At 39.9% G+C, this 72,089-nt stretch overlaps 1 protein-coding gene and 2 long non-coding RNA genes across 3 annotated transcripts in view; 1 reads left to right on the top strand and 2 right to left on the bottom strand.

The window, feature by feature from the left end:
• Nucleotides 1-9,164, bottom strand: part of LOC111752130 (uncharacterized) — a 14,466-nt gene extending 5,302 nt beyond the window's left edge. Inside the window, exons 1-4 of the long non-coding RNA XR_002787132.2 lie at nucleotides 5,305-9,164; nucleotides 3,474-3,605; nucleotides 2,787-2,956; nucleotides 793-873 (exon numbers count right to left, since the gene is read on the bottom strand). This is a non-coding gene — a long non-coding RNA (uncharacterized LOC111752130). The remainder of the gene's footprint in view (nucleotides 1-792; nucleotides 874-2,786; nucleotides 2,957-3,473; nucleotides 3,606-5,304) is intronic.
• Nucleotides 9,165-25,648: 16,484 nt separating this feature from the next.
• Nucleotides 25,649-52,965, top strand: ARHGAP20 (Rho GTPase activating protein 20). The gene is made up of 8 exons (XM_064289550.1): nucleotides 25,649-25,715; nucleotides 27,625-27,813; nucleotides 37,883-38,061; nucleotides 39,466-39,627; nucleotides 43,381-43,508; nucleotides 47,304-47,493; nucleotides 48,677-48,791; nucleotides 49,927-52,965. Exons 1-8 carry the CDS (start codon nucleotides 25,649-25,651, stop codon nucleotides 51,783-51,785), a joined length of 2,889 nt encoding a protein of 962 aa, XP_064145620.1. The 3' UTR covers nucleotides 51,786-52,965.
• Nucleotides 52,966-53,988: 1,023 nt separating this feature from the next.
• LOC135231759 (uncharacterized) lies at nucleotides 53,989-61,153 on the bottom strand. Its single transcript, XR_010322520.1, has 2 exons — nucleotides 55,816-61,153; nucleotides 53,989-55,292 (listed from the first exon to the last, which is right to left on the bottom strand). It is a non-coding gene; the product is annotated as an uncharacterized LOC135231759 (long non-coding RNA).
• Between the last annotated feature and the right edge of the window lie 10,936 nt (nucleotides 61,154-72,089).

Below are 72,089 nucleotides of genomic sequence, written 5' to 3'. Positions count from 1 at the left end.
ATGAATCAGAGGCATTTTAGGGACATTTCCACATGAGGTATCTTTGATTTCATTTTAGCTTTTAGTGTTTCCACACATGGTGCTGAATGATAGGAAGCACCCCAAGATCCCCTAGGCATTCTCTTTATCCTCTCCAGTGTCTTAGAACTAAGTCCCAAGTCTAGCATGAGCATTAAATCGGGTCAAGAGATTTGGTGGTTTCCAGATCAGAAGCCTGAGGGGGATTAGGTAGAAATTGTTAAAAAGTGATTTCACTGCTGACATAAAGTAGATCACCTTTTGAGTCCCCAGAGGTCAATGTTAAGTGTGTGAGCCCAACTTAAAATATAATATTTTCTGGCCTCATTTTTTTTTTTTTTTTTTCAACTTTGAATCCTGTTTTTAGGCTATGGGTTTTCCATTTCAGCCAGAATATAAGCCAAAATGGTATGAACAAAATTTCTAGAGAGGAAGTTTAAAATAACCTCTGCTTCTAAAGGCTAGAAAATCTTGTAATCACTCAGTGGAAAATGTATTATAAATTCCACTAAATAATTCCAGGTTATGTTACCTAGTCCATCTCTCTTAAAATAGAAACCTTACAGATATTTTAATAAATTATGTATTTTTGATATTTTGTTCAGCTACTCAAATGTTTTTGGAAGTAAGCAACTTATAAAATAAATTTTTTATAACAGCAATAAACTCAAAGTTGCATTTTTAATCTAAATTCGCTGCTCAACATACAGAAAGATAAAGTAGCCCATTTATGGCTGTTTGCTGCCATAAATGCAAACGTGAGGACTAACTCACCAGATGTTCCCAGGGCTTCCTTGGTCCAAGGTTAACTCGGCAAACAAAAGCCGACCATGTTGCAATTTACTGTGCTGGGCACTAAAGATAAAAACAGTGAATAAGACATTCTTATTCCCTGATTAATGAAACCGTTCCTTCTATCACAAGCACAGAAGTTCCCATAACACTTAAACAAGATAACAAGAGGTCTTGCTTGTTTTTTATCTTTCTAGATATAACAACAGCTTTAAGATTAAAAACAAAATAAAGTTAAGTGACATGTGGACAGCAAGCTGTGTGGAGGAAGTGGGAGAAGGCAACACCAATGCCATGAAATCCTTTGTCTTGGGCTGGCCCACCGTGAACTTTGTGGCCACTTTCAGGTAAGAACCAAAGCTGTTCCTGTATTTACATCAAAGCCTGTTGCTGTGGAGTCGATTCAGACTCATAGCAACCCTATAGGACAGAGTGGAACTGCCCCGTAGGGTTTCTAAGGAGCGGCTGGTGAATTCGAACTGCCGACCTTTTGGTTAGCAGCCGAGCTCTTAACCACTGTGCCACCAGTGTTCCATTTTCATGAGTTAGCTACTGTGAAATATATGATCAACTGTATAATTTCTAGGATAGACAGAAAAATTTAATCAAATTTTATTCTCCTAGTTTTTTAAAGGAAAACATTTTATATAGATTGTGTACTACGTCATCTTTTGACAGACATCTCCAGTAAGACACTTGTATGCCTTAACGTTTCCCCCAAAGAGCTTTTTATTAAAATATGTGCAAATGATGGAGTCATTTACCTTGATTTGATCAGCTGATTTTTAAAGGGGTAATACTAGGACACGTGGGGGAAAGGGGCCTCAGGAGATATGGAAGGGGAATGAAGTGGTAGAGGTCTAAAATTCCCTCTTCCAACATCTCTTCCTTAATGCCCAGATATTTGATTTACATATTGAGCTTTCCAGTCTCACCAGTCTTTTGAAACTACTGGAATAGACCTTCACAGAAGCAAATTGTGTAAAATAGTCCAAGCACATTGGAATAATCAATTAGTACTCCAAAATTTTCTAAACAAATAGCTTTTAATTATAGTATAGAAATAAAACTAATATCATGAAATACTGGGTAGCCTAAATTGTATATCAGTTTCCAATTTGGTATTGTGGGATGAAGAGCTTGATTTGGCCTTTTGTCTCTGGTTCCTAAAAATAACCTTTGAAATTTGCCAACAATCAAGGTGCCTTTTGTTTTCTTAAATAGCCAGATAACACTTAAACACGTGCAAGCTTTAGGAAGCAGGTGGGGTGGGAAATGATAGAATCAGTCATGCATCTTCAGTGATTCAGTCAGTCATTGACTGCACTGGGGGCCCAGTCACTGACACTTCAGTGAGCCAATAAAAACCCCGAATGTGGATGTTTGGGAGCTTCCTGGATTGGCAAGAATATCCATGCACAGGAGAGGGCGGCATGGGGACAGTGGAAGCTTTGTGCCAGGACCTCACTCCCAACCTTGCCTGATGTGTCTCTTCACTTATATCCTTTCTGGTTATAATAAATGGGTAACCGTAAGTATAAGCAGTCTCCATGAGTTTTGTGAGTCACTCTAGCAAATCAAACCCACCAGGGCAGTGAGAGTCAGCAGAGAGGCTGGTTTTTGGCTGTTTGCCGCGGCTGGAAGGACACAGTCTTAACTGGTGAAGACCCAGCTCTGGACAATAGAGTCAGAGGAAAAATGACACAGAAGTGACTGGTATCATGATTAATGGAGAAGTGGGAAAGTGGAGATATGATTTATTTTCGCATTTTGGGAATCTGCCTTATGTTGATAATTATTAGTACAAATATCTGTAGAGATGTGGCAAGCAAAAGAAAATTTATGATTTCAAAGAGTGAAAATTAGTTTTCCAAGACTCATGCTGGAATGAGATTGGAGGATGTGCGAATACAGAATAGTTGTCCTTTTACGCTGAAAATGCTTAGTTAGTACTTTTCAGTTCAGAGCAATCATACCAAGACTCGAATCTGTGATGGTGAACATCTGCACCCCAGTCCAGTTACTTGTTTTGCACTTGAAGAGTGTGTTCATCACATGCACACGATGCTTTTCTCTCTGCTCCTCTTCCTCCACTCCCACCAAACTCCTCAGGCATCGTCCTAAAGCCGGATCATACACTGCTGGCCTACCAAAATATGTCCAAGTTTATGTGGAAGAAACGTGTCTGTATCATCTGAATATCTGTTTTTCCATGGCAGATTTCTCTGCAGATTGCCATTTCCTATGCTTAATCTCCTTGGAGTTACAGGTGAAAGGAAGCACTTTCAAGTGAGGGGTGAGATTACATGACATTTTTTAAGGTTTTAGTCGAGGCACTTCCATGAAGCCTTTTTTCTTTTTCTTTTTAATAGAGAGGGGGAAATGTGGAAACAAGTCCTACAAGACAAGCCCCAGAAAGACAGGAGACAGGGGAAATGAGGCAGAAAAAATTGTTTAAAGAAATAATGGTTTGAAAACTTCCTAAGTTCATTGAACCCTGAACAGGATAAATATGAAGAAAACTACATGTAGTAGTGTCATACACCAACTGCTGAAAACCAAAGATAAAGAGAAAAACAACACATTACCTATAGGAAAACAACACTTTGTAACACTATAGACTCGAATAGGGGGCATTAGTGGTTCAGTGGTAGATCTCTCACCTTCCGTGCAGGAGACCTGAGCTCGTTTCCAGCGCACCTCATGTGTAGCCAACACCCATCTTGCAGTGGAGGCTTGTGTGTTGCTCTGATGCTGACTGGACAGGTTCAGTGGAGTTTCCAGACTAAGACAGACTAGAAAGAAAGTCCTGGTGATCTACTTTGGAAAACAGCCAGTGAAAACCTTATATGTCCCAACAGTCTGGTCCACAACCAATCACATGGATGTCACGGTTCCAGCGTCATTCCATTCTGTTGTTCAAGGAGGGGCCATTAGTTGGGGGCCAACTTGACAGCAGCTAATAATAACAACAGGCTTTCCTCAGAAATTATGGAGGCTACTAGACAGTGGAACAACATCTAAAATATTGAATGAAAAAACCTTACAAGCCAAAATACTATATCCAGCAAAAATTCCCTTTAAAAATGTAGGTGAGGAGGTGGGACCAAGATGGCTGACTAGGCAGAAGCTTCCGCTGAACCCTCTTGCAACAAAGACTCAAAAAAACAAGTGAATCGATTGCGTACATGACAATCTACGAACCCTGACCATCAAACACAGAACTAAGGAGTTGACCTGAGTAACAGGGGAGTGAGAAACCGCGCGCTGAGGTAGCGACAGTTTTGGAGACCAGCAGGCTGCGCCCCAGCCCTGAGCCATCAGGGGAGAGAGAATCCGCGTACTGAAGCAGCGGGCAGTCCCGGAGACTGGTGTACCGCGCCCCCAGCCCCAAGCCCTCAGGGGAGCGAGAAGCCGCATGCTGAAGCAGCGGCCGGTCCCAGAGGCCAGTGTGCCACACCCCAACCCTGAGCCCCCGGGGGAGTGAGAATCCGCGCGCTGAGGCACCAACCGGTTCTGGAGCCCAGCAAGCATCTCCCCAGACCTGAACCCTTGTGGAGCCTTGGGTCCAGAGCCATGGGGATGATCGTCGCTTCTGGAGACAGGGCAAGCAGGGATGTAGCCCTAACCCCCTAAGGCAATCTCAGCAGGGACACAGCCAGCACACACAGGCTGCACACCTCTCTGGAATCTCAGATAAAACAGTCCACACCAAACAAGATAAGTGATTTTGTCTATTTTACCGAGCTACTCTCTCCTATCTATCTGATCCATCCCCCTCCCTGCCCCAGCTGGCTTCATTAATATTGGAATTCCCTGGGCCAGAGAGCAAAGTACTCTGGGGGGGGGGGTTCCTAACCCATTCTCCTGGCCTGGAAAAGCAGCAGGTAACAATCAGGGGGAAGATCCTTTCCTGATTCTCTAAACCAGAATAACAGCACAGAACCAGCTCCATCCAGGCACAAGAGATCCACAGTCTTTGACTTTCACCCTTACATGGAACCAGGTGGGTATTTTAATGCAAAGGCAATTCTTTTAGAGATCTGACTGTAATTGTTGTAGCTGAGCAGTAGAAAGGCAAGTTTTGGAGGCCTGATACTGCCCTACCTATTAAACAGAGCCCTCACTGATGCACAGCAGGGAACTGAGGGCTGAGGCTCCATCCACACCACCTAGCCACCTGCTAAAGGGGTCTGAGGATAGTGACGCCTACCAGTCTTTAGAGGTACAAGCATTGGATGCCTAAGTTACAGCCGCAGAGCCCACCCACCAGAGCGCGCTACAGAACATAGATGCTCCTTCCTCACTAGCACTTGGGGGAAGGCTGTCAGCACCCTGCCCTCCTTGGACTGTGACCCTCTGCTGCTACTAGAAACTGGTTTATACAACCATCACCACTACTCCTCTAAGATAGTGAGAGCCTAAACCACACACTAGGTGACACCTGAGCTGATTCTATTCAAGAATAGTGAATGGACTCATAGGCTCATATACCTGGTGACAGCTCAAACCAGCTGGTAACAGGACACAAGTGATTCAAAGGCTTCATCAATCAAGTTAGCACAATCTAGTAGCCCATCTGGGTGTACTGAAACAAAACAAAACAAGAAGATAAGACTCAGTGAGCAGATATAAAATCATTACAATATCTTATAGATGGCTCGGAGACAGCAGTCGATATCAAATCACATAAAGAAGGAGACCATGATTGCTTCTACAAACCCCCAAAGCAAAGAATCAAAATCTTTCCCAGATGAAGATACATTCCTGGAATTGCCAGATGTAGAATATAAAAAACTAATATACAGAATACTTCAGGACATCAGGGATGACCTCAGAAATGAAAAAAGGCAATCTACAGAAAAAGCCAAGGAACACATTGATAAAGCAGTTGAAGAAATCAAAAAGATTATTCAAGAACATAGGGAAAAATTTAATAAGCTTCAAGAATCCATAGAGGGACAGCATTCAGAAATTCAAAAGATTAACAATAAAATCACAGAATTAGACAACTCATTAGGAAGTCAGGAGCAGAATCGAGGAATTGGAATGTGGAGTTGGAGAGACGGAGGATAAGGCAATTGACACAAATATATTTGAAGAAAAATCAGATAAAAGAATTCAAAAAAATGAAGAAACCCTAAAAACCATGTGGCACTCTATCAAGAAGAATAACTTGCGTGTGATTGGAGCTCCTTAACAGGGAGGGATAACAGAAAATACAGAGAGAATAGTTGAAGATCTGTTGGCAGCAAACTTCCCTGACATCATGAAAGATGAAAGGATATCTATCCAAGATGCTCATCGAACCCCATACAAGATAGATCCCAAAAGAAAATCACCAAAACATATCATCATCAAACTTGCCGAAACCAAAGATAAAGAGAAAATTTTAAAAGCAGCCAGAGAAAAACGAAAAGTCACCTACAAAGGAGAATCAATAACAATAAGTTTGGACTACTGAGCAGAAATCATGCAGGCAAGAAGGCAATGGGATGACATATATACAGCACTGAAGGAGAAAAACTCCCAGCCAAGAATCATGTATCCAGCAAAACTCTCTCTCAAATAATGAAGGTGAAATTAAGACATTTACAGATAAACACAAGCTTAGAGAATTTGCAAAAACCAAACCAAAGCTACAAGAATTACTAAAGGAAATTCTTTGGTCAGAAAAGCAATAATATCAAATACCAACACAACACAGGGTCACAAAACAGAACATCCTGATACCAACTCAGATAGGGAAATCACAAAAACAAAATAAGAATAATTTTTAAAAATGCTCAAAACAGGGAATCATTGATGTCATTATGTAAAAGATTACAAGAATCAAAAAAGAGGGACTAAATAAACATAGATCATCCATATGGAGAGGAAACTAAGGCGATATAGGACGATACAAGATAGGTTTTTACTTAGAAAAATAGGGGTAAATATTAAGGTAACCACAAAGAGGTCTAACAATTCCATACTTCAAAATAAAAACCAAGGTAAACATAACAACTCAGCAAAAATAAATTCAACTACTATGAAAATGAGGAACATACAATTTACAAAGAAAAACTTCTCAGCACAAAAAAGTAAGTGGAAAAATGAATTTGTCAACAACACACAAAATAAGGCATCAAAATGACATCACTAAACACATAAAAAAAAAATCTATAATTACACTGAATGTAAATGGACTAAATGAACCAATAAAGAAACAGGGAGTTGCAGATTGGATAAAAAAACACGATCCATCTATATGCTGCCTACAAAAGACACACCTTAGACTTAGAGACACAAACAAACTAAAACTCAAAGGATGGAAAAAAATATATCAAGCAAACAACAATCAAAAAAGAGCAGGAGTAGCAATATTAATTTCTGCCAAAATAGACTTTAAAGTTAAATCCACCACAAAGGATAAAGGACACTACGTAATGATTAAAGGGACGATTTACCAGGAGGATATAACCATATTAAATATTTATGCACCCAATAATAGGGCTGAAAGGTAAATAAAACAAACTCTATCAGCATTGAAAAGTGAGTTAGACACCTCCACAATTATAGTAGGAGACTTCAACACACCACTTTCAATGAAGGACAGGACATCCATTAAGAAGCTCAGTAAACACACGAAAGACCTAATTGCTACAATCAACCAACTAGAACTCATAGACTTATACAGAACACTCCACCCAACAGCAACCAAATATACTTTCTTTTCTAGTGCACATGGAACATTCTCTAGAATAGACCGCAGATTAGATTATAAAGCAAGCCTTTGCAAAATCCAAAATATCGAAATATTACAAAGCATCTTCTCAGACCATAAGGCCATAAGAGTGGAAATCAATAACAGAAAAAACAGCAAAAAGAAATCAAATACTTGGAAACTGAAAAATACCCTGCTCAAAAAAGAGTGGTTATAGAAGACATTAAGGAGGGAATAAAGAAATTCATAGAATGCAATGAGACTGAAAACACTTCTCATCAGAACCTTTGGGACACAGCAAAAGCAGTGTTCAGAGGTCAATTTATATCGATAAATGCACACAAACAAAAAGAAGAAAGAGCCACAATCAAGGAACTGTCCCTACAACTTGAACAAATAGAAAGAGAACAACAAAAGAAACCGTCAGACACCAGAAGAAAACAAATAAAAATTAGAGCAGAATTAAATGAGTTAGAGAACAGAAAAACAATTGAAAGAGGTAACGAGGCCAAAAGCTGGTTTTTTGAAAAAATTAACAAAATTGATAACCCATTGGCCAGACTGACTAAAGAAATACAGGAAAGGAAACAACTCAAATAAGAAATGAGAGGGGCCATATCGCAACAGACTCAACTGAAATTAAAAGAATCATATCAGATTACTACAAAAAATTGTACTCTTAACAAATTTGAAAACCGAGAAGAAATGGATGAATTCCTAGAAACACACTACCTATCTAAACTAACACTAACAGAGGTAGAACAACTAAACAGACCCATAACAAAAAAAGAGATTGAAAAGGTAATCAAAAACTCCCAACAAAAAAAACCCTGGTCCTGACGGCTTCACTGCAGAGTTCTACCAAACTTTCAGAGAAGAGTTAACACCACTACTACTAAAGGTATTTCAAAGCACAGAAAAGGATAGAATACTCCCTAACTCATTCTGTGAAGCCAGCATATCCCTGAGACCAAAACCAGCTAAAGACAGCACAAAAAAAGAAAATTACAGACCTATTTCCCTCATGAACATAGATGCAAAAATCCTCAACAAAATTCTAGCCAGTAGAATTCAACAACATATCAAAAAAATCATCCACCATGACCAAGTGGGATTCATACCAGGTATGCAAGGATGGTTCAGTATTAGAAAAACAATGTAATCCGCCATATAAATAAAACCAAAGACAAGAACCACATGATTTTATCAATTGATGCAGAAAAGGCATTTGACAAAGTCCAACAACCCATTCATGATAAAAACTCTCAACAAAATAGGAATAGAAGGAAAATTTCTCAACATAATAAAGGGTGTTTATACAAATCCAACAGCCAACATCATCCTTAATGGAGAGATTCTGAAAGCATTTCCCTTGAGAACGAGAATCAGACAAGGGTGCCCCCTATCACTACTCTTATTCAACATTGTGCTGGAGGTCCTAGCCAGAGCAGTTAGTCTAGATAAAGAAATAAAGAGCGTCCAGATTGGTAAGGAAGTTAAAGTATCTCTGTTTGCAGATGACATGATCTTACACACAGAAAGCCCTAAAGACTCCTCAAAAACACTACTGAAACTAATAGAAGAGTTCAGCAGAGTATCAGGTTACAAGATAAACACAAAAATCAGTTGGATTCCTCTACACCAACAAAAAGAGCATTGAAGAGGAAATCGCCAAATCAATACCATTCACAGTTGCCCCCAAGAAGATAAAATACTTAGGAACAAATCTAATCAGACACGTAAAAGACCTATATAAACAAAACTACAATTTTTTTTTTTTTACAAGGTACTCTGCAAGAAACCAAAAGGGACCTACATAAGTGGAAAAACATAACTTGCTCATGGATAGGAAGATTTAACATTGTAAAAATGTCTATGTTACCGCCATCTATATTTACAATGCAATTCCAGTCCAAATTCCAATGACATTTTTTAATGAGATGGAGAAACAAATCACCAACTTCATATAGAAGGGAAAGAAGCCCCGGATAAGTAAAGCATTACTGAAAAAGAAGAACAAAGTAGGATACCTCACTCTACCTGATTTTGGATCCTATTATACTGCCACAGTAGTCAAAACAGCCTGGTACTGGTACAACAACAGATACATGGCCCAATGGAACATAATTGAGAATCTAGACATACATCCATGCACATATGAGCAGCTGATATTTGACAAAGGCCCAATGTCAGTTCACTGGGGAAAAGATAATCTTTTTAACAAGCGGTGCTGGCATAACTGGATATTCATCTGCAAAAAAAATGAAACAAGACCCATACCTCACACCATGCACAAAAACGAACTCAAAATGGATCAAAGACCTAAACATAAAGTCTAAACTGATAAAGATTATGGAAGAAAAAATAGGGGCAACGTTAGGAGCCCTAATACAAGGCATAAACTGAATACAAAACGTTACTAAAAATGCCGAAGAGAAACCAGATAACTGGGAGCTCCTAAAAATCAAACACCTGTGCTCATCCAAAGAATTCACCAAAAGAGTAAAAAGACTACCTACAGACTGGGAAAAAGTTTTCAGCTATGACATCTCCGACCGGCACCTGATCTCTAAAATCTACATGATTCTGCTAAAACTCAACCACAAAAAGACAAAAGACCCAATTAAAAAAATGGGCAAAGGATATGAACAGGCACTTCACTGAAGAAGACATCCAGGTAGCTAACAGATAAATGAGGAAATGCTCTCGATCATTAGCCATTAGAGAAATGCAAATCAAAACTACAATGAGATTCCATCTCACTCCAACAAGGCTGGCATTAATCCAAAAAACACGTAATAATAAATGTTGGAAGGGTTGTGGAGAGGTTGGAACCCTTACACACTGCTGGTGGGAATGTAAAATGGTACAACCGCTTTGGAAATCGATTTGGCACTTCCTTAAAAAACTAGAAATAGAATTACCATACGATCCAGCAATACCACTCCTTGGAATATATCCTAGAGAAATAAGAGTCTTTACACGAACAGATATATTCACACCCATGTTCACTGCAGCACTGTTTACAATAGCAAAAAGATGGAAGCAACCAAAGTGCCCATCAACGGATGAATGGGTAAACTGGTTATTCACACAATGGAATACTACACGTCGATAAAGAACAATGTTGAATCCATGAAACATTTCATAACATGGAGAAATCTGGAAGACATTATGCTGAGTGAAATCAGTCAATTGCAAAAGGACAAATATTGTATAAGACCACTATTAAAAGAACTGGAGAAACACTTTAAGCAGAGAAGAAAATACTCTTTGAAGGTTTCAAGAGGGGGGAGGGCGGGAGGGAGGGAGAGGGGTATTCACTAATCAGACAGTAGATAAGTTTCATTTTAGGTGAAGGGAAAGATGATACACAATAAAGGAGAGGTCGACACAAATGGACTAAACCAAAAACAAAGAAGTTATCTTAAAAAACTGAACACTTCAAAGGCCAGCATAGCGGGGGGCGAAGGGGAGGTTTGAGGACCATGGTTTCAGGGGATATCTAAGTCAATTGGCATAAGAAAAGCTATTAAGAAAACATTCTACATCCTACTTGGGAGAGTGGTGTCTGCAGTCTTAAACGCTAACAAGCAGCCATCTAAGATGCATCAGTGGGTCTCAACCCATCTGGAATAGGGAATAATGAAGGACACCAAAGGCACAAAATAATTGTGAGCCTAAGAGATGAAAAGGACCACGTAAACCAGAGACTACATCAGCCTGAGACCAGAAGAGCTAGGTGGTGCCTGGCCACAACCGATGACAGCCCTGACAGGGAACTCAACTCCTGAGGGAGCAGGAGAGCAGTGGGATGCAGACCCCAAATTCTCATAAAAAGACCAGACTTAATGGTCAGACTAGGACTGGAGGGACCCTGGAGGCCATGGACCCCAGACCTTCTATTACCCCAGGGCAGGAACCATCCCCAAAGCCAACTCTTCAGGCAGGGATTGGACTGGAATAGGGGATGGAAAATGAGACTGGTGAAGAACAAGCTTCTTGGATCAAGTCAACACATGAGACTATGTTGGCATCTCCTGTCGGGAGGGGAGATGAGAGGGCAGAGGGGGCCAGAAGCTACCCAAATGGATACAAGGAGAGACAGTGGAGGGAAGTACTGTGCTATCTCATCAGAGGGAGAGCAATTAGGAGTGTATAGCAAGGTGTATGTAAATTTTTATATGAGAGACTGACCTGATTTGTAAACTTTCACTTAAAGCACAATAAAAAAAAAAAAAGGTGAAATAATTTTTTTTTTTAAACTGTAAGATTTCATTGCCAGCAGACCTGAACTGCAAATAATGCTAAAGGAAGTTTTTCAGGCTGAAACGAAATGATATCAAAGGGAAATTTAGATCTTTAGGAATGGATAAAAATCATTGGAAATGGTATATACCTGGATAAATATTAATGAGATCTATTTGGGTTCTGGGATCTCATGATGAGTTTAAAATGTCATCAAGCTTAACAACTCAAGTAGCAGTCTCTCCCATCCGGTCGCTATAATATCTATAAGCCAAAAAAACCCCAAAACAAACCCATTGTTGTCAAGTCAATTCCGACTCATAGTGACCCTATAGGACAGAGTAGAACTGCCCCATAGGGTTTCCAAGGAGCACCTGGTGGATTTGAACCACCAAGCTTTTGGTTACCAGCTGTAGCTATTAACCACTACGCCACCATGGTTTCCGTAACACCTGTAAGGAAGCATAAAAATAAAAACTAGCTTTGAAATCTCAGACTGACAAAACACTGTCACAGTATATGAGGAATTCCCGATCGATTCAGATTGGGGGAAGAGCAAACAATAAATGTGACCTTTCAATGCTTTACCTTGACAAGCAGGTAGATGATTACATCTCAAAAAAAAAAAAAAGCTACAAGGAATTTCCTCTCTCTGCCACTCCATGTACACTGATTGACAAACCTAGGATGTATGTCTACCAGAAAAACCAGAAGAATAGGCAAAATACCTTGAAGTACCCAGTATGAATCTTAGCCTACAAACTCAGGTATGCAAGAACTTTATTTATAGATCAAATTAAAACTCACCTTAAGCCCCCATCTCGCCAGGCTGGTAGGAAACCTAATTTTTTTCTTTACTAGAAACCTGTATTTTCTTGCGGCAGAATGAGAACGCAGGAAACTTCTGTGTTGCCTCCAAAACAGACAAAAGGTTTCTGACCTTCACTCTATTGTGGTTACTGCTGACATTTTCTTTTTCTATATCCAGAGTTGCCCGTTTATGTAGAGAGTCTCCACTTCCATGTGACATGTGGAGTCCGGATATTTTTGCTGATAGAAAAGCTTTGGTGCTGAAGACACAGCCTCCCTATTTGCTCTTTACAACAATCATTTCTCCTGGGTTCTTTCTGCTTCCTTTGTTGTGGTGCCACTGAGTCGGTTCCAGCTCCCAGCAACCCTGTGTACAACAACACAGAACCCTGCCCAGTCCTGTGCCACCCTCGCAGTTGTGGCTGTGTTTGAGCTCCTTGCTGCAACCACTGTGTCTGTCCATCTCACTGAGGGTCTTCCTCTTTCTTGCTAACCCTCTCCCAAACATGATGTCCTTCTCCAGAGACTGGCCCCTCCTGATAACGTGTCCAGGGTGTGTGAGATGAAGTCTAGCCATCCTCCTTCCAAGGAGCATCCGGGTGCATTTTTTCCAAGACAGATGAGTTCATTCTTCTGGCCGTCCATCATAGTCACTGTTCTTCACCGTAATTCAAGTGCGTCCATTCTTCAGTCTCATTCATTGTCCAGCTTTCACATGCATACGAGGCAGTTGAAAATACCATGGCTTGGCGTCAGGGAAACCTTAGCCGTCAAAGGGACGTTTTTGCTTTTGAACGCGTTGAAGAGGCCTGTGGATGCAGGTCCGCCCGAAGCGTTGCCCTTTGACTTCCTGACGCTGCTTGCGCGGCTGCTGACTGTGGATCCCAGTAAATGAAAGCCTTGACAGCTTCGATCTCTTCTCCGTTTATCGTGATGTTGCTCATTGGTCCGGTTGGGAGGATTTCTGTTTTCTGTATGTTGAGGTGTAATCCATACCGAAGGCTGTGGTCTTCGATCTTCATCAGGAAGTGCTTCAGGTCCTCTTCACTTTCAGCAGCAAGGCTGTGTCATCTGCATAACGCAGGTTGTCAGTGAGTCTTCCTCCAATCCTGATGCCCCGTTCTTCTTCATATAGTCCAATTTCTGGCAGACAGGTTGAATAGGTATGGTGAAAGGACACAACCCTGATGCACACCTTTCCTGACTTTAAACCACGCAGTATCCCCTTGTTGTGTTCAAATGATTGCCTCTTGGTCTATGTACAGGTTCTGCTTCCTTAAAAACCCATTGCCCTTGAGTCGATTCTGACTCATAGCGACCCTATAGAGTCGCTATGAGTCTACTTCCTTAAGGGCACCTCAGTTGAACGACAGGGTTCCCCGCTCAATCTCAGGGCTGACAAACCTACATCCTTTCCCAAATTTGAGAGTGTGTTCTCATCTACCTTTCCCTTTTTTTTTTTGTCTCTACAATACTCTGCTTTCTCCTCTCCTACATTTTATTGTTATTTTTTTTTTAATGGGCCTAGGTGTTTCTGAGATAGCCACTGACTTTGGAGTACTTATGTTTTTAGTCATGTAAAATGCCTGAGATTAAGAATTACTAAGGAAAGAGTAGTCCTGGATTCTTGCGTAGAGCAGGGGAAAGAGAAAAATACAAGATCTCACACAAATCAGTCTCAGTAACTTAACCTGACCTACTTTATAATTTGTTTCTTTCTAAAGTAATGTATGCTGCGTATTCCAATGACGGAACACTACACAGCAATGAGAATGAACGATCTAAAATTGCATGCAGTGATATGGATAAATCTCAAACATAATATTGAATGAAAGAAGCCAGACACAGAGTAGTAGAGACTGTATGGTTCTATTTATGTAAAGTTTTTTTATTTTTTTTACCCATAACAAGCAAAAACTGCCCTGTGCTGTTAAAAGTCAGGATAATGGGCTCTAGTGCCTGAAAAGGAGCACAAGGATACCTTCAAAGGTGCTATTTTATTTCATTACCTGGGCACCATCTACATAGGTATGTTCGATTTGTGAAAATTCTTTGAGCTGTACGCTGCCTTTTACAGTTTTCTGTACATACACATAAAACCCCGCTGCCATCAAGTCAATTTCTACTCATAGCGACCCTATAGGATAGAGTAGAACTGCCCCATGTGGTTTCCAAGGAGCACATGGTGGTTTTGAACTGATGACCTTTTGGTTATCAGCCGTAGCTCTTAACCACTAAGCCATATAAGTAAGATATGTATTTAACAATTTAACAATACAAATTAAAAAAAAAATACTAAGTGTTTAAATGTTCTTTGCTTTGAAAAACATTTTAATGGATCTGAAGAAATTTGTTTTTTAATTTGACTTTATTATGGTAAAATATAACAAAAAATGCCATTTTAACCATCTTTAAGTGTAGAATTCAGTGACATTAATTATAGTCACTGTTGTGTAACCATCATCACAGCCTATTTCCACAAGTTTTCCATCGTCCCAAATGGAAACTCAGTGCGCCTGAAGCCGTAACTCCCATCTCACTCTTCCTCCAGCCCCTGGTGGCTACTAATAAACTTTGTCTCAGTGCCTTTGCTGATTCTAGGTATTTTTATATAAATGGGCTCGTACAGTATTTGTCCTTTTGTGTCTGACTTACTTCATGTAGCATAATATTTTCAAGGTTCATCTATGTCATGCATGTATCAGAACTTTGTTTCTCTTTATGGCCGAATAGAAATCCATTGCATGTCTGTTGCACAATTTACGTATCCACTCATCCGTTGATGGATGCTTGGGTTGTTTCCATCTTGTAGCTAATGTGAATAAAGCTGCAATGAATACTAGTTACGCGTATCTGTTTGAGTCCCTGCTTTCAGCTCTTTGGGGTATATATACCCAGGAATGGAATTGCTGGGTCGTGTGTTTATTCTATGTTTACCTTTTAGAGGAACCACCAAAATTTTTTCCACAGCGACTGGACCATTTTATTTTCCCCACAACAGTGCGTGAAGTTTCTCCACACACTCAGTAACACTGGCTGGCTTTTGTTTTTCTGATAATAGCTATATGAGTGGGTGTGAAGTGGTATCTCACTGTGGTTTTGATTTGCGTTTCCCTAATGACTAATGATGTTGATCATCTTTTCATGTGCTCATTGGCCATTTGTATATCTTTTTTGGAAGAAATGTCTATTTAAGTACTTTGCTAATTTCTTAATTGGGTTGTTTGTCTTTTTGATGTTGAGTTGTAGGAGTTCTTTACATATTCTGGATATTAAACCTTCATCAGAAACATGGTTACTAAATATTTTCTTCTGTTCAATAGGTTGTTTTATCACTTCTTGACAAAGTCCTTTGATACATAAAAGTTTTTAATTTTTACAAAGTCCAACTCACCTGTTTTTTGTTGTTGCTGCTCATGTCATCTGTTTTTCAACACAGATGTTGCTAAATAAATCCAAGATTTGATATTTGATATAAATGAACTGACAGAATCTTCTGTTTAAGGAAGAAGAATAAATCAAAAGATAGTAAAGAATTGTGAAAGATGAAAACTGTATGGTCAGTGGTAAAAAAAAAAAAAAAAAGATTTAAAACACTTTTTGATGGCCATTCCTGGGAGATGCTTATTGTTATGGATTGAATTGTGTCCCCTAAAACTGTGTGTTGTAAACCCTGACCTATATGCCTGTGGTTAAAATCCCACTTGGGAATAGGTTTTCTGTTATGTTAATGAGGCATGATTAGTGTAGAGTGTGCCTTGAGTTAAAAAAAAAGAGCAGATTAGACAAGCAGAAATGAAGGGAGATGCCAAGCCACATGAAGATCACCCAGGAGCAGAAGCTCAAGGAGACAATGACCTCCCTCCAGAGCCGACAAAGAAAGGCTTCCTCTAGAGCCAGCACCCTGAGTTCGGACTTCTAGCCTCCTAAACTGTGAGAGCATAAATTTCTGTTTGTGAAAGCCACCCACTTGTGGTTATTTCTGTTACAGCAGCACTAGGTAACTAAGACACTTACGAAGAAGATTGCTAAGCAACAAAGTTAGAAACAAATTAAAAATATTTACTAAATGTAGTTTTCTGGAACAGGGAAATAGCTAGGGTTTTCAACTTCTCCGAGGAGATTAGCAACATGGTTTTAAAAGCTAGCGAGTGATAAGACTATTTAGGAATAAACTTTAAATTATTTTTGACTTGAAGAATTAAGTGGAGCAGTGACTGTAGAAGAGAAATTATTAATCTATTTAATTGATCTATAAGTGGTTTGACCTTAATCAGAAAATTATACTAATTAATAAGTTTTCTCAGAACTAACTTCCTAAATTATACTTCTAGTATCTGCATAAAGAAATAAATGTTTGTTTTACTGACAACAAACTAGTTTCTGGGCCAAGAACTTTCCATCCATATGCCAAATATCTGAAGTATGCTTTAATCTCAATATTAAGCATATTTTCCGTCTGTATGGCACTTAAGTCTGCAAAAATGCTTTGAGTGATATTAAACTAACCCAGTTTTACAGATGTGGAAACTGAGGCTTAGAGAGGTTAAGTGACTTGTCCATGATCACATAGATTGCATATATTTTAAGAGCCACTTCCTGTTGCTGTAATATCACTTGTAAAAGAGCAATGAAGTGAGAAAGTGGGTCTGTCTTGGATCCATCCAAGAGGATTTGATAAAACTATACTTCATTGCATAGTTTTTACTAAGGGAGATTTTCACGGCAGGGTTCTCCAAAACCCAGTTATGTCAGGATTGAAGCTTATATGTGCAGCTGCACCCGTAACAGGCTGTTGGTATTTTCATCCGGACTGACCATCGTGAATATGTTAGCATAGATATTTTATGTGGTGTAATTTTTTCTTCTGTTTTCTGTCATTGCAGTTCTCCAGAACAAAAGGACAAATGGCTCTCTCTCCTTCAGAGGTATTTTGTCAGTATATATATTTTTGATCTTTAACCTGTAGTAAACAATTTAAAATCCTCTCTCTAGAGACATACCCCAAACTATTTCCCATCACCTTAGTAGAAATTGTTCATTTGTCCTCAAAATAAGCTGTTGAACACTAGCTACCACTTACTGTAAGTGATGTTTTCTCAGTACTTGAATTTCTTAAGTTCTAGGAAGGAGAACATTGAGGACTGTTGAGATCATTGTAGACAGAAATTAGACAATAATCTCTCCCATCTCTTTCCGTTGTCTCCAGCCTACCGACTGGAGCTAATAGTTTCCTCAAAGCTTGTATTAAGGTTCCGTAAATGCAGGGTTCTCTGCTCTGTATCTCACAAATCAGTTATTGTCTGTGCCTATGAGCATGCAAACTAAAACGGTAAATTTAGGTCCGTTTGTTAGTTCCATAATCCTTCGCTTCCTCTCCTTCCCCTTCCTCAAGCAATAGGGAGACAAAGATTTACACTCCGCTGGATAGTTAAATGAGAAGAAAAATGCCATTGTTTTGATTAGGTCTAGTGAAGTATTATATGTGCTCCTCTACTTATCAACAAGGTGCTGGGCCTGTCCAGAGTAGGCAGGGAAACTCTGAGAATAAAAAACATCACCCTGAGTTCCCTTACCCTGACTGTGCTTCTCAGACCTAGAGTATTCCATTCTTTCTTGTGACCCTGCTTTAACGTCCTGAGATTTTTCGTTTTTAATTCTCTTCCAACCCATAATGTAATCTGACTTTGCTGAGTCTTCCTATTGTTTTTCTTTTTTAAATAGCATATAAGTATATTGAAAATATTAGCAAAATAGATTGATTTTAAAATAAGCCACTAGCCGAATCCATCTGACTCAGTGTTATTTTGGGTTGTTGTTGCATTTGATTAGATACATCAATCTAGAGAAAGAGAAGGACTACCCGAAGAGCATCCCCCTCAAAATCTTCGCCAAGGACATTGGGAATTGTGCCTATGTAAGTGTTTCTAAGCCAGAAAATTAAATTCTAAGTTCCTGCCTAAGGGTAAACACCAGGGGTAAGAAGAGAGGCAGACAGACAGACTGAATGTGCTATGGAAGGTGGGCATATAGAAATACATCAGGGGCAGATGCATTCTCCTGGGTCTACGTTTGTCTTTGAATATATGAGAAGTGAACGTTAGAGAAAATGAAGCAAGAGAAATTCATATTAACTACAGCATTTAACAGTTCAGCTGGAAAGAATATTGCTTATCAGATGTCTCTTTTCTCCCTCCGCATTAATGTTTCTCTGGACCCTTTCATGGCAGCTGCAGAGGCTTGTAGTAAAGCTGTTTCCACAAGGAGGTATTTCCTATTAGTATGAAGCAATTTCTTCCAACTTGTCACTTCTTAAAGAGAGTGGTTCTGAAAAGCTCTTCATTCTTTGAGTTCTTAGGGATTGAATCCCTCAGGTTAACAAATGGACGAGCTGGGAGAGATGACATTTTAAGGAACCAGCATCTTTCTACCTCATGGCATTTATCATATTGGTCAAACAAATTAAGTCTTTAGCCCCGGTTATTATGAGTAATTTGATGACTGAGATTGTGGTGCAAGAGCCAAGATGTTATCAACAGGGAACAAGATGGAAACTTCTGAATATTTTTTGGATGGTAACACTTCACAGCAGCTCTAAATCGTACCAAACAGTTTTATTTGTGTGTGGAAAAATACGTAGTGGAAAACAGTTGTTTTGGCCAAAAGCAAAAGTTATGCAGATGTTCTGACCCACTCCTGAGTGCCAGATGGCCTTGTTAGTGGGAAATACTCAAATTTTTATTCTGTGAGACTACAGATATCTCCTGTAGCAAGGGGGAAAAAAAAAAAACCCCACTGTGTTTCTGCCTACTTTGATTCAGTTCTTGAGGCAGTTGGCTGCATTCAGGATTTTCATGGAGAATCTCTTGAGTCTCTTTTTTAGCACTTTTGTTTTCAGTGTATAGAAAGTGTGCTTGAGGAAGGACTGGGAGAGAAGACAGGAGATTTGGTCAGGTTAAAAAACCTGTTTTTAGCAGCAAATTAGTAGCAACACCCTGAACAAGTCGACAGTGAGGTGCTACACTCTGTCTGTTGTTCTCTGAAGTTGCTTTCACAGAAAGAGTCTCCTTTCAGGGAGCCCTACTTCCAGAAAGAGCAATTCCCCCAAACGGGAGTGCAAGCATGGGCAGCATTTCTTAGCCTTGGCCTTCACTTATGCACAACCTGTCAATGAACTTTGCTGCTATGGAACAAAACAGTCACATCTTCCGTTTTATTTGCTGGTTTTGTTGTTTACTAGCCACACAGCTCTAACCCAGTGCCGTCAAGTCAATTCCGACTCATAGCGACCCTGTAGGACAGAGTAGAACTGCCCCATAGAGTTTCCAAGGAGCGCCTGGGGGATTCCAACTGCCGACCCTTGGGTTAGCAGCTGTAGCACTTAACCACTACGCCCAGCTCTAGCCACTAAAATTCATTTGTTTTGTCGACCAGAGAGGCACTCAGGGAGAAATACACATCCTGTAATTACTGCTTTCAACACATGTGCCTTGTGTTAAGGAACCCGGGGTGGCACGATGGTTAAGTGCTTCGCTGCAACCTAGAGGTCCGCTGTTTGAACCCACTAGCCACTCCGCAGCAGACAGATGTAGCGGTTTGCTTCCCTAAAGATTTACAGCCTTGGAAACCCTGTGAGTCAGTTCTACCCTGTGCTATAGGGTTCTTATGAGTAGGAATCAGCTCCATGGCAGTGGGTGGGCCTTGTGTTAAAACCAAACCTGTTGCCGTTGAATGGATTCCAACTCATAGTGACTCGGTAGAGACAAGAAAAGCCATTATTTTAGAAACCCAGGTACATTGGGGAGTGATTATTAGTATTACAGGATTGATTCTTCACTTTACAAAAGACTATATATATATATAGCAAAAACCTTTCTCTTTCTTGAAATTACATCTCCAATTAAAGCCCTAAACCCTCCCTGTTGAGTTCTGACATACTTTTGCAGAATCCTTAGGGCTACAGGGAGCACAATTTGAAATCAGTATATTTTTTAAAAAAATAACTCAAGTATATAATCTGAACCACTGACCTTTCAGTTTGCAGTTGAGTGCTTAAAAACGTGTGCCACCAGGGCTCCATGTCATGTCAAGTAATTGGCTCATAAGGAAAAATACTATAATGAAGCAATGAATTATCGAAGTTTTCACTTAGCTTTATTTTTATATCTTTTTTGTTTGTATATCCTTTTGTTTCTATTTATGCAACTTATTTGTGCTATTTAAGCCCTGTCTCAGGAGCCCCGGTGGTACAGTGGTTAAGCGCTCGGCTGCTAACTGAAAGGTCGGCTGTTCAAACCAGCCACTCCGAGGGAGAAAGATGTAGCAGTCTGCTCCCATAAAGATAACAGCCTTGGAAACCGTATGGGGCAGTTCTGCTCTGTCCTACAAGACCGCTATGAGTAGTAATCGACTCAGCGGCACACAACAAGCCCTGTCTATAACGGACACAGCCTGATTGCTGATTGATCTGATAATATCATATGTAAAGCCTGTGTGCATAGTAAATAATGTTTTTAATAGTGTAGGGCATTATCTTATATTTTAAAAATGTCTCTTGGAATTTAATAACCTCTTGGGATGGGATGGATAACTCAGAATCTTGTTAATCCCTTTTCTAATTTGTTGCAAAGTGTCTTCTATTTTTAGATAACAGTTACTCAGTGTAGCTTAGCACAGAGCTGTTGCAGGTATTCAGTGGCAGAATAGGGAATAAAACTGAGCTTCCTAAAATTTTCAATCTTGTTTCCAAGACTCACTGGTTTTATTTAAAGCTTCTAAAGATTTCAGTGGTAAAAATGCTAGTAGCCACAGTGCCTGACACATGAAGTCCTCAGTAAATAATGGTTTTTTTTTTAAACCTTAAATTTCTTTCATAATCAGTTCTTATTCTGTTGTTACCTGAACTTTTTTTATACCAAACAAAGATAGAAAGCCTCATACTACAAAAACCATATTCAGGAAGAAATAGAAAATGATTCAGCTTTCTCCTTTTTTTATTAACCACTGCATTATGCAGATACAGAAATGATACAGAGAGCCAGCCTCACTGATTTTTTTTTGGCCATATACTGTCTGTGAAATATATTTTGTCTTTCTCAGTTGCTTAAGCTCTTATATGTTGTGAGTCATGCATTTCTTATTTAAGAGAAATAAATGTTTTTTTTGAAAGGCATATGAGAATGAAAGTAAATTATAATCAAGAGTTTATGTTGTACTTTAGTCATGAGCTTTACTCTGTCATTACTTGAAATCAAGATTTTGCCTTTAGATAATTATTTGACAATAATTATTTGTTTACCTGTTTTAAAAAATACTTATAGCTGTATTTCTCATTTTTTTCTTCTTTGCAGTCTAAAACTCTAACAGTAATGAATTCCGATACAGCGAATGAAGTTATCAGCATGTCACTGCCAATGCTAGGGATAACTGTAAGTTACTGTGTGCTGCGTTCTTGATTATTAACAATAAACTGTGATACTTTAGATTCATGTGAATATTATTCCTCCCATCATAAGACACCGGATTATTAGAGATATCAAAGTCATGTTTTGTCCCCGAAAACATAGAAAATAAGGACAGTAAAGCCTTAATATTAGCCTAATATCTGGATGCTATTCTTCTATTCCTATTTTAAAACCTGTGTGAACGGAAAACCATGATGATATTAAAGTTGAATTCTAAGGTAATAATATGTATATTTATTGTATATGCTATGTGCATATACAAAAACCCTGGTGGCATAATGGTTATGAGCTATGGCTACTAACCAAAATATCAGCAGTTTGAAACCACCAGGTGCTCCTTGGAAACCCTGTGGGGCAGTTCTACTCTGCTCGAGTTGGAATTGACTCGACAGCAATAGGTTTGGTTTGTATATGCATATACAGTAAAATTTTTTTTTTTTTTTGGTATAAGATTCTTAGTAAGAAAGTTTCAGTGTTCTTCCCCCTTTTGAACTCATCACCATGTGACTATTCTTTATCTCCACCCCTGGTTCCTCCCCTCCCCTCCCTTACCTTATTCTTCAGTTATTATCACAAGACTCAGTCAGTCTCAGGTTGATGGATTCTGAAGGACTTTTTTTTTTGGTAGTAGACTTTTCACATAAGGTTCACAGGGCTAGAAACCATATTCCCTGATTACGCATGCTAAAGATGTGGCTGGTACCTCTAACAAATTGGTCCGTAGAAAGACATACTTAACATTAGACCGTGAATTTGAAGAGCTTTAGTGAGCATGCCACACTCATCGCTGTTTTGCTTTCAGCTTTCTGCTTCTTTATGTTTTATGAGGCAAAAGTGAGTTTTTGAAATTTTATTAGTGGAGAAGATTGGAATATTTGAGGATGAGGTAGGAGAAAGAGAAGTGAAAGAGTTTCCTCATTGCCTCCCTATCTGTGTAAGTACCACCCAGTGCATACTTTTATTAAAGGAAACATTTCAGAAGGATAAAAAACTAAGGGAAGTACTTGTAGAGTACTATTCCTTGAGTGAGGGTCTCAATAAATATGAAAAACAGTTACTTTGATGTGACGTGACATGTATGTAAGACGTATCGTAGTATTGTTAAGTGTATTTAGCTTTTGCTTGTACATAATGGTATAGCAAGCCATTAAGAACTCTGGGCAAGCAAAATTTGGGATAAGAAATCTGATTTTTTTATTAGCAAAATGTAATAATATATTTAAAATATAATTAAATTTATACCGTATGCCCTGGGTAAAGTAGGCACCTCTGCATTGATTTCTAACCTGTATTATCATATCTTGGAAGACAGCGAGTAGCTTTAGGGGTGGAAAGGAAGATTAATTAGTGATGTGATTCATTTTATATATGCCTTTTCTTTGAATAAAGTGATCAGTGGTCAGTCTTCTCACACCAAAAAAAAATTTTTTTTCTATTCAATTTAATTAGGAATTGAAGCTATTTGGTTATACCTCATCTAAGGTGTTCCTTCTACAGTGTTTTTAGACACTACATAAGAAGAAAGGATTTTTATTAGATCTCTTTTCCTATTTACAATAAATTTTTTGGCAAGAGATGGGGTGAGGAGAAAGTAAACTGAGTGGTTGGTGGGATGCGTGTCCATGTATGATATTCTCCATAGCTGGGACCCTCCATTATACGGGCAGGGCCATGATTTTTAATCAGAAGTTAAAGGCAAGCATATGACTTATTGCCAACAGGATTGGCTCTATCTGTTCTAGCTTCATTCGAAACATATTTTTGCTTTGTCTTCTTGTAGAGGACTCTTTAAAATAACTCAGTGTAGTCTGTATAATTTAGCATTATTTGTTTCAAGTGGGATTTTTAGTGCTGCTAGGTTATATTTCTGCTGGTGAACGATTTCATTGTTTTCTATGACTGGATCTATTCTCTAGACAGAATTCTTGTTTTCTTTGTCCCCAGGACTGGACTTGCCCATAACTAAAGCCACTGGAGACTGTGCCAGCTACCTATCTTCTTTTCCTATCTCCTCAAAGCCTTTCAGTCATTCTTTTCCTGCTCAGAAGCAGCTGAGCTAATAATTAGCCTTTTGCCTTCTTTAGCCACAGACATAGCAGTGTTTGTAGCTTTCTGGAAGATGAGATTATCTTTGCAGGGGCGTGTTGGAGGTTACGTCCAACATTCTATGAGAAGTCTGGAGACATAGCAGAAATTAGAACTTTAAGGAAGAGAGAAGCCTTTCAGAAAACCAGAGAATTTCTTCTTCCTTTGTGAAAGGGCATAGATACGATTTCATATTCTTTGTGTTACCCATACAGTGAGGGTCTGATTCTGTTGTAGTTTGTGGCTCTTCCACCACCACGAGGGGAAAAGGCAGGATTCCTGAGTTCTCTGCTGGGAGTAGGGGAGGTTTTACAAATCAGCAGTGCCATCTTCAAAAACCACCACCACCCCTAGCAACCTGAATAGCATTTATATTGTCTCCATTTTTTTCTTTGTGCAAAGCATAGAAATGCCTCAAAAAATGTTCCCTCATTCAAGTAACTTTTAATTCTTTATCTCAAAGGGTTCTGAGAGAGATTACCAATTATGGGTCAATTCTGGCAAAGAAGAGGCACCATACCCACTTATTGGTAAGTTTCTGGAAAAATCTAAGATGGAATTGATTGTATTTTAACTATATTTCCAAGTATCTTAGAGAATTGGTCATATGGTCCTAAGCTTTAATGCTGTTAAAAATTAGATCTCATAAAATATTCATTTAATAAACATCTGTCAAGCATTTATGTATGAGAAAAATAATATCTCTTTACTCAAACAGCTAATGGTATAGTTGGGAAGAGAAATGTAAATTTTCTTCTCAGCTTTTTCACTTTAAAAACAGCGCTATCTTGCCAAGCTTTTTTTTTTTTTTTCCTGTATGAAAGCAATATGTATTGTTACTCCTTTTTCTCCATACATTTGTTTTTCATATCCCGTTCTTGAATATCCTGTTCCCTTTCCTGCCTACTATATTGTCTCAGTGGAGCCCTGGTGGCTCGGTGGTTAAAAGCTCAGCTGCTAACCAAAAGGTCAGCAGTTCGAACCCACCAGCTGCTCCTTGGAAACCCTGTGGGGCAGTTCTACTCTGTCTGTAGGATCACTGTGAGTTAGAATAGACTCGACAGCAGCAGGTTTGGTTTTTTGGTTTTATGTTGTCTCTATGGAAAACCATCTATGATCCAATCATGTGTTTTAATCTGTCAGTAAGCATTTATTTAACACCTGTCATGTCCCCAGAACTTCCCTAGGCAGCATAAAGAAGATGAGATTAACCTATTTAGATTCCTAAAAGTGTTCACTTGCAATCAACTTGATGGCAGTGGGTTTAGGGTTTTTTTTTTTTTTTTCCCCAGAACTTGCCAACTAACTACTACTTTACTAATTAACGTACTTTGCCTTTTCTTTAGCCAAATTTTCTAGCATATGTTCTTGAGGAGCTATTGGTAAATAGGTTACACGTTCCCTGAAGGTAGCTGTTAGACTGATTTAGCTAAAAATATTTCCTGATCAGTAAGTTCATTCACTATGCTTAACAGATACAGAGCAATTAAAATAAGGGACAGTGTCTGTGGCACATCTTGAGATGATGACGATGGTGGTGCTGGTGGTTTCTTTTAACAATTTTAAAGTGCTTACTATCCACCAGATAGCGTGTAAGGCGTATCCCAAGCATTATCTCCTGTAATCCTTCCAGTTACCTGTGAGGTCACTACTGTGTAATGCAGTATGTTTCAAGGGATCTGAATAATCTAAAACACCAAACTTTTCTATAAAATGTGTATCCTCAGCCTTAGATATAGCAACCCAGCATGTACATAGCTGAAGACAAAATTTACCATTTCAGGTTTGTTTTTTTTTTAATGTCTTTTTTTTTTTTTAAGTCAGTTGTCAATAACTAAAATTGTAATTCAAAATTAAATACTTTAAAACAATTGGCTTAATAAAATATACTAATTACAGCTATGTAGGTGGTAACTTTTATGCTTAAAACAGTTTTAATTAAATCCCATTGCTAGTTCTCACTAAATAACCATGGAATCACATAATTGTTATTTAGCAGCAATTCTTCATTGTACGCTTTAACGTGTTGTGCAGGCCTCAGCTGTAGATTAAACCCCATTGCTGTTCAGTTGATTCCAACTTACAGGGACTCTACAGGACAGAGTAGAGCTGCTAAGGAATGGCTGGTGGATTAGAACTGCTGACCTATTGGTTAGTAGCCATAGTTCTTAACCACTGTGCCACCAGGGCTCCTTCAATGTAGATTAGCTGCTGGTTATTCTGATGAATTTATTTCACTTTATTGCTATTATAGAAGCCTTTTTTTTTTGGCTAGGGGTGGGTGGGGGCTGTACCTGGAAGTTGTGGTATTACTTAACATTATCGGAACACTAACATCGTTTGCCTATGCCAGGTGAAAAGGGAAAGTAAAAGTTCACTGAGTTACATTCAATGATAAACCAGGAATAAAAGAAAGGGAGCTTATTGTTTGTACATAAAAACTGAAATCTACACCACAGTGGTCTTTGAGGAATATATTAAGAAAAAAAAAAATTTTGGAGGGGGGGATTTAATTATTTAGAGCACAAAAGAATAAAAAATAATGTTGCAGTCAATCTCAGTGTCCAAGATTTAGTTTTTTCAGTTGATAAATAGCTTTTTACATCTTGTTTCTGTATTCTAATGCCCTTCAGTCTCCCTTCTGGTTATTACCTGTGAACACCGACCTCAGAGGCCACGGTGGGAGGGAAGTATAAAATCAAACAAGCCAATCCCAATGCTCTTGAGTAACTCTCATTATGTAACTAATGAAAAATCTTTTTCAGACAGACACCTTGTGTTAGATAATAGTAATAATAGTGATGCTTGACATATATAGTTCTTTGTCCTTATTATTTAAATAATATTAACCACTAATGTTTACTTATTTGATCCTTATAACCCTGTGTCATAGATAAGGTAGATATTTTAAATCATGGATTTGAGGCTGAGAGGGTTCAAAGATTTACAGATCTAGTTAAAGGAGAAACTAAAAAAAGCAAACAAACCCCCATTGCTGTCAATACAATTCTGACTTATAGCAACCCTATGAGATAGAGTAGAACTGCCCCGTAGGATTTCCAAGGAGCAACTCGTGGATTTGAACTGCCGACCTTTTGGTTAGCAGCCAAACGCTTAACCACTATGCCACCAGGGCCCCAAAGGAGAAACTAGAGCATCTTAAATATTATTAGATGCAAACATAGGAAAAGTCAACATTATGCAAATCAAAAACTGATCTATACATTCCAAATAAGGTATATTTTAAAGATTTTCTTTCCTTTTTCATTTTTCTTTTCCCTTTGACACTGCTTTGGTAGGGCAAGTCACCTGCATTTTGTAGTGGTCTCCATCTGTAGGCTTGTACATGGTGATCAGTCAGTCAACACAAGGATCCTTTATACCAGAATTCCCAGAAGCAAACTGCAGTCCATTCCAGTGTGTAGCATACATGCTCACAGTAGGATGGGTCTGATCACACCAGTCAGCCTGCAGTCTACATTTAGGTTTTTCTCTGTATAGGGCATGAATATCCCTATGGAATTAAAATGAGCCATCTTCGAGACACGGTGCTTCTGACCCAGGGATCAAAGGACTCCACCTCCCCTTCCAACCCCCAAGAGCCCTTCCTCATGGAACAGCTGCCCCGAGAGATGCAGTGCCAGTTCATCCTGAAGCCCAGCCGCCTGGCAGCCACCCAGCAACTAAGTGGTGAGTAGCGTCTCCTCCTTCACAGAGCCATCTTTCAGCAGAAGTTCTCATTTCCGAAAGCAAACTTAGTACAAAGGCAAAAGACCTGCACTTCTAGCCAGGTGAGGCATTTTTTTCTTTCAAATTTGCAAAGTGTTTTGAAAAGAAAGATGTGGCGTTTTAGAAGAAGATGGCTTAATAAATCAGAGGCGGGCAGTACTGACTTGTAATCAGCAGCTTGCAGCAGAATAGCCTGTCCTTCTTTCTTCACTTTTCTTTCCCCTTTAACCTTATCCCCACTGCGCAGTCAAAGGCACCGTCAATGCTGCAGGTGGTTCAGTGCCTCCTTTGTACTGTAATACACTCCACCATGTGTCCCTCCCCGCCCCCCCCCCGCCACAGATGCTCACATTATAAAAAGGAGGCTGTCAGTGATGAGTGTCAGGAGACTCATGCCCTACCTGAATTTTGGTACTGATAGTGTGTGAAGTTGAAAATGATTTCCACAGAAGCCTCTCCATAGCCTACTGATCTAATCTGAATTCTTGGGAACATAGCTACCTCTTTATCAACCCTGTAATAAAGATTCAATATAGGAGAACCATCAATTCACCTAGCCCAGGATTGAGCATTAAACCCTCAGTCTCAAAGATTTGGTAAGAAATAGAACAAAATGGATACCAAAAAGAGTGCGTGGGGTAGTGGGAAATTGATGACGAATTTCTACCCCTGTCTTTGTCAGTTTTAGCCAACTGGGAGGTCCAGTGAAGAGTGGCATTGCCTTTTGCAAGTAAGCAAACCTGAACCTAAGTAGCCATAGGTTTAAAGGGATGGTGTGGACCTTGGGAGATCACTGAGGCCATGTCTGTGCTACATAATATGACAGCCCTGGAAAGATTATTGACATCATCTTCACAGCCTGAAATCCTTCATATGTGTGTGATTCAGTCGATGTAGCAGTCATGAAAGTAGCTCCTACGTTTTTAATCTCGTTGCAGAATGACCCTAAATTTTACAAAAAATGTGCATGCACTATCCAAACTTAGAGAGAAATCAAATCAGCATCTACACTCATTATAAAATTTTTTCTGGCTTTAAGTGTTAATACACACCAGCATTCTTTTAAATAGAGCCTCTGCTAATGCATTTAAAATTGTTTATAATTTTTATACTAAAACAACTATAGTTTCTGGAACATCTGCAGCAACAGCAGGAAACTGATTTCCTTTCACAACCCATTCATTTCAGAGTTTGACATTTTATGGGGCAAAAAGAGTTGTTACTGGCCTCGTTCCTCTTCAGCCAGTGTTTGCTTATTATGTTTTTCCTCCCTAGAAGCTCAGACGCATTCTGTCTCCCTCCAGCCTACTGAGTTCCACCACTTTTCTATCCATTAGTCCCCACCTATCTCTACTTCCCTCCTTATCCAGCCTAGATTCCATAGTCTCTCTCTTCAAATAACCTCAGCTTCCTTGACCCTCTTTCCTTCCTTCCTAGACACCTAGTAAAATCTCATCCCTAGATGAACTCTGAGCGTTGCTAGAGGAAATCATACAGCAACAGGGTAGGTTGGTATTACTATAAACTCATAATAACCAACCTCATGCGGACACTCTCTAAGTCTCTTTCCTGCTCCCTGAGTCAACTGTTTTATTCTCATCCCCTCACACGAGCACCTCCAACTCAGGTACTTTCTATGGATGACCTTGCCTCAAACGTTATACTTCATTGAAGCCATCAGTCAGGGACTCCCTCATCTTGCCTGTACAAGCTTCCCTTGCATATATGCCAATCATCTTCTCTCCTATAATGGCAAACGGAGCTATTGGACTGTAAGGCTGTTGACTGACATGTTGAGCCATTTTAAAGGGTCATTACAGAAATGCCAGTGGTTTTCAGCCCACTAAAACGTGAGCTTCAGGAAGGCAGGAATTTTTGTCTTTTTGTTCACTGCTTTATCCCCAGCACCTGAAACAGTGCCTGGCATATTTAAATAAGTACTCAATAAATATTTGTTGAATGAATGAATGAGTGAATAGGCCTGTTGTTACTGCTCATTAAAAATAGAAGGGAGCATTCATTGCCTTTGTAACTAGGCTGAGGAGAATCATATTCTTCTACTCTTCTACCTTAATCCCCATGTTTTTCAAAACCATTTCTCTTGGTCCCTTGTCAATTTTATTTTAATTAATTTGACCAATAATCAGGGGTCAGGAATCCTAAGGGTTTTATCCAGTGTTGCCAGTGGCTTGCTCAGTTAACTTGTAGGCATCCCCTATAGTTTCTGCCTATTGGAAGTTAGGGTAACAATGGTTCCAGCTGTAGATGACCCACGGTAAATGGGAAAGGGGTGGAGTAACTGTAGACCAATGGTGTGAAAGCCTGGCTGAGCATCAGAATCACCTGTGAAACAGTTTGTAGTTTGTTTTTGTGGGTTTTTTTAATCTTCCTTAGATTTCAATTTAAATGAACAACCACTAGGAAAACCGCTAATTTAGGTCAAGGTTGGCAGATATTTCCTGTAAAGGGCCAGATAGTAAAATTTGTAGGCCAAGAGGCAAATGAATGATAGTATGTAGCAAAACAAATTTCTACCAATTTTTTTATTGATGAAATTCAAAACCAAATAATAATAGAGTATAATTTAGTGTACCCCCACGTGTCTGTCAGTTTGTCATACTGTGGGGCCTTGCGTATTGCTGTGATGCTGGAAGCTATGCCACCGGTATTTAGATACCAGCAGGGTCACCCATGGAGGACAGGTTTCAGCTGAGCTTCCAGACTAAGACAGACTAGGAAGAAGGACCCGGCAGTCTACTTCTGAAAAGCATTAGCCAGTGAAAACCTTATGAATAGCAACAGAACATTGTCTGATACAGTGCTGGAAGATGAGCCCCCCAGGTTGGAAGGCACTCAAAAGATGACTGGGGAAGAGCTGCCTCCTCAAGAGTCTCCAAGATGGATGTCACAGGACATCTGAAACTTGCTCTTGAACATTGAGCAGCTAAGGCAAAAGGAAGAATTGATGAAGTAAAAGAACTGAACAGAAGATTTCAAAGGGCAGCTCGAGAAGACAAAGTATTATAATGACATGTGCAAAGAGCTGGAGATGGAAAACCAAAAGGGAAGACCACGCTCGGCGTTTCTCAAGCTGAAAGAACTGAAAGAAAAATTCAAGCCTCGAGTTGCAATAGTGAAGGATTCTATGGGGAAAATATTAAACGACGCAGAAAGCATCAAAAGAAAATGGAAAGAATATACAGAGTCATTATACCAAAAAGATTTAGTCGATGTTCAACCGTTTCAAGAGGTAGCATATGATCAGGAACCGATGGTACTGAAGAAGTCCAAGCTGCTCTGAAGGCATTGTCGAAAAACAAGGCTCCAGGAATCGAGAGAATATCAATTGAGATGTTTCAACAAACGGATGCAGTGCTGCAGGTACTCACTCGTCTATGCTGAGAAATATAGAAGACAGCGTCCTGGCCAACTAACTGGAAGAGGTCCATATTTATGCCTATTTCCAAGAAAAGTGATCCAACCAAATGTGGAAATTATAGAACAATGTCATTAATATCACAGGCAAGCAAAATTTTGCTGAAGATCATTCAAAAACGGCTGCAGCAGTATATCGACAGGGAACTGCCAGAAATTCAGGCCGGTTTCAGAAGAGGATGTGGAACGAGGGATATCATTGCTGATGTCAGATGGATCCTGGCTGAAAGCAGAGAATACCAGAAAGCTGTTTACCTTGACTATGCAAAGGCATTCGACTGTGTGGATTGTAACAAGTCATTGATAACATTGCGAAGAATGGGAATTCCAGAATACTTAATTGTGCTCATGAGGAACCTTTACATAGGTCAAGAGGCAGTTGTTCAGACAGAACAAGGGGATACTGAGCAGTAAAGTCAGGAAAGGTATATGTCAGGGTTATATCCTTTCACCATACCTATTCAGTCTGTATGCTGAGCAAATAATCCGAGAAGCTGGACTATATGAAGAAGAAGAGGGCATCAGGATTGGAGGAAGACTCATTAACAACTTGTGTTATGCAGATGACACAACCTTGCTTGCTGAAAGTGAAAAGGACTTGAAGCACTTACTAATGAAGATCAAAAACCACAGCCTTCAGTATGGATTGCACCTCAATATAAAGAAAACAACATGATAAACAGAGAAAAGATTGAAGTTGTCAAGGATTTCATTTTACTTGGATCCACAGTAAACAGCCATGGAAGCAGCAGTCAAGAAATCAAGAGATGCATTGCATTGGGTAAATCTGCTGCAAAGGACCTCTTTAAAGTGTTGAAGAGCAAAGATGTCACCTTGAAGACTAAGGTGTGTCTGACCCAAACCGTGGTATTTTCAATTGTATCATATGCAGGTGAAAGCTGGACAATGAATAAGGAAGACCAAAAAAGAACTGACACCTTTGAATTGTGGTATTGACGAAGAATATTGAATATACTATGGACTGCCAAAAGAACAAACAAATCTGTCTTAGAAGAAGTACAGCCAGAATGCCCCTTAGAGGCAAGGATGGCGAGACTGTGTCTATGTAATCTGGACATGTTGTCAGGAGGGATCAGTCCCTGGAGAGGGACATCATGCTTGGCAAAGTGCAGGGTCAGTGGAAAAGAGGAAGACTTTCAACCAGGTGGATTGACACAGTGGCTGCGACAATGAGCTCAAGCATAACGGCGATTGTAGGGATGATGCAGGATCAGGCAGTGTTTCGTTCTGTTGTGCATAGGGTCGCTATGAGTCAGAACCAACTCAATGGCACCTAACAACAACATAATTTAGTGTAATACAGATCTACTAACGATAAGGATTAGTACATTTTGCTTAAACGAGGTTCAAAGTTAGTGTTCCCTGTCATCAAAATTGATTACAAATATTCCGATCTGTAATGAAATTTTTTATGTATCTCATCTTTAAAAATGTCTTTTCATACAAGCAAAAGCCATTGCCATCGAGTCATTCCAACTCACAGCAACCGTATAGGAAAAGAAGAACTGCCCCATAGGGTTTCTAAGGCTGTAGTTTTTACGGAAGCAGAGTGGCATGCCCTTTTCCCTCAGAGTGGTTGGTGGGTTTGAACCACTGACTTTTTGGTTAGCTGGACCCCTTTTTCACACAGATAGGTACTGTCAGATACGGTTATCATTCTATAAGCATAATATTAACTGAACATATTTCTCTCTGGAAGGCAGTTATAGACTCCTAGATTCTTCCCTTGATATTTGCCTTTTAGAGTGTCATTTAACTGCAGATTAATCACTTCCAGTTAAAGGTTAGTAGAAGCTCCTCAGTTGTACAGTTAAATGGATTTTGAAATATAGATATCTCCTTTGCACTTGCATTGAAGTCCATAAAACACTGTCGAAACTGTAGTTTGAGTTCAGAAAATATATCTGCTGCAACTTTGTGTGGGAATGGAGATCTTGCTTCATGTTTTACCTTTTGACAGCTCAGGAAGTGTTTAAAGCAGCTTTACATTATTTATGATTAAACAACGTTGGTTGTCAAAATGACTTTACTGCAGTAAAAATTTTATAAATAAGCCCTGTTTTGCCTGGTAATTTTAGATTGAATTTATTAAGAAATATTACCAAGTCTGCAGCAAAAACTAATTTCCAAAACCAGTGTTCAATAATACTAGCGGATGAGAGCAGTTCTTGTTCATAAAAATTTCTACCTCAGCCCTCAACTCAAAAAATTTACCACTGCTAAGCCATTGACCTTATGTATGATATCACAAGTTTTCCTGTGGCTTACTTAGATCATTGTAACTCATTGGTCCCCAGTGAGAAGCTCTAGTGTTAACTGGGGACTCAGGATATTGACATTCAAAGATATGACCTCAAGACCCAACTGAAATAAATCTCACTGTATACGGTCGCTATGAGTCAGAATCAACTCGATGGCATCGGGTTTGGTTTCGTTTGATTTGGTTCTGCTTAACTAAAGCACGTTCTTTCTTCCTGTCCCTTCTGGGAAACCATTCTTTGTTCCTTCAGACAGGCAGTTGCCCCTTCTCTGTCTCCAGAGCACGTTATACAGCTCTCTAGTGTAACACATAAAAAAAATTACATTACTATCATTTATTTACATATCTACCTGTTTCATTAGACTATGAGTTTCTCAAGGCCCGGGATCTCATCTTTCTTCCATTCCCAGAAATTAGCCTGGAGTATAGAACACAGAAGAAGTGAATGATCCAATGGCTTAGTCATACCTGGTACAGAAGAGCTTGAGTGGAGCAGATGAGTCCTGTAGTTGATATGGGATCTGTTACGGGTGGGGACTCAGGTAGCCCTTGGGTTCCAGCCTGAGCTGAATTCAACTCCTAGTTCTGTTTCCACAGCTGACTCACCTTCCACATCTGCTTCAAACCCAGGACAAGCCTATAACTGGACTGAACTTTTATGGTGGGTGCTAAAATATAGGACACATCTTTTTGTTCTGCCTGTTTGCCCTATCATTCCAGTATCTTCCATATATATTTCCTGCCCTGGGGGGGAAAAAAAAAAAAGCATTCTTAATTTGAGGAGTCATATGGCCAGAATAAAATTTCTAATTAAAGTTTGTGTTGTTGTGATTGTTATTCTATGAGCACAAATTTTAGAAGTTGTACTTTTTAATATTCAGTTCCCTTGTTTAACCATGAAGAAACATTAGCCTGAATCTTGCCAGGGTTGTTTAGGAAAGCTAGATTTATGTGAATTTAGTATGTTTTGAATTTACATCACCCTTTTTTTTTTTCTATTTTTTTATGGCAATAGCATGTTTTTTCATCATCCTTTGACATTTAAGAAGTTAAAGTTATGCATTATAAAAGTTCTGTAGGAAAGCAAACTGGAATGATTTTTTTTCTTCCTCAGTTCCAGAGGGAACATGAACTTTCAGATTGAATGCTGTACCTAACAAAAGGCATGGCTAAGGCTGAAAGTATTTCTGATAAAGTACAGGACTCAATTCCTACTTTATCCTCTTTCTACACTCAGAGGAAAGCTAAGTATATAACTTTATGCTAGGGCATTCTTACAAAGTGTGTGAAAGCTAAACAAATAAATCTGATAGTCTTAGAAATAATAAAACCAGGTTAAATGTGGTTAAAACCAGACTGCATACAGCTGCTCACCATGTACATAAACTTGCCATATATTGCATCAAACATTCACACAGGTTGACATTGCTAGACATTCAAGAACCCCTCCTCCTGGATTTAAGAATGGGCTTGGTTTCCTTTTCTTTTTTAAAAAATGGCAGAGGTTGGGAATGTCACAGCAGGAGGAAAGTGCCTTAGTTAAGCAGAGTAGTGATATCTGCCTGAAGGCTGTTCAACCGGATGGAGAGTGGGCTTAGGGAGGGGTCCTCTTTGTGGGCAAGAGACTGGTGTCTTGGCACTGTGCATGGGGGAAGTTACCGAGATGGCTGTGCCTCTGCCCTGCACAACATAGTACTTTTCATACATTAGCCTGCTTAATCTTCTCAGTAAGCCTTTGAGGGGCAGGTGATATCAATCTAATTTTAAAGCTGAGGAAACAGACTGAATGCAGTTAAATAACTTGCCCAAATAAGTCTAACCAGACTCCTGACTCCAGAGCCCACAAATTTCACACCTGAGTGAGTGTACATGGATGATGTCCTTACTGTGAAGTGAAGTGCGCATGATGGTTCCAAGGCCTTTTGGTAAAATGTTACTTATTTATCTTCCCACAATTTGGGTTTTTCAGCATTGGGTTTAGGTAGATTATTCTGAGGAAGTAAAATGCTAAGATACATTCAAGCCAAACAATGTAAAAGATTTCTTTGAAATTAGCACTTAAGACTACTGAGCATGTCCTGTGCTTGAAAAGCTCCTTCAGCGTGCCACTGTCAGGGAGTGCTGGGGGCTAAACATCACCTCTGGGTAGCTTGGCGGGTATCACAGGAAACAAAGCCACACAGCCAAGGTAACGACTATTTCCCCTACGCCCTCACTGGAGAAAATGAAGTCAGACTATATGGGTGCCACCTGGGGATTATGGTGCCTCAAGTGTCCATTCATTTATCTTTAACTGCCAGGTGTTTGGAACCTTGCCCATGTCTGCATGCTTCAGGGGCCAGCCAGATATTTGGGCAGAGTTTATAAACGATATGTGGGTCTCCCACTATCTAGCTTTCTCCTTTCTGGGATTTCCTCCCTCAGTCTCCAGGTGCTATGGTTGCCTCCACCTCTGTCCTCTAGTCCTTCAAGCCAGTAAGAGTGCCAATTTCTCCAAATTTTAGTCACACAGCCTGGCATAGACTGGGGCTGGTCCCCAAGCTAAAAGCTGTAAGAATGGGAAGCTCACCAGTGCCATGCCATTTCCCTCTTCCAAGTGTTGTACTTTTAACCTCCAGTATCTGCCTTCTTTTGTCTACTCTTTAATGCTTTCAGGTAGTTTTTTTGTTTTTGTATTTTGTACAGTGTTTATAGTTATCTGTATATGTGTTTTGGATGGGGAGGTCTGAAAGGAGCTACTCAGCCATTTTTAGAAGTGGAACCTTAAAGAGTTGTCTTTTTGTATATCAAACCCTGTGCAGACCCACACCTTTCATGTTAAAAATAGACATTAACAACAACAAAAAAAATTCATTGTTTTCGAGTCAATTCTGACTCATAGCAACCCTATAGGGCAGAGTAGAATTGCCCCATAGAGCTTCCAGGGAGCGATTTTTGGATTCCAGTGGCCAACCTCTTGGTTAGCAGTTGAGCTCTTAGTCACTGCACCACCAGGGCCACAAAAGTGGACATAGATAACACTATTGATAGAGTCATAACTCACTGTTGACTTTCTTAGTTCTGCCTATTTTGTTCATCTAGTCTTTTCTCACCTAAAACTAGTTGCCATCAAGTCAATTCCAACTCATAGTGACCCTGTGTGTGACATAGAAAAACTTCTCCTTACTGTTTTCAGTGGCTGATTTTTCCAGAGTAGATTGCTAGGTCTTTATTCTAAGGTGCCTCTAGGTAGAGTCACACTTCTAGCATTTCCGTTAGCAGCTGAGCACATCAGCTCTCTGCATCACCCAGGGACTCCCATTTTCCCACCTAATCCCTCCTCAGTTCAGTTATTGTTCATGAATGATTTATTGAGCGGTTCTTAGTTGCAAGGCACCATGGTAGATGCCCTATTTTTTTAAATCTTGTTCAAAATCCACATCAAATGCAAACACCTCCAGGATCCCTCCTTCTCTCCTCTCAGATAGATGTGATGTGTCTTTTCTCTCAGTGCCTTTGATATTTTGTCCCTCCCTTATCACGCTTTATTTATTATTATACTTGCTTTCTCCCACCAGTCTTGTCCCCGACCAGATTGTGAACTTCACAATGGCAGGGACATAGTTGGACTCGTGTTTGCATCCGTCTCTTACCATGCTGCCTTACGCATACTTCTTAAAGTCAAGAACTGAAAAGATACATGGAAGTCTTTGCAGCTGGAAGAAGAGGAACTAAATGTAGGGCATGAGGCTTCCTGTCTCTGTCCTCTGAACAGGACATCAGATAATAAAACATTCTTTGTTTCTAGAAGACATTTTAATGAGACTTTATTTTTTCTTCTCCTTTTCTTGTTCTCCTCCTCATCCTGCTAACCCTCCTCACTCTCCTCTTCCTCCTTCCTTTTTTCCTATTTAATTGTTGACTAATTTAAATAAAAAATCAGTGCAAGCTCAACTTTTTTGTGTGCCTCCTCTCATCTTTAAAATAGAAAGACGTTTGTATTGGTGTGAAACGCCTTGTTCTTTAAGTCGTTAGAGTTCAGTAGGGAGTTTTTCCTTCACCTTTGAAAATCCAGGGCCGAAACACAAGTAAACTGACCAGGGCTGCCCTGAAAATGGATGGGAGAAGAACCTAAACATTTGATTCTTCCTTCACAGAGTCTTCCTTAATTTGTAAATTATTTTAATAAATTTCATAGGTTGAATTGTCAGTAACAAAGGACATGTATATGTATTTTTTCCCCAGTAAAAAAAATAATACCGCAAAATGGAAATGGTTAGAAATAAGGTTAAGTGATTTAAACTAGTTCTTCTAATAATCTCACTTCCTCTTCAGATTCCAGTCAGAAGACATTTAAAAGGAGGAGATCTATCATAAACTGGGCCTTTTGGCGGGGTTCGAGCACTCACCTGGACAACTTGCCCATGTCACCAACATCTCCTTTGCCAGGCCAGCTCTTTGGTGCTTCCCTGCCAAATATTTGTGAGAATGACAATCTGCCCAAACCTGTCTTGGTAAGTTTTATTTTGGTTTGTAACACTAATGGGAAAGGAAATTTAGAAAGGAGGAGCTCTGGGAGGTAAATCACTCCCCGAATGGAAAAATCACAGATACCCCTTGACTTTGGCTGAGAGTCTTTATTTTATTATTCCAAGAATAAAATCTGATTTAGCTCTTGTAGAATCATAAGGTAGACATAGTGGGAAGAGATAATCTATAGTCTTCTGGTTTCAGGGAAGAGCCACATAAGCCTGCTCTGATAAATTAGAATTTTCTCTGTAGATGGAGAATCCACATTGTCCTTCACATTTCTCTCAAATCCTCTTTTGAACTCCGCTATTCTGAAAGTCTCCTTTAATTAATTTGGCAACAGAAACTACTCAGTCTGAGACTTTTTAAAAATCTCACCTATGTTTTCTTTGTATTTCCAGTGCTTATACATAAAGACACATCCACTGGCATATATAGAATGTGTACATAGATTGTGTCAGAGGAAAGCTGCAGATTTTGTATTGTCTCCAGTTGATACACTAGATGGTCAGTGTTAAGCAATGTTTATTGAGTATTCAGTGTCCTCCAAGCACTGTACTAAATGTATGGCATTTTATGCTATATTAGGGATCTGTAAGTGCTAGATACTAGTCTAGACACTTTCTTGCTTATCCTTTACAACATATTAGGGTCTAGTTGTTACCATCATTCCTACTTGACAAATAAAGCCTCAGAACATTACCCAAGTTCACACAATGAATACATGGCATAAAGAGGTTTCAGATCCCATGGACTGCTTTTTCTACACTGCGAGCAGAGGACATAGAGACAGAAAGCAAGCAAAATGAAAGATTGACCAGAATGGACTATGTAACTGGAGAAAGCTTCCTGGAGGAAGTGACTTTTGAGCCTAATTTAAAAAAAAAAAGAAAAGTAAACACAGGAAATAGGAATAAAGTATGAAGTTGCATAAAGGGAAGGACAGGCAAGTATAGGAGTGTGGCAAAAATATTTCTATATTTTTTAGAGAATGACAAACAAAGAGCAGTGAGGTAGGAGAGAGACATGTCAACAGGGACCTTGAAGCAGTCAGAGAAATTTGATTCTAGAGTGATGGCTGTTGGTTCATTGAACAAAGGAAAATCTTTTTAAAGCAAGTAGTTAAGGTAGAATGTTCTAGTTGTTGATTATAAAGCAAGAATAAATTGGAGAAAAGAGATTTAGATACACCCCCCACCACCACCACCACCAAAAAAAAAACAAATTTCGCTTAGTCCTTCCAGCAGCACACCCAGCCCCAATCCTTCGGTGCTTTTACCCAAGCACACACTCGCCTCTGGCAACCGAAAGCGCAAGTGCGTGTTCCCTTGTTTGCATGTGTGAAGCACCATTTTGTTCTGTTTCGTTTTTCTTTGCTTTCCCCGTAGGATATGCTTTTCTTTCTTAACCAAAAAGGGCCCCTCACAAAAGGCATCTTCAGACAGTCGGCCAATGTGAAATCCTGCAGAGAGCTGAAAGAGAAACTGAACTCTGGAGTAGAAGTACACCTAGACTGCGAATCTGTTTTTGTGATAGCATCTGTCCTAAAGGTAGGAAAAGTTTGCCCTTCATCTACCTTATGGGTGTAGGTCTGTAGCAAGATGACTGCTTTCTTTCACTTTGAACCTTATTTCCATCAGCAAAGAACCATGATAGATTTAGAATCTGAAAAAGTGTAAAAACACCTCACAAAGTCAACATTGGACTTTAAAAGCCATCACCAATAATGTGGCATGTCAGATATGCTTTTTAAAAAAATTTTTTAGAGTGTGGCCCCCAGACACCCTTTCAGCTCGGTGATGAGATCACTCCTGAGGTTCACCCTTCAGCCAAAGGCTGAACAGGCCCATGGAACAAAACAAGACTGAATGGACTCACCAGCCCTGGGGCAGGGACTGGAAGGCAGGAGGGAACAGGTTGTTAACCAATGTCATAGAATAATGTGTACTAACTGTTTGATGAGAAACTAGTTTGTTCTGTAAACCTTCATCTAAAGTACAATAAAAATTTTAAAAAAACTTTTTTTCATCCCGTGCACTCTCCTGGTCTTCACTTCTGCCACCCATCCAAAAAATAAAAGTAAATTTTAAAAAATCAAAACATATACAGCATGTTTACCAAAGCAAACATCCTGCTTTGGAAGACTTCCTTACTGTCTCCTTCCTAACAAAGGCAAAATTTTCAAAAAATAAAATTTATTAAACCTTAAAAATAGGTATAGACATTTAACATACTAAACAAACATTGGCCTTGAAATTAAACAAGAAAAATTGCTCAGTGAGGCCAGTGAAAATTCCATTCATTTCCATAATCATGCCCACATATATTCCTTTCCCTGCCCCCTGATGCCTTTACTTTAAACGTGGAATGGGAATGACTCCAACATCTGGGATTTCTTTTACCTTTAGCACATTTGGCATTCTTTAACAACCATAGGAGGAGAGGAGGGATAAGAACCACAAGATTAATAAAGTCACATATATAGTTACAGAGCTCTTCTAAAATGTTATCCTCCCCACATTCTTGGAAATGCCTCACATTTTTGGGAAACCAGCTTTAAGCAGAGCTTTTGACCCTAGCAGTAGCTCCTGCAGACCAGCCCCAGGCTCTGATCTCCCAGCAGGGTTGGAAATGCATTGGAGCCAGGGATAGAGAAAGGGCCCAGCCTGCATCCCAGGTCCTGGAGCTTAAAAAAAGGAAATTCAGGAAAACTTGGGGCACAGCCTTCAGAGACACATAAAGACAGCTCTTGTATACCCTTACTCCAGACTACTACCCAGCACCTCACTGAACCTTATGTTGTGAGTTCATGAACAATCAGATGTTTCTCAGTAAATGAACTGTGTCTGTTCTTAACTCCTGTAGACCTTTGCAATAAAAAAATCACTCAGAAAAACTGGAGAGCTTGAGATAGCATCATCTAATCTGTTTTGCACTGGGTTAGTGATGACTGTAATCCTGGAGTACAATAAAGACGTGTTGGTGTACTTAACCAGATGTATATGCCAGGGATACATACACACAGTGAAGTTTTCCTTGTTTTTTTAATCAGAGAGTTTTTCTCCTATCTCTTAATTTAAGAAGCAAAGGCCTATGTTTTAGAAAATATTTCTTACTGTGCTCTCCTTTGCAGCACCACACTTGTTAAAATTTTGTGCTAAATTGCTGAGGCTATTTTTATTACAAAAAAAGCCTGGTTTTAGAAGAGTTCAATTGTGTCTCATATTGTAGAAATATTGCTTGTCCAGAAGTAACCAAAGAACAAAAAAGATCCAGACTATTGAGGAGACTGGTTACATGGATTCCAAGTAATTGAGGTTTTGTGATAGTGTTACTGTGTTTTTATACTCCCATTTCTTCCATGTGGTTGCAGAAACAGAGATATTTTTTGAGCTTTTTTTTTTTTTTGCTTTGTTTCTTGTTTTTAAGACTGTTTTGAAGCGGTCCTTAAGGTTTCCTTTAATTTTTCACTTATGGTGGATTTGCTTAAATATAAGCTTATTCTTCAAACTACAATTGGAAGAAAATTGTTTTAGACTCTTTATAGCTTTGATCCATCCGGCCTTTGAAGAGAAGTTCATATTTAATCCTGCAGGAAGCACATCCCAAATGAACTGGGGAGTTCTGCTGGTGACCCGGCTCTGGTGCTGGCTGGGAGGAGAATTCCCTTTGAGTGCTCTGAGTTGGTGATTGTCATTCCGAACCAACTCTCCCTTCCTTTCTTAGCTATGATGGCAGTTGTATTTCCTCACTTGTTTTTGCAGCTGCAGAAGAGTTCACTGAGATGTTACCAGTCATTATCTTTCAAGTGTAGGTTTAAGATTTAATGATGTTTTTCTTCAAGGCAGATCCTGATTTTTTTTTTTCCAGGAGATCCAAAAAGAGAGCTATTGTCACTACCTCATTTTGAAATAACAAATTTTGCCTCTCCTCAATCTGACTTGTAAAGTGGGTGCAGCAGCTAAAATTAGTTTGGAATGATGAAAAGTCAGTAGATTTACCCCCCAAAGTGATAACTTTCGTGATGATAAATCTGAATCACAAGCATGCCAGGTACATTTCTACTGGAAGATATAATAAGGGAAAGAATTTGAATCAGTTCATCTTGCTACTTGTTAACCACACTTTTAAAAATGTATGAAAATAGAGTGACATAACTATATAGAGGTTTTTTGTTTTGTTGTTTCAGTTATCTTAGAATCTCGTTACAGTTGGTCTTCTTTTGCCCCCCATTAATAATCTGGCATATGATAAATACCAACAGTTTAGCAGTGACTTAAGGATACAGCTCTGTTATGGCGGGAACCGTGCTTGGCATTGAGGTGCACAAAGATAAAGATTAGGGTATGTCCCTGCCCTGGACAGCTGATGAGCAAGTGGGAGACACGCACACATAACCAGCTAACTGTAACAATACGTTATCAGAGCTTCCAAATCAGTAATATAAACACAGCATAAAAGTAACACGTTGCATATTGCCTTTTGTAAGGCAAACGGATAAAGTTGTTGATTTGGTTTTTTTGCAAGAGTTAAAGTTGCCCAGTTGCCAACTTTTGCCTATCTCTATGCTATAAGCAGGAACTTGCCAGAGAGCAGCCAACCATGGGTACAATACTTAGACGTTAAATTGAATTTAATAATCTTGGTGTAGGTTAGACTTTGAAACCTTGACCTTGTTAATACTATGCCAAAAGCAACATGCAGAGTTGTCCTAGATTGGAAATGAATGTAGAATTAGAACCAAATTGAGTTTACTCTTAAGGCTTTTGTAAACAGAGGTCAAACAACAAACACCCTTGGTCATACCATGCTTGTGTCATTGTCTGTTTACCACACTCAACCCTGCCAGTGGTCTCTACAGGATAGGGCTCCGCAAGGCCAAAAAGGATACGCATATACAGTGAACATGTTGTTTAGTGTCCATCAGGCACAGGGGTGCTGCCCAAGGCTTTCTCCCTCCAAATATATGAGAACCCTGCTGTGGGGAATACAGGGAGAAACCCTAAGTACCTCTGATTGAAACCCTGGTGGCATAGTGGTTTAGTGCTACGGCTGCTAACCAAAACGTCAGCAGTTCAGATCCACCAGGCACTTCATGGAAACTCTATGAGGCAGCTCTACTCTGTCCCATAGGGTTGCTATGAGTCGGAATTCACTCGACAGCAACAGGTTTGGTTTTGGTTTTTGGACCACTGGATAAAAGGGACTTTGTTTTATTCATTCTGGTTGGAATTGTACACCAATACCACTGGATAACGGGGAGTTTGTCTTATTCACTGTTCTTTCCCCGGCACCTCGAACAGTGCCTGGCACATATCAGTAAATATGTACAGAATGATTGCATAAGTGATCACCAGATGGTGAACTTCACAGACATCCTGGTACACTTCCTGGAACTAGCTATTACTAGAAGAGATGTCGGGCTTTTTAAGTGAAGCTAGTGAAAGCAGTGTGTTAGTGAAAGCAGTATACCTTGTAAATTGGCATGGGGATGTGATCACTTCTCTGCAGTCTAGCATAGAAGAACTTAAGCTAAAATATTCAGACTGGTTGTATGGTATTAAGAATCATTCAGCAATTCTTCAGCCCTATAAAATAAGTTAAATTTTCCAGGGCACCAATTAGTAAGTTTATGTCTTGGTTACCTAGTGCTACCACAACAAAACATACCACAAGTGGATGTCCCCAGCAAACAGGAATCTATTTTCTCACCATTTCAAAGGCTAGAAGTCCAAATCAAGGCATCAAATCTGGGGGAGGGTCCTTCTTTATATATAGCCCCAGAAATTCCTTGACATCTGTCATCATGTGCCCACCCTCCCGCCCCCCCCCCCCGCCCCGTGCATCTCTGAGTCTGTTCTGCTCTTTTTATAACTCAGAAGCGATTAGGTTTAGGACCCACCCTACTCTGTTATGACCTCATTAACACAACAGAAGAAAAACTATTTCCAAACAGGGTCGCAGGGCTTCAGTACACATTCTGGAAGGACACGATTCAATCCATAACAGCTTGCATTTATACTTTTGTTACTCCAGAGTTCAGGGGCTTGAAGTTGTAACATATCTAAACTTTCTTCTTTTTCTAAGGGCATATACATTCCAATCCAAGGAGTTGTAAGGGAAAACCTGTGTTAGTATATTACCAACACTTGGCACTTTCAAGTCTGCAGAATTGAGCTTATGTACCATTTAAAGAAAGGAATAGTGAAGCTATAATGAGAGTTGTTTTCTTCTAAGAAGTATACACCCTAAGACATCAGACCCAGGCCTGGCTTGTGTGCAGAGGTGTTTTAGCTTTAGTTATTGTTGCTTTTTGTTTTAGAATTTTTCTTTCTAGAAGTTAAGTGTACTGGGGCTAAAATATGGAAGCAAAATATGTATTTCTGTATGGGGGCGAGAGATTTAGGATGGTTTACTGCCAGACTCTGCCATGTTGTTCTGGTTTGCTACAGTGTAGACACACAGGAGGTTGCAGTTCAAACAGATTTTCCTTTATCTTTCCCACCATAGTCAGGACTCTGATTATCTCTCCAGTTTTTGTTAGAAAAAATCAAAGCACATGTCTCTGTGTGTGCAGGTCAGTTGGCACAGAGCTCTATGTATCCAAAGAAGGGCGGCCTTAACTGAATTTTTCAACAAAATGTTTTCTCTCTTAATTTCTCCAATATATATTTGGCATGAAAATAATGATTTGAAATATTTGTTTTTCCCCCTATGTAAGGATTTTCTACGGAATATTCCAGGAAGCATTTTTTCATCAGCTCTCTATGATCATTGGATCTGTATAATGGATCAAGGCAATGATGAAGAGAAAATAAATACAATCCAAAGGTAATTATTCTAATTGGACCATGTCTCAAAAATAGTTTTTTTTTTAAAGCTTATATTTTAAAGACTTCTCTAGTAAAGTAATGACATCTACCAAAGTCATGTCCAAAGGAGCCAATTTAAGAGTAGACTTATGCTAGCTGCTGTCATTGTAATTTTTGTTTTTTCCCTCTGATTTTATTAATATGGAATACCTGGCCATTGTACGCCTTTTGTATATCTGAAACTGGTAGGAGTTGAAATCCATTAGTCCAGTAGCTAATGTTGTAGGCCCAATCTACAGTTTTATGATATTAATTTGGTAAATATTTTACTAACCAGACAACTCCTTATATATATCATTTAGCAATGGAATTCATACAGAGATAAAAGACCTATTCCCTCCCCTCAAGGAACTCACAGTTGGATAGAGTAGAGAGTGGAATACAATGAGAATTACAGTCACAGTGCAGACAATCAGTGCTATGAAAGAGACGTGGGGGTGTAGTGGGAGCACAGCAGAGAGGCAGCCACCCAGGAGGAAGTGTCGAGGAAAAGGGGAGAGTGATTGCCAGGTCCCAGTCTGATCAAAAAGGATGCATTGTCTATACTCCTGTACGGGAGGTTGCTAGCCTAACGCCACACCTCACCTCCTGAATGTTTCTGTTATAAGAGAATAGGAAAGAACCGCCCTTTAACACAGACTCCCAAGCAATACATCCAGTTCCGTGAAAACCCAAGAATCCCAGTAGCACTTATTTGTACATGCTTGCTTGGAAGATTTTTCTTAGCAACGTTCAAATGTGAATTATTACCTACGCACTACTGGTAGATGTTTTTTTTGCCAGTAGAAGAACATCGTGCAGTTGTGAAAGACACCAGAAACCAAGGCCATGTAACACAGTATCACCTCTGCTTCCACTATAGTTTGGCAGAAACCATTCAGATAATGAGCATCAAATTCTATAAAATTTTGTATCCTATAAACTGTTAAAGGATGATATTTTTAAAAGGTAAAATGACTTTCAAACAAATATGAAATGAACACGTGAAAGATTTTATTTAAATCAATGATGAGGGGATCGGTAAGATGTTACAGCCAGTTCAAAGAAAATTTTAAAGTACCACAATTTATATAATTCAATCAGAAATGCTGAAATGAATTTAAATCGATGCAAAACTGGCTTTTTCTACAGAGGAGGTAGGTGAGTTAATTGTTCCTCCTTTAGACAGAATTTTCAAGTCTAGAGACAAGTATTATGTTCATAGCTATCAGTTATCTACAACTTACAGAGCTATAAAATAGCTCAAACTTAAAGCCACCATAGAATCAGATAACCCAAAGGGTGTGCTAGACAATGCCTTATTTTCCATTGGACACGCTCAGTAATCTTTTGTTCCATTTCAAAGTTCTTCATAATTTGTCCTTAGAAAATTGTACTGGTTGTCAGCCCATTGAACTGAAGGAGGACTCTGCTATTTGTGCACCATGAGTCAGATTATTCTTTTTCCCCCAGGTTGCAACTTCTTGTTGAAAAAAAGCAATAACCATGAATATCAACTTGGAAACATAAAACATGTTTTATAAAAACAGAGAACTAGAGATAGATATATAGGTATAGATATAGATGTCTATATATAAGTTTTCTCGTATGCATATATATTTTCTGCCATTCAGAAAACATATTTATATATATAAACATATATCTGTTTCTATATAAATATGTTTTCTGAATGGTAGAAAAATTCACTTCACTGAATCAAAATTGAAAAATCCCTATCCATTACAAAATGGGGACAGTGGAAAATACATTATTGTAATCTAGACTTAAATATGAAAGTGATACAGCAATATAAAGACATATGGACCAGAATTGACCTTGGCGGCTGGTAGAGCAGAGTGTAAGCTCTCAAAGCAGACCTGGAGTTTTAGTAGCTGAGGTTTGGGTTCTCATCAAGAGACAGCATTCCTGTGTGCTGCTTGGAAATAAAGGAGCACTTAAATCGACTCAATGGCAACAGGTTTAAGTTTAATTACTGTTTGATTTCATCAGAAATCTTTTGGGGGTTTCATTTGAGAATATTCTGAAATGTTATAGGATTTGCCTAAGTTAAAATACATTGTCTTAGTTTCAGGGAAATATTTCAAGCACCATTTTTTTACAAGGCATATTTTTGCATTCATTTATATTTGCATTGGGTTGTAAAGACAATGTACAAATATGTGTGTGTGTGTGTATCCCCAGTGCTTATATATAGGCAGTCCTCACTTTGCATGGTACCATGTTAACTGAAACTCTTTCATATCTGAACAGTATTTTTGCTTTGCCTGGTTCTTCATGTCAAGTGGGGGTTGCTTGTATTTACAGATTTGTTAAGTGAAACGTCTGGGTTAAAGAGCACATTTTTCTGCCTTTAGGCTATTAGACCAGCTTCCGAGAGCCAATGTTGTTCTCCTAAGATATCTTTTTGGAGTATTATACAACATTGAGCAACATTCTTCATCCAATCAGATGACTGCGTTTAATTTAGCCGTGTGTATCGCTCCGAGCATTCTTTGGCCTCCTACTTCTTCCAGCCCAGAACTAGAAAATGAATTTACAAAAAAGGTAATGAAGTTTTTCATTTCTGTTCCCTGGGGAACTGAGTCCCCATTTTGAACCTCAAATTCAGGGTATAAATTCCAAAACATGTTTTCTTAAATACCAGAATTACACCTCCATATAAATTTGAGTTCACTGGCTATGGAGTGTTTTATCCTATCCTGGTAGACTATGGGAAGGTGTTTTGTTAAGTATAAAAGTTATAACAGTTTGATTACTTCTCTTATTAAGGAGGGTAAACATTACAACTTACTTAAAACAATTGCCATAATTAAAAAAAAAAAAAAGCAAGAGCTTTGGAGCTAGACAAGCCAGGATTCAATTCTCAGCCCTGTCACTTGCCAGACATACAATCTGGGTCAAAGTTAACAACAATTGATCCAAAGTTTCCTCATCTAAACGATGGAGGTGGTGATAATTACTATTTCATAAAGTAGTTACTTGAAACCACGTACCTGGCAGTTAATAAGAGGCTTGAGGGTATTAATTCCCTTTACTTCTAACATTCCACTGGTCCCTGCCAATTACGGCACCTTCTGAGAATTGCTCAGCTACCATCTTTGCCTCTGCTATCGGGGCAAGGAAACTATTGAAAGGTCCCGCTATATCTCAGTGGAGGCACAAAGTATCCCAGTAAAATCTTCTGTCTTCCCAAACCATTTCCTGTTAGGAGCCAGAAGGAAGGCTGCATGGGACTGTAGCGAGGCAGAAGACAAGTTTCCCCCCCAGTTGCCTCTCTCCTTCACAGCACATCCACAGAGGGCGCCCTCTTCCCAACTTTATAACAGCCTGCTTTATATAAGAAGTTTTATCAGTTTATCTAATTGATGCTTTACAATTTTTAATTAAAAAATATATTCTTCACACCAAACACTCTATAGAGGTTACTTGAAATTACCTTAATTTTTAAGATGGAGCCATTGGTATAAAAATGATAACATTAACCAAAGGCCACAAATAGTAACTTTAGTTCACTGATTAAAATTAATGTAGTTTTTGTGCCCCAAGGACTCTTGAAAGCATCATTGTTTTTTAGGGGAAACTGCTTTGTGTGTTTACATTATCAGATCTGAAGTTTCTCAGAGTTCTTGTACATTTTTTTAATTAGAATCAGGATTCATGTATGAAATATGATTTATAAACATGCTATATGAAAAGCAGCACTTCATTTTTGTCCTTTTTCATATAGGTTTCTCTGCTTATACAATTTCTGATTGAAAATTGCTGTAGGATATTTGGAGAAGAAATCACTTCCCTCTTGGGAGAGATTTCAGTGAGATGTGATAATAGAGAGAATGCCTCAGGTACTGTAAATAATTTGATTGATTCTTGTGAGAAATAGACCAGATGTCTGTGTGGGTCTGGTGGAAGATGCCAAGGCAGTGGTTGTCCTGGAGCAGCTGAGGTGAGGGGAGCACCAGAGCTGGGTCAGTGGGGCCCAGGCCTCTGCTCCTTCCTCAGAAGGCCCACAAACAGGTCAGGGCATGTTTAACACTGTGGTGGGATTAAGAATCTTAAAAAATGAGGTCTCAGACTTCAAGATGTTGTTAGTAGCAACATGCTATGTTATGTTACAGTTTGAATCTTTTTTTTAATGGAACTTTACAAGGCACTTTAATATGTATAATAGAACTGCTGTGGTAGAAACTGGAGTGGAAGGCCCAGATCCCTGGCTGGTTTTTTTTTGTTGTTGTTGTTTTGTTCTCCTTCCCCTCAGTGGTCCCTGAGACACTTCAGAGTTCTGGTATGCTATGAAATAGGTTTAAGACAACTAAACATCATAGAGGGTGGGTGTTGAAGACATATGAGTATGAATCCCTACACCCCCGATTACTAGTTATGTTATCTTTGGCCAGTTATTCTTTCTCACTGAACATCAGTATCTTAATCTATAAAATTTGGTAGTAGTAATGTCTAACTTTTATGGTTGTTGTAAAGATTAAATAAGGTAATAGACGTTAAAGGACTTTGTAAAAGAGAATTCGATAGAGTTAGTGAAAGGTTTCCCAAAGACTACCAAAAAGACTAGAGTTAATTATATGTAAAAAAAAAAACAACAAAACTATGTAGCCACCATTAATCCATATTAGAAGAGACAGTCTTTTTCACCTGGCATTGGCTCCTTCATATTTTTACCATCACTTAGTATTATGACATGCCCTCATTGCTTTGAGGAAATACTACTTAAGAAAAGGCCATTTTATCAGGCACTGAGATGAATCTAATACACTCCAAGCATTTTTTTTTTTTTTAATTCCACACTGACATTTGGAAAGACTGTGAAGGATCCTTTCATTCACGAGAGTAAGAATCTGAATACATGAAAAGAGAATTAAATGTAAGCATCATAGTTTGTTTTTAAAATAAATAGGTGTGTAAAGCAGCATGGGCTTAGTTGCGGTAAGGAAAAATGTTAATCCTGGTTTGATTTTTTAACAGATATTTCCTGCTTCCAGCTGAATGACTCCTCCTATGACAGCTTGGAAAATGAACTCCATGAAGATGTTGACGCTCCATGTAGTGACTTGGTAAAGAAGCTCAGTCAGGGCAGTAGGAGCATGGACTCTGTCTTAACCCTCAGTGACTATGACCTAGATCAGCCTGAGGCGGAAGGCCTTTTAGCCCTGAGCGACTTTGACTTAGACCATTCTAAAGATGATGACGTTCAAGTGAAACCGCCCCCTGAATCCAAGCTGATGAGCGTTTCAGCAGTATACGCAAAGGTCCCGCCGAGCGACCGTGCCAGGGCCCCCTCCAGCGTGTGCACTCCCACCTGCCTGTCTACAGCGGCAGCAGATGCTCCCAAGAGCCCGAGGCGACACCGGCGCTGCTCAGAGCCCAGCATCGACTATCTGGACTCAAAGCTTCCCTATCTCAGGGAGTTTTATCAGAAAAAGTTACGTAAGTCCAGTTGTGATGCAATTCTCTCTCAAAAAGATGAGGACTACATGAAACAGACTCAGCCCCTCCAAGAAGAGAGTAAGGCATGTTTTAAGCGGAATTTAGTCACAGGCACTGATATCAGCAAGAAAAATGCCACTAATCAAAATGTTAAAAAGAAAAGCTTGTCCAGTAATGAAGGACATCGTGTGAAACTCTTCCCTAAATCCAAGCCAGTGGCCATTTCTGTGGCACCTTACAGTGGCATGTCCCTACAGGATCATTGCAGGACCCAGCCCATAAATGCAGATACACCGGGATACTCCCCACCACACACAGCAGATGCCCTCAAGAGTTCAAGGATGCACCGGCGCTGCTCAGAGCCCAACATAGATGACCAGCATTGCAAGCTGACGTATTTCAGGGGGATTTATTCAAAGAAACAACATAAAACCAGCTGTGAAACTGGTCCTTTGCATGGAGAGGAAGATTATCTCAAGCGGCACAAGTCTTTACAAATGGAAGGGCAAAAACTTATTAATCAGAGCTTGGTCATGGGAATCGAGATAGGCAAGAGTAGTGCCACACACCAGAACACTGAGAAGGTTTTATCCCCAAGATTAAACATTTGCCCCAGCACTAGTTACTCCAGCTTATCCTCCCCAGGCACTTCCCCTTCTGGCTCATCAGTGAGCTCCCAGGACAGTGCTTTTTCTCAGATTTCTGAACACTCCATGTTTACCCCCACTGAAACCTCCTCTCCCATTGATTGCACTTTTCAGGCTCCGAGGAAACAGGAAGAGCTTTCTTCTGACTTTAGCAGTTCCAGCCTTGTTTCTCTAATGCCCAGTTCCTCATCAGGGCAGGCCAGCAACTACCTGGCTTATCCAAAAAAGGACACTGTAGAGTGGCATTCACAATTACATTCTGTAACTCTTCACCCCAGCACATGGTTAAGAAACGGTGTGGCCAGTTTGAAAAACTGGTCCCTCAAAAAGAAGGCAAGGGCATCTCGACCAGAGGAAAAGAAAATATGTTCTCTGAAAGGACCCATAGAGCCACCTCCATATGATTCCGGTTTTCGAGAAGCCAACTTACTGCAAGAGAGACAGAAAGACATATCCCTGAGGGCAACTGAAGGACTTGGAGCTGGACAGACAAGCCAGTGGTATAGTTCTTACCCCTGCCAGGACTCAGAAAAACAGTGTAGCTCTTCATTCAGCCTCATGGAAGACAGACTCAAGTTTTGTAAGAAGTCACACAAGGAAGTAGAGGATGGTGGTAAGCACTCTCCTGGTCCTCTACCTTGTGAAAGGTCCTCACCCAGCTCTTTGACTGTGGATGATGTGTCCAGCCCAGAATCGGGGACTGCAATAGTTTGCGATGATGGGGACAGACATTTAACCAAAGACATTTAGCCACAATAAGAATCTGATGTCTCCAGGAATAGGAGCTGGGCTAATTTACAACATAAAGACAATTATTATTATGACCCCTTTATATAAGATACCTGGGATAGGTAGCATAAGGATAATCATTGCTAGGACTTACGACAACCAAAGGGTTCTCTTTACATGAGACTACTTGGCAAAAAATTTATTCTCAAAAATTTGATCACCTTAGTGTTTGGGAGGCTTTCCCTTATTTTGGAGCATGGGGTTGGTCCCGTCATGTATTTTTAGACGTACTAACAGATGACTAGAGGAAGCAAAGCAATCTTCTGTTGAGGAAATCCACCTTGTGTGAATATCCTGTGAGATTTGTTGCCTGAGAAGACCAGGGTAACATAAATTAAAGGTAAGGGACAGGGGAGAGAGGGAAAGGGTGCAGAAAAGCCATCCACAATCCATGGAGTATTTTTAATAAAATAAGTAGGTGAGAAAAATACCACTAATCAAAGCATTAAGAAGAAAAGCTTATCCAGTAATGAAGGAAATCATGTGAAACCTTTTCCTAAACCCAAGCCAGCGGCCATTTCTGTGGCATCTTATAGTAGCCCTTAGAGGATTGTTCCGGGAACCAGCCCATTGATACGGCTACGCGGGAGGAAAGTAGAGTGATTCAAGAGCCATGGGCACCACAAGAGCGTTTTTTGCTGGTTATGCTGCCTGATTTGTTTTTCCATTAAAGTGCTGTATTGCTTTTTAAAGCCTCCAAGAAACAGAGCTGTCAAGAGAAACAAAGAAATGGTTGCTCATATCAGTGTCCTTTGCAGAGGCGCCCGTGCTGGAAACATTCTCTAGAAAGACACCTGTTTAAAAGATGCCGTCACCAACATTTGATCCAAGCATGACTCCTTTTTGCTGAAGTGTTTCTCTGCAGTCCTGCCTCATAGGTTACAGTCAGCTCAGAGAAATTACATATAAATCATCCATTTCTAATTGCTGTAGTTTGGCAGTTGAGAGAGCCATTTAGAGACCAGCAGGTTATATGCAGTCACAGACTAGAATACCCATCAAAGTGGCTGCCAAGCCGTCTTCTCAGTCATTGGCTTTAGGTTTTCTTACCTTCAGAAGTTTTTCCGTATTTTTGTCCCAAATAATTCATGGCTTATGGATGGTTTCCACCCCATTGGTTTATTTGATAACCATGGACGCTTCTTCCTCTTGCCTTAAAGGTTCCACTGGTACATCTCACTGGGGATGGACTAGCAGAGCTTGCCAACCAGCATGAAGGGATAGCACAAGGAATGGATTTGCATCTGTCTTCATTATAACTACTTACATATAAAAATTTGCTTAGAGCCCATTTATTTGGTCCTTTTAATCTACCATCAGACCGTACCATCAGATGAACGTTTTGCCCATGAACCAGCTTATTCCAAATTACTCTCCTTATCACTCCCCAGGAAACTAATTTCAAATCTTCTTTCTCTATTACCCTAAAGGTCGAACTTTTCAGTTACAGAAAAAAATAACATTTTCTCTAAGATGAAGAAATCTTTTCAGTATTAGCTATAGGTGCTACCTACCTCTCGGGGACATGGGCCTGTTTGCCCAAAGTACTAGAATTAACTTTTAAAACTCTGTGTCGAAAGAGCTCCTTCATGACACTGGCCATCTCAGTCACAGATGTGAAGTAGATTTCTTCTTATAACTAAGCACTCCTGTATTAAGACTCCTAAGTGACCGTGTGCATTGTTTGTAGTACAACATACAAAGCCAACAGGGACTCCCCTTCCCCTTAGGGCATACTACTGTCAGAACTGCAAGATGTGAATGAAGCTCTGATGGCTTGGAGTGTCTTTCTAGAAGAAATTACTCCTCTGTCTGCCAAAATAATAGTTCTAGTCTTTTTTTCCTTTCATATTAGGTAAAAAATCATCCACCCAATTTGAAGCATAGAAGAAAATAGATGGTGAGGTTCTTCAATAATCAATCATTCCTACTCTCTGTGTTCCTTTAGATACTCCTGTAATACTTAAATGTGAATAGTTTGTTAATATTGTTGTAAAGTATTATATTGTATAATTTGAAGACAAACTACATGCCATTTTATTATACTGTCAACCTGTAATATATTAGACCGATGCTTTATCTGAAATGCTTTGAGTTTGTATATCTTGACAAATTTTACTACCATATGTTATGTAATAAATGTGTATTTTTGTACTTGCAGAAACTGCTGCTAACTTTTAAAGTTTTTTTTTTGTTTTTTGTTTTTTTTTTTTGGTTTTAAAGGCACTGATAATGGATTTGTATGATGTCCATGCTGTCTATTAAATAAAGTACCAATCTGCAGAGTTAATCCCACCAGAGCAATATTGCCCTTTGTAGACTTGTTCAGTTGTTCAGCCCAATTTCTGCTTACTGTCAGAAATTTCGCAGAAGGAAATTAATGTTGAATTGGGAGATTTGGGTTGTAAACCATGGTCATTCTTTCTTGAAAAAAATTTTTTTTTCGTTTATACTTTTTCCAATCTTATGTAACAAATGTGTCATGTTTTAGACACAAAGTTGTTTTCTTAGGCATTTTTTTCATTATGCTTCTGAAATCAAACATAATTCTCATATCAAAAGAATCATCAGCTCGGTTAAACTGATTGTATTTTCTTATGAAAGCTGGGACTATTCTGACCAGTGTTCCTGCTGACCTCAGACATACCAAGACATCAGTAGTTTTTGTTTTTTTTTTTTTAACATTTCACCCAGGATATTTATTTATTAAACAAATACATTGTAGCATACATACTAAGTGCCAGACACTGTTTTAACTACTAAGCATATAGAAATAAAAATACAAAGTCCAGACTTCAGACATTCAGTATGTAATTTTTTTTGTTAATTTTTATTGTGCTTTAAGTGAAAGTTTACAAATCGAGTCAGTCTCTCGTACAAAACCTTATATATGCCTTGCTGTATACTCCTAGTTGCTCTCCCCCTAATGAGACAGCACATTCCTTCGCTGCACCCTGTGTTTCCGAGCCCGTTCAGCCAGCTTCTATCCCCCTCGGCCTTCACCTCTCCCCTCCAGACAGGAGCTGCCCAGATAGTCTCATGTGTCTACTTGATCCAAGAAGCCCACCCCTCACCAGTATCATTTTCTGAGTTGTAGTCCAGTCCAATCCCTGTCTGAAGAGTTGGCTTTGAGAATGGTTCCTGTTTTGGGCTATCAGAAGGTCTGGGGACCGTGACATCCAGGATCCCTCTGGTCTCAGTCACACCATTAAATCTGATCTTTTTAACTAGAATTTGGGGTCTGCATCCCACTGCTCTCCTGCTCCTTCAGGGATTCTCTGTTGTGCTCCCAGTCATGGCAGTCATCGGTTGTAGCTGGGCACCATCTAGTTCTTCTGGTCTCAGGCTGATATAGCCTTTGATTTACGTGGCTCATTGTGACTCTTGGGCTCAGACTTACCCTGTGTCTTTCATGTTCTTCATTCTCCTTTGCTCCAGGTGGGTTGAGACCGACTGCAGACATCAGTACTTTTGAGATAGTAAAAATGTGTTAAATAATACTAGTTTTTCATGACTGTTGCACTTTTGCCTTCTCAGAGTTCACTGATGTTTCCTCTATGTAAATATAACCACCATTTCAAAGGGGTTCAGAAAAAATAGACTAGAAAAAATTTTGTGCTCTAAGTGGGCGGTGAAGACCACAACTCCACTGTTGGAAGTGTCACTCATTAGGAAATTTGGGCAATGTACACACACACACTGATGTTAATTTCTCCCTAAGTTTTACAGCAGTACAAAAATAATTTTGCTTTTAATAAAAAAGTCTTAATCTACCAAGAACATTGGATTTAAAAAATTATCTCACTTTGGCGGAGCCAAGATGGCAGACTAGACACACGCTTCCGGCAAGCCCTCTTTACAACACAGACCCCAAAAAAGTGAAACGGGTATATTTATGACAAGCTAGGAGCCCTGAACATCAAAGGCAAGCTTAGAAATGAATTGAGAGACAGGGTGAGGAAGAGATGGCTCAGAAGCAGAGAGGAATTACCAGATCTGAATCACGGGGAACCCTCAGGCACCATTTCCGGAGCAATGGCGTCAGGCTGGTACTAGTGTTCAGCCGCAGTTTCCTAAGGGAAAAGAAGCCAGTCATGAAGCCCACTCACACCTTGGGAACCAGAGAAGAACGGTGCTCTCGGCAAAAGCTAAGTACTTGCACATTTTACTGCCCCTGCCCACCCCCAAGCCGGCTTCAGCAGATGAATTCCCTGGGCCTGAGATAGGGCCTGTTGAGTGCCTGGAGCCATCCTTCTAGCCTTGGAGAAGGAATACATTTGCAATTGGGGGAAAGGATAATTCTCTAGCTCCACCAACTGGGGGAGTTCAGAAACAGAAACGGTTCCTGTCCAGGCATGAACGGTCCATGGACTTTGAGTATCTTTCCCCTTTGCATGGACCTGTGTGGGCCTGTTTCAGGAGAACAGGCCCTTGTTGGCAGACTCCAACCATATCAGCGGTGCAGAGGAGAGTTGGGTGTTTGGTGTTTGACACTGTCTATTAAACAGGGTCCTCACCTACCCACATCAGGGGGCTTGAGGACTGGTAGCTCCACTCAGGTCACCCACCCTCCCGCGACAGGGTCCAAGGATAACTGGTACCTCCCAGCCATTACAACCAAAAACATTGGGTGCCCATGGTCCATCTGCAGCCCCCACCCACCTGTAAGCTCTAGGGATCAGGGACATGCTTTCCTCACAGACACATGGGAGACAAGTCTCAGCCCCATACCTTGTTCACAAAGTGTGACCCCCTGCTGCAACCAGATACTAGTACCTACACCAATCACCCCTGCCCCTCTAAGACTATAGGACAGAGCCTGTACCACACACTTCATGATCAGCTACCTGGACACCTGAGCTGAATTCATACAAAAAAAGTGAATGGACTCCTAGACTGATACAACTGATGACAGCTCTAGCCATCTAGGGTAGGATGTCAGAGCTCCAAAGGCAAAAATAGTCAAACTAGCTCACTCAAGCAACTAATTTGGGCATATCAAAATTAAACAAAGCAAGAAGCTATGACACAGTAAACAAACATAAACTAATACAATAACTTATAGATGGCTCACAGACAACAGTCAATACCAAGTCACGTAAAGAAACAGACCATGATCGTTTCAACAAGCTCTTGAAAGAATCAAGGGATCTTCTAGATGAAAGTGCCTTCCTGGAATTACCAGAGGCAGAATACAAAAGATTAATAAACAGAACCCTTCAAGACATCAGGAAGGAAATGAGGCAATATGCAGAACAAGCCAAGGAACACACAGATAAGGCAATTGAAGAAATTAGATTATTCAGGAACACAATAAAAAATTTAATAAGCTGGAAAAATCCATAGACAGACACCAATCAGAAATTCAGAAGATTAAAAAAGTTACAGAAGTAGACAATAGAAAGTCAGAGGAGCAGAATTGAGGAACTGTAAGTCAGAATTTCTGAACTTGAGGATAAGTCCCTTCACACTAATATATTTGAAGAAAAATTGGATAAAAGAATTAAAAAAATGAAGAAACCTTAAGAATCATGTGGGAATCTATCAAGAGAACCTATGAGTGACTGCAGTACCAGAACAGGGAGGGATAACAGAAAATACAGAGAGAATTTTTGAAGATCTGTTGGCAGAAAACTTTCCTGATATAGTGAAAGACGAGAAGATATCTATCCAAGATGCTCATCGAACTCCACGTAAGGCAGATGTTAAAAGAAAGTCACCAAGACATATTATAATCAAACTTGCCAAAACCAAAGATAAAGAGAGAATTTTGAGAGCAGCTAGGGATAAACGAAAAGTCACCTACAAAGGAGAGCCAATAAGTTCAGACTACTTGCCAGAAACCATGCAGGCAAGAAGGCAATGGGATGACTTATTTAAAAAACTGAAGGAAAAAAATTGCCAGCCAAGAATCATATATCCAGCTAAACTGTCTCTTGAATATGAAGGTGAAATTAGGACATTTCCAGATAAACAGAAGTTTAGGGAATTCATAGAAACCAAACCAAAACTACAAGAAATACTAAAGGGAGTTCTTTGGTAAGAAAATCAATAATATCAGCTAACAACCCAAGACTAGAACACTGGGCAGAGCAATCAGAAGTCAACTCAGACAGGGAAATCAAAAAACAAACCAAGATTTAAAAAAAATGCTCAAAATGGGGTAACAGCGATGTTATTATATAAACGATAACATTAAAACAATAAAAAGGGACTAAGAAATGTAGTCATATATCTTCCATATGGAGAGGAAGATAAGGCGATACAAAAAAATGAAAGTCAGGTTTAAACTTAGAAAAATACGGCTAAATAACAAGGTAACCACAAAGGAGACAAACTATCCTACACATCAAAATAAAATACAAGGAAAAAATAGAGACGCAGCAGAAACAAATTCAACAAAGATTATGAGGACAGGACAATACATAAAGATAAGCTACTCAGCGCATAAAATTAAGTGAGAAAAAGAAAACAACACACAGAAAAAGACATCAAAATGACAGCACTGAATTCATACCTATCCATAATTACACTGAATGTAAATGGACTAAATGCACCAATAAAGAGACAGAGAGTGGCAGAATGGATTAAAAAACAAGATCCATCTATATGCTGCCTACAAGAGACACACCTTAGATTTAGAGACACAAACAAACTAAAGGATGGAAAAAAATATATCAAGCAAACAACAACCAGAAAAGAGAAAGAGTGGCAATATTAATTTCTGACAAAATAGACTTTAAAGTTAAATCCATCAAAAAGGATAAGGAAGGACACTCTATAATGATTAAAGGGACAATACACCAACAAGATATAACCATATTAAATATTTATGCACCCAATGACAGGGCTGCAAGATAAATAAACTCTATCAGCATTGAAAAGTGAGATAGACAGCTCCACAATAATAGGAGACTTCAACACACCACTTTCAGTGAAGGACAGGACATCCAGAAAGAAGCTCAATAAAGACACAGAAGATCTAAATGCTGCAATCAACCAACTTAACTTCATAGACATATACTGAACACTCCACCCAAAAGCAGCCAAATATACTTTCCTTTCTAGTGCACATGGAACATTCTCTAGAATAGACCACATATCACGTCATAAAGCAAACCTTAGCAGAATCCAAAACATTGAAATATTACAAAGCATCTTCTCTGACCATAAGGCCGTAAAAGTAGAAATCAATAACAGGAAAAGCAGGGAAAAGAAATCAAACACTTGGAAACTGAACAATACCCTGCTCAGAAAAGACTGGATTATAGAAGACATTAAGGATGGAATAAAGAAATTCACAGAATCCAATGAGAATGAAAACGCTTCCTATCAGAACCTTTGGGACACAGCAAAAGCAGTGCTCAGAGGTCAATTTATATCAATAAATGTACACATACAGAAAGAAGAAAGGACAAAAGTCAAAGAATTATCCCTACAACTTAAACAAATAGAAGGAGAGCAGCAAAAGAAACACTCAGGCACTAGAAGAAAGTAAATAATAAAAATTAGATCAGAATTAAATGAAACAGAAAAAATAATTGAAAGAGTTAACAATACCAAAAGTTGCTTCATTGAAGAAATTAACAAAATTGGTAACCCGTTGGCCAAACTGACAAAGAAAAACAGGAGAGGAAGCAAATAACCCAAATAAGAAATGAGATGGGTGATATCACAACAGAACCAACTGAAATTAAAAGAATCATATCAGATTACTATGTAAAATTGTACTCTAAAAATTAAAAAATTTGAAAACCTAGAAGAAATGGATGAATTCCTAGAAACACACTCACTACCTACCTAAACTAACACAAACAGAGGTAGAACAACTAGAGACCCATAACACAGGAGAAATTGAAAAGGTAATCAAAAAACTCCCAACCAAAAAAACCCTTGATCCAGATGGCTTCACTGCAGAGTTCTACCAAATTTTCAGGGAAGCGTTAACACCACTACTACTAAAGGTATTTCAGAGCATAGAAAAGGACAGAGTACTCACGAACTCATTCTGTGAAGCCACCATATCCCTGATACCAAAACCAGGTAAAGACACCACTAAAAAAGAAAATTACAGACCTATATCCTTTATGAGGAAACCCTGGTGGCGTAGTAGTTAAGTGCTACGGCTGTTAACAAAGAGGTCAGCAGTTTGAACCCACCAGGCACTCCTTAGAAACTCTATGGGGCAGTTCTACTCTGTCCTATAGGGTTGCTATGAGACGGAATCGACTCGACGGCACTGGGTTTTATCCTTCATGAACTTAGATGCAAAAACCCTCAAAAAAAATTCTAGCCAATAGAATTCAACAATGTATCGAAAAAGTAATTCACCATGACCAAGTGGGATTCATACCAGGTATGCAGGGATGGTTCAACATTAGAAAACCAATTAATGTAATCCATCATATAAATAAAAGACAAGAATCACATGATTTTATCAATTGATACAGAAAAGGCATTTGACAAAGTTCAACACCCATTCATGATAAAAACTCTCAACAAAATAGGAATAGAAGGAAAATTCCTCAATATAATAAAGGGCATTTATACAAAGCCAATAGCAAATATCATCCTAAATGGAGAGAGACTGAAAGCATTCCACTTGAGATCAGGAACCAGACAAAGATGCCCTTTATCACCACTCTTATTCAACCTTGTGCTGGAGGTCCTAGCCAGAGCAATTAGGCTAGATAAAGAAATAAAGGGCATCCAGATTGGCAAGGAAGAAGAAAAATTATCTCTATTTGCAGATGACATGATCCTCTTATACACAGAAAACCCTAAGGAATCCTCAAGAAAACTACTGAAACTAACAGAAGAGTTCAGCAGAGTATCAGGATAGAAGATAAACACAAAACTCAGTTGGATTCCTCTACACCAACAAAAAGAACATCGAAGAGGAAATCACCAAATCAATACCATTTAGAGTAGCCCCCAAGAAGATAAAATACTTAGGAATAAATCTTACCAGAGATGTAAAAGGCTTACACAAAGAAAACTACAAAACACTTTTGCAAGAAACCAAAAGAGACCTATATAAGTGGAAAACATACCTTGCTCATGGATAGGAAGACTTAACATTATAAAAATGTCTGTTCTACCAAAAGCGATCTATACATTTAATGCAATTCCGATCCAAATTCCAATGGCATTCTTTAATGAGATGGAGAAACAAATCACCAACTTCATATCGAAGGGAAAGAGGCCCCGGATAAGTAAGGCATTACTGAAAAAGAACAAAGTGGGAGGCCTTACACTACCTGATATTAGAACCTATTATACCGCCACAGTAGTGAGCCTTGTGCAGCCTACCGCCAGTGGGAGTCCTCTGTTGAGGAGCCATCCGTGAGTATAAATTCTTCTCGCAGCTTTCGGGTTCTTTCTTGGTACAGTGGACGCCTTAAACTTCAGCTCTACAGATGTACAGTGGAGTTTGCAGAAGGCCCTGGGGTATAATCTGGAGAATTCAGTTTTGAAGTACCAAAGCAAAAGACACAGAGGATGGTATTCATCTTAGACTGTACCTTCATTTGGACATTCTGTGGGTTTTCACGCACCAATAGCACGCATACATTTTCAGATAGTTCAAAGCGTCTTTCTAAGCCATTTCATTTAGTCAAAGTAAATATGTCTTCTGGAGTTTCCTTTTCCATGACAATGTAAGATGCAGGTTTTGGAGGCAGTAAGATTGAAATGCTAATTGTTTTCATCTAGGATTGACTTTAGGTTCTAGTAATTTGGAATTAAATGCAGAACTTCTCCTTGCAGACTGTTGGCCTGCTGTGAGTGAATAAATTGGCCAAAAACCTGTGCTTGTTCAGAGTAATGGGCCCATTACTCCGAACAAGTAAAATGGGTGCTGTAAAGAAATACTCCTTTCCTGCCAGGTCACGGTGACTGATTGTTATTGCCTCACATTTTCACATTACTTGCCTAAGAATGGGATGACTGAGAAGCGGAGATCGTCGGAATGCATGAACACAGAAGCTGGTGCTCGATGACAGCACGTAAGTAACGGAGGAGGAAAGCCTTAGATGAGCTAGCTCAAGCAAGAAACTGAATCCCTGCGAGTTCCAAGAAAATTGAAAAGAGGGAAATATGTGGCGGGGGTGGTAGAAGTGCTACCAATGACATAAATGCTATTCAGGCAGTTAATTTTTATTGCCAGGTACTGTTCTAGACCCTAGGGGTATACAGTGAAAAGGATTACTTCTGTCCCTAGGAGCTTTAAACAACTGGGAATAATCGGGAATATACAGAAGAAGAGGAATGGTAACATTTACTGGGCACTTACTCTGTGTCTCTACGCACAGCTGGTAAGTACACTTCAAGTATTACGTAACGCTCACAATAGCCCTATGTGGTAGAACCTCGTTCTATTCTGACCCCAGGCTCTTTTTCTCTTTTACCTTAAAATAAGGTTGATAATAATGTCTCTTCCTTAGTAAAGCAGGCACAAGTTATGTACATGGAGGACCAACCCAAACTGAACTAAATTATTGTGTCCAGGCTGGGTTGCTCCAGTTTAAGAGAAGAACTAAGTATCAGAATTCAGAAGGGTAGACAAAGGTTAAAAAAAAAAAAATGGGCTAAGTCTTTCGGTCTAGAGAAAATGGCATAGACTTGTTTCTCTCTTCTCCTGCCTGCTAATTATAACAATAAGCCCTGGAAATAACATAAAAGACAACCAAAAAAGTACCCTTAAAGGTGGTAAGAGGAAAGTGAAATGGTTTAGGACCCCAGGCCTGTAAGAAAAACTGCAAAAACATCCTATGTTCCCTCACCCAACAGAAGAAGGCAATTCAAGCAGGCTCATTCCTCCCCTCATCCAACTGGAGTCCCTCTGATAACATGGGGTGAGTCCAGCACTACCAGCAAGAGAGGTAGATTAGAGACCCACTAACAATGAGCAGTCAGAGGAGGCAGTCTCCTTTCCTGTCAATCCCAACATTTCCCTCCTCCACTGAGAGACACCAGGATGGCCAGGCAGCAACAGCAAGAGGAACTCAGCTGCAACGAACAGTGAAGGCTGAAAAGTTCCACACTGGGACCACTTGGTGCAGGTGTCTGGAGATCACCATGGCTAAAAATGTTTAGAAACTAGAGGAGGACTCTCTTTGTTTGATATGAATAAGGGAAATCCCAGGTTGAGGCATATATAGACTGGCCTCCAAGATACTCTACAGCTCTTTCATATCTAGAGGAAAACACTCTTACTGTCATACTTGTGATCTTATGCCAGTAGATTTGTGGTTTTCAGGTTTAAGAGGATTTTTCCTTCTAAGCTTCAGTCCCTCAGGTAATTTTTCTCCATTCGATAAACGTTAAGTACTGCTATATGGTAAGTACTGTGCTTTTGACTGCCTCAAGTAGGGCACAGTCCAGGGAAGGAAGCCAACAGACAAATTGCAAACGAATTCCCGATATACTTCTTAAGTAGTTCTCCTTCTAGAGCGAGTGAGAAAAACTTCTGTGATTTAGTCCCTGTGTTTATTCCAGGGACTACCCCACCTGCCAAGATGCCTTGTACGCCAGATAATGGAATCATATTGGTGGAGCAAGGGTTCCTCTAGTCATAAGTTGGCAGCAAGAGAAAAATGCCTGATTATACTGAGGCTTTCTGTTCTTGCCAAACTTAAGGACAACCCATCTTTACTCTGCCCACCCCACTCCCGGACTGAATTTGAGCTCAACCAATCTGAGGACTTAGCCGGGGCTCTTCCAAAGGGTTAAGTATGATCCAGAGAGAAAAATGTTAATTTTCTATGGCCCACAATTATTGTGGTGAGGGAAACTCATCAGGGATCAGGTAACTTCAGTCTCTTTTTTCCTTCAGTTACTTCGTTACCTTTGTTTTCAGAAAGGTAGAATTTCCATTTCGTAAAATAAATTAGTCATAGTCCCTCTGTGGGGCCCTGGTAGTGCAGTGGTTAAGAGCTCAGCAGTTTGAATCCACCAAGCAACTCCTTGGAAGGCCTAGGGGGCAATTCTACTCTGCCCTGTAGGGTTGTTGTGAGTCGAATCGACTTGACAGCAATGGGTTCGGCTTGCTTTTGGTTTATTCCCCCAGTACTTTTTCAAGAGAACCCATTCTCTTCCTTTGAGAGTTTCAGCTGGTCATCTCCTGGGCTTCATTTTTTTAGCACCAACCAATGGTCCTACTTACTCTGCAGGTTCCATTGAAAGCTCTCACTAGAATGGCCGTACATTCCCCTAGAGATACAGGGAGGCAGCCTTTCTCATCTTCCATTAGCAATTTCCGTCCTTACCCACTAAGTACAGTAAAAACTTACTGACAGCCTTGGAGGTATAAGTCATATTAACACAATTAAAAGCAACCTTCTGGTGAGTTGAAATCCACCTTTCTTTTGACTTCTACTCTTTGGTCCTGGTTCTTCCCTTTAGAGTCACCAAATATATAATTTATTCCAGATGGCAGCCCTTCAAACTTTAGGAGGTTACATGCCTCTAAGTTTTTGCTCTTTCATGCCAGGTTTCCCTAGTTCCTATATGAGGGATTCTTCATGTAACAAGGCTTCCATCTTCCCCAAATCCTCTGGAAGAGCTTCAATTTAACAGTGTCCCTATTGTACATGGTCATTATCTACATTGTACATGATTTTTTAGGGTAATATTTTAATAATACATTAAATATTATCCTAAATTTTTATTTTAGGATAATATTTAATATAAATTTTAATGTTTATTGTATTATATTAAATCGCCTTTTTTGTAGGTCAATTGGCAATTTCATGTGTACCTAATACAGTGCAAGTTCATAGAAAATTTATAAAATACAATAAAAAAGAGAGGTTAAGAGACATAAAATAAAGTAGAAAAATCTGGCATAGCTTTAACTGAATTACAAAAGGAAAGGAAGAAGATAATGGAGAAGAGGCAATTGTTGAAATAACAGTTGAGATTTTTTCAGTACTAATAAAAGGCACCAATTAACAGATTGAAGAACTTAAACAAATCTCAAGCAAGTTAAATAAAGATAAATCCACAGTGGAGTTATCTATAGAATAAGACAAAGGAAAAAATCTTAAAAGGCGCCAGATGTTAAAAAAAATAAGAAAAAAAGAAGACATTTCCTTTAGAGAAAGTGGACGTAGAGTGACAGCTGACTTCTCTACATCAAGAATAGAATCCAGAAGACCGCGGAAAATACCTTCAATGTCCTGAAAGAAAACAACTGCCCACCCAGAACTCTACACTCAGCAAAAAGTATCTTTCAAGATATTGCTTTCTTGTGGATATATTTTCAAGCTCTTTTTAAAGCAACCTAGTATGGGGCAAACGGTTAATGCACTAGTCTGCTAACTAAAAGGTTGGAGGTTCGAGTCCAGCCAGAGGTACCTCAAAAGAAAGGCCTGGAGATCTACCTTCGAAAAACCAGCCATTGAAAATCCTATGGACATACATAGATTCGCCATGAGTTGGACTCAGTAGACTCACTGGCTGGTGGTCCAGGGAAGGGACATCCGAGTAAAGAGCTAAACAAAGCATTGGGAGGCAAGCAGAGAACTCTGTGGCTATCTAGGGCAAGCGTTTTTCTGGCAATGTGATGAATGTGAAAACTGTCACCAACTTTAAAGCACTGTACGTGTGTGTGGGTAAAGGAGAATTAATCTGATGTTTTAGGTATTTTGTAGTCTTTTTTTCCTTCTGTTCCCCTCAGTGTTTGTCAAAAGATTAAGAATGTTATATAGAATCACAGACATTTGATGTGACCGTAGAAATCAATAAGCCAATCTCAAATGACCCCCAGAGAGGCCACATCTTGCCAAAGATCCCACAGTTAGGATGGGGCAGAGTGGGTCTCAGTGGTCACTCCATGGCCTACGTGCATCCCTGGTCCATTTGCCTACCTGAGAAGCTTGATTAGAGCCCACCGCTAGTTTAAGCGAGGAGTCTACTGACAGGTTGTGATCCAGAGACTGACTTCCCTAAGACATTTCTCAAACGCCACAGTTTCTTAGCCAAGGACTGGCTTCTGCTCAACTCTGCTTTCTAGTCCCATTAGTTCCTCCCACTTTCTGCCCTCTGCAACGCCTTCTGCTCAGGGACACCTATGGATGCCATCCATACAGTCAGAGCTGTGACCCATAAAAAAACTTATTGCTGTCAAGTCAGTTCCCACTCATAGTGATTCTATAGGACAGAGTAGAACTGCTCTCTAGGGTTTCCAAGGAGCTGCAGGTAGATTTGAACTGCTGACCTTTCGGTTAGCAGTCAAGCCCTTTAATCACTGTGCCACCAGGGCTCCAGACCTGTGACGCTGGGCAAAAACCTTGGTCCTTTTAAGACTGGGACACAAAAACAGTCGTGGTCAGTTGTTGGACTCAATCTGGGTCTAAGGAACTCTTACCTGTGGCTTCCCTTCTCTTCGCACAGTGTCAAATGTAGGCTATGCACAAACGTCAAAGTAGCTGGTCTTAGTCAAGACAGCTCTCGGTACCATGTGGCACCAACGTAAACAGGTGCTTGGTTTGGTGTCATGTAGACAAAACAACTGTTTGAAGGATTGGGTCTTTCACTTCCCAGCCAGCTCAAGTTGGCATGTGACTGGAGTGTTGACTGCCAAGTATGTATGCTGGTTTGGGCCCTGCTACACGTGGCTATTTGCAGTAGGGCAACAGCCCCGCTTTCCTGCTGTGCTTTAGTGGCCTGAGATACTCAGTTTGGGAGATGGGGGGGCAACAGAAGGAGTTAAGTTTGAGAAGCTAGTAACTAGGATGGGGGCTGAGTATGTCAGTTTCCTAACCTGGGAAAGTCTTAGGTGTTCCTGAGTTGACCCTCTTTTCCAGAGTGGGGTTTGCTGGGGCCCTAGTGTTCACCCCAGCCTGCCTATAACTGACCAGGCTACAGAAAGGCTTTCCCTGAATCTGAGGTTAAGAAAGACAGAGGGCCAGAGCTGCCTGTCTGTCTGCAATGGGCATATTGCATAATAATAGCTCTCTGTGATCTTTCTTTTGCATGTTTTTGGTTTCTCTAGTTCTTCCTTTCAGCTTTGTAATCTAACACAGGCCACTGGCTTCTTAACTTTGCTGCCTCTGTCCACCACCCCATGACCCCTCCCAATTCTCCTTCTCTCTCTGATACACACAGAAGACAGAGACCCACTCCTACTTTAAAGAATTAAGGATCATGTCATTTCCCTTAACACCCTTTGTTTGCTGGACTCATTGTTCAGTGATGCTATAGCCAGGTGGAGGCAACGCCCCCCCCCCTTTTATCCTGCCCTATTTCCTCCTTCTCCCCGTTGTAAGGTGTCTTAGGCTGGCCTCATGCCCTCATAGACCCTGCAGACCCCATGGGAGCAGAGGACAGGGCCTGAATTTGAATGTTTGGTCTGCAGCTTTTCAGCTCCTCCATAAAATCAGGAGATACAAAAAACAAGACTGGCTTTCTAGTAATGGCTTTTAATTTGTAAGCCTCTTTTGGAGGAAGATAATGAAGAGCCCTGCGCTATCAGAGCAAGCCCAGAAGAGAGTATTTTCTGTCTGTGAGGAAGCTTCTGGGGTTATCCCAGTCTAGGGACTCCCCAATTTCAGCCAGTGGGTGGCCTGCATGGATGTACTGTGGCATTTATGGCCCAGCTTGACACTTCACCAACTCAGCAGGGATGTAAGTATTGAGATGTTTAGGAGCGAGGGCTGGAGGAGGAGGAAGGCTTAGATAACTCGAGGAGAATAACTGACTACGGTATGGTTAAGGACAATAATAGTTGCGGTGATTAGTATTATGACACGCATTGTAACAACTGGAACTGCTTAGCATTCCTATCCATTCCTTCAACCAGTAATTTCTGAGCACCTTGTGGCTTTCAGAGTTTATTCAGATTCCCATTATTTCCCACAAAGGGCTGAGCAAACACAATTACCTCCATTTTAGAGATGAGTAAATTGGTTCTTCAAATAGTAAATGACTGAGCTAGAACTTGAATCTGGATCTTCTGATCACTACTAACTAACCTTGTGCCTCTGCAAAGCACCAAGCTGTAGGGCTGTTGTACACTTAGATGGGGAAGGTTCCACTACTCCCACTGACTCCTGATTATCCCAGATTCTTACTGGGATTCCAGACCTACTGTATCTCACAGCTAAAAAAAAACCTCTCATATGAAAAGTAGACCCCAAGTATTAACCATAAAAGAAAGTAATTGATAAATTGGATGTTATCTGTCTTAGTCATCTAGTGCTGCAATAACAGAAATACCACAAGTGGATGGCTTTAACAAAGAAAAATTTATTCTGTTACAGTCTAGTAGGCTACAAGTCCAAATTCAGGCTGTCAGCTCCAGGGGAAGGTTTTCTCTTCTCTGGCAGCTCTGGTGGAAGGTCCTTGTCATCAGTCTTCCCTTGGTCTAAGAGCTTTTCAGTGCAAGAACCCCAGGTCCAGAGGATGCATGTTCCTGCTGTTTCTTGGTGGTATGAGGTCCCCCTGTCTCTCCGCTCACTTCTCTCTTTTGTATCTCAAAAGAGATTGCCTTAAGACACAATCTAATCTTGTAGATCTCCTCAACAAAACTGTGGCTAATACATTACATCAGATGACAAAATGGTGGACAATCACACAATACTGGGAATCATGGCCTAACCAAGTTGACACATATTTTGGGAGGACACAATTCAATCCATCACATTATCAAAATTAAACATTCTTCATCATCAATTGTTATTAAGAAAACGAATACCTCAAGAGTTTAAGGTATTCTACTGCGAGAAGAAAGGTAAGTCACAGCCTGGGAAAAAATATTCACAGCACAACTCTGTCAAGTCCATAATATAAAAAGAAATCCTACAAATCAAGAATAAAAATATAATCCAATTATTAAAATGGGCAAAAGACTTGAAAAGTTATGTCATCAAGGACGTACGAATGGCCAATAGGCACATAAGGAAGCTCTCAGCATCATTAGTGATTTGAAAAATGTGAATGAAAACTACATACCCACCAAAATGGCTAATATTAAAAATGCTGATGTCACTAAAAGATGCGAAGCAACTTGAACTGTCATAAATTGCTGGCGGGGACAACCATTTTGGAAAACTGGTAATTTCTTGTAATGTTAAACATATATTCACCCAAGGTACTGACAAACGGAAGTGAAAAACATGTGCATACAAAGACTTGTGCACAAATATTCATTGCGGCTTTTATTCATAATAGCTAAAACCTTTAAACAACCCAGATGTTCATCAATAGGAGAATGGATAAACAAATTACGGTATGTTCAGGAAATGGCATAACAGCAATAAAAAGGAAGCAGCCCTGGCGGTGCGGTGGTTAAGAGCTGAACAGCTAACCAAGAGGTTGGCAGTTTGAATCTACCAGCCATTCCTTGGAAACCCGATGGGGCTAAGTTTTACTCTGTCCTATAAGGTCGCTATGAGTCGGAATCAACAGCAAAGGGTTTGCTGTGTTTCGTTTTGTTTTGTTTAGTAAAAAGGAATAAACTACTGATAGATACAACAACATGGTGATCTCAAACACGTTATGTTAAGCAAAAGAAGACAGACACAAAAGAGTGCATACTGTATGGTTTCATTTATATGGAGTCCAAGAACAGAAAAAAAAACTAGCGACAGAAGTCAGAAAGTAGTTAGGAGAGTCATAGAAATGATTAGAAAGGGACACAAAGGAACTTTTGGAATAATGCAAATGTTCTACATCTTGTTTAGGCTAGTTGTTACATACAAAAAAATCGAACCTTCTGCCATCAAGTCCAACATTGGGTCCCCTACAGAAGAGAGAAGAACTGCCCCATAGAGCTTCCAAGGAGCTTCTGGTGGATTCAAACTACCTACCTTTTGGTCAGCAGCTATAGCTCTTAACCACTACACCACCAGGGGTTCCAGCTGTTACACAGGCATCTAAACCAAACCAAACCAAACCAAACCCGTTGCTGTCAAGTCAATTCTGACTCATAGTGACTGTATAGGACAGAATAGAACTGCCCCGTATTTTCTAAGGAATGCCTGGTAGACTCGAACTGCCGACCTTTTGATTAGTAGCCATAGCACTTAATGACTACGCCACCAGGGTTTCCACATAGGCATCTACAACTGTTAAAACTCTTCAAACTGAACACTTAAGGTCTATGTATTTTATTGTATGTTGACCCTTTGGTTATCAGCCATAGCACTTAACCACTATAACACCAGGGTTTCCATGTTAATTATAGCTCATCTAAAAAATAATGGATCCTGCTGGGTTAGCTACAAGGCCTTGCTCTTCGTAGGCCAGTTCTTCCCCTCTGACTGAAACCTGAGATCTGAGCTAACGGGCTCCCCAGATAGCCTAAGCCTAAGTGGTGAAGGCAATGAAAAGTTTCAGCAAAGCAACTTCAACCAAAAGGCCTTTCCACATAGTGGTGCTAAAAAGGCTGCTTCTCTCTGCCCCTACGCCAAGGGTATACTGACTCTCTTATTATTATCTTCATCTGTTAAAGTTCAGAGGGGTATTACCAGGGGTGGTTGCCAGTCATCTCCCACTGTTGCCCAAAAAGGAACAAAGTAGAACTTTGCAGAGTGCAGCTGGTTTAACAGGCCTAGGGTCACTGATCATGCTGGGCAGGATGTACCTCTGTGATGGCCTAGAATTCAGCTCCAGTGACGGAACTGCTCCTAATTTTAGGATTCATTGGACCTCACACAAAGATTGACTTTTAAAACTTTGGAAATGAATGATAAAAACACGGCCTCATACATTTCTAAATGGGGGATACATGGTTTCCTGCAGAGGAACAGTCTGATGCTAACCAGACAATCCCTGAGGGCCAGGGAGCTTTCATTCCAGAGAGACCAGGGCCTCAGGGGGCTCAGAAACCTTTTATATGAGAGACGGTCACAGAAATCATGGGGGAGAGTGTGGGGAGACACCACACCGTTCAAATACTCCACGGACTGTCTAAGGGAAGAGGAAACAGGCTTTATTTATTCCAAACTGCAAAACATCAACCAATGTATAGAAGTCACAAGAAGCTGGATCTCAATGCAACATAAAAAATGTATAACAACTGGAGCTGCTTAGCATTCCTACCCATTCATTCAGCCTGTCATTTCTAAACACCTACTCTGTTGCACACAGCAGGATGGATCAGTTTCAGATGTTGCCCTGAAGGATGTTCAGTACAGGATGTGACTATAAATAACTCAGATAAATGAACAGAATAAATAACTCAGATAAATGAACAGAAAGAGACAAGGGCTGGGTCCAGGAGGGAAGGATAACTACCAGCCCCAGCTGGGTCCTCCATGCTGCTCGCCAGCCATTTTGCCCCTCCTCATTTATTTTTTTATCCACTCAATGAATATTCACGAGCCCTACTAAGTATTAGGCACTGTTCTAAGTGCTAGGGATATAGCAGTGGATAAGACGGAGAAACCCTGGTCTGCTCGGAGCTTATATCCCACTGGGAAAAAGGCAGCCAAAAGGCAAACACATCATAGTATGCCAGGCAGTGATGGGCACTATAGAGATGTGGTTGCCCTGGGTTCTTTTTCACTCTCTTCAAGCAATCATACAACCCCTAACTCTCTGCTTTCAATGGCAATAATGTCCTCTTTCACTGAGAACATTGTGACCTCAGTGTCTCAGTGTCCCTCCCCTGTTCATCTCAACTACTATCATCCTTAAAACCAAACCTAACTCATTGCTGTTGAGTCAATTCCAGCTCAGAGCAACTCTACAGGACAGAGTAGAACTGCCCTATAGGGTTTCCAAGGAGCAGCTAGCGGATTCGAACTGCTGACTATAGCCATAGCTCTTAACTACTGCGCCATCAACATCCTTACCTGTTCTTAAACAGTGACTTTCTGATTCAGAGGAAAGACAGATCCTTCTTCCTAGACTGGTCTCTCTACTTGTGCTCTTCCACCTCCCACCTTCTTCAGTAGCTTCTTCTCCTCAGCTCACAGAATTTCTCATTTTTCATAGTCCCTGGGTGGCACAAACAGTTAAGCGCTAGCCGAAAGCTTGGTATTTTGAAACTACCCAGATGCGTTGCAGAAGACAGTCCTGACAACCTGCCTCCAAAAGGCCTTGAAAACCCTATGGAGCAGTTCTACTCGGCACACATGGGATCGCCATGAGTCAGGATCTACTTGAGGGTAACTGACAACAACAAAAGTAACATCCCTTTCCTACCCCCGAGACGGCAAACAGGTGTTAGCCAAGAACTAATTTGGATCGATGTAGCAGCTGCCAGAGCACTGTGGCAAGGGGAGTTCCAGGATCATGTAGGACTCAGCAGAAAAG

Source organism: Loxodonta africana, chromosome 7 (assembly GCF_030014295.1).
Source record: "Loxodonta africana isolate mLoxAfr1 chromosome 7, mLoxAfr1.hap2, whole genome shotgun sequence".
In the NCBI taxonomy this organism is placed as follows: Eukaryota; Metazoa; Chordata; class Mammalia; order Proboscidea; family Elephantidae; genus Loxodonta; species Loxodonta africana.
Note: the sequence above shows the minus strand (reverse complement) of the source record. Positions and strands in the feature narration are given on the sequence as shown.

What these genes read in the sequence shown, in the direction of transcription:
- ARHGAP20 (XM_064289550.1), top strand. Translation starts at nt 25,649, where the DNA reads ATGACGATGGTGGTGCTGGTGGTTTCTTTTAACAATTTTAAAGTGCTT. An exon ending in ATCTGCCCAAACCTGTCTTG is followed by an intron (nt 38,062 to 39,465) that starts GTAAGTTTTATT and finishes CTTTCCCCGTAG; the next exon opens with GATATGCTTTTCTTTCTTAA. An exon ending in TAATAGAGAGAATGCCTCAG is followed by an intron (nt 48,792 to 49,926) that starts GTACTGTAAATA and finishes ATTTTTTAACAG; the next exon opens with ATATTTCCTGCTTCCAGCTG.